General features: G+C 39.8%; 1 protein-coding gene across 8 annotated transcripts; it reads right to left on the reverse strand.

The window, feature by feature from the left end:
• Positions 1–10,664: 10,664 nt before the first annotated feature.
• Positions 10,665–45,213, reverse strand: CR2 (complement C3d receptor 2). Of its 8 annotated transcripts, none has more exons than XM_034666934.1 (27): positions 45,030–45,206; positions 37,976–37,981; positions 36,371–36,470; positions 35,869–35,954; positions 34,894–35,292; positions 33,703–33,879; positions 33,518–33,620; positions 32,796–32,881; positions 31,228–31,617; positions 29,541–29,729; positions 29,146–29,245; positions 28,817–28,899; positions 27,907–28,314; positions 27,195–27,371; positions 27,025–27,115; positions 26,651–26,727; positions 25,241–25,648; positions 24,435–24,611; positions 24,273–24,360; positions 23,831–23,913; positions 22,934–23,326; positions 21,717–21,902; positions 20,223–20,411; positions 19,540–19,563; positions 18,772–18,847; positions 14,208–14,316; positions 10,665–11,399 (listed from the first exon to the last, which is right to left on the reverse strand). In XM_034666934.1, the coding sequence occupies exons 1-26, from the start codon at positions 45,085–45,087 to the stop codon at positions 14,223–14,225; spliced, it is 4,248 nt and encodes a 1,415-aa protein (XP_034522825.1). In that variant the 5' UTR covers positions 45,088–45,206; the 3' UTR covers positions 10,665–11,399; positions 14,208–14,222. The 8 variants fall into 8 exon arrangements, with proteins under 8 accessions (XP_034522825.1, XP_019664927.2, XP_034522827.1 ...); XM_019809368.2 differs by having other exon boundaries at positions 37,802–37,981; XM_034666936.1 differs by lacking the exon at positions 37,976–37,981.
• Between the last annotated feature and the right edge of the window lie 11,859 nt (positions 45,214–57,072).

Raw genomic sequence — 57,072 nt, forward strand, 5'->3', positions numbered from 1 at the left:
CTTTTTTTTTTTTTTTTTTTTTTTTTTTTTTTGGCTGTTTCTTTTGCTGTGCAGAAGCTTTTTATCTTGATGAAGTCCCACAAGTTTATTTTTTCTTTTGCTTCTCTCGCCTTTGGAGATGTGTCATGAAAATGGTTGCTTTGGCCGATGTCAAATAGGTTACAGCCTATGTTCTTCTCTATGATTTTGATGTATTCCTGTCTCACATAGAGATATTTCATTNCTGCTAGTTTGCCTCATTTTGATTATGAATTGTATTTATTAATTTACTCTTATTTCCTTTATTAAAAAAAAGATTTTATTTATTTCAGGAGAGAAAGACTGAGCAGGACGAGGGGCAGAGGGAGCGGGAATCTCAAGCAGACTCCCTGCTGAGTGTGACCTGAGATCATGACCTGACCCAAAATCAAGAGTCAGATGCTCAACTGACTGAGCCACCCAGGAGTCCCTATTGTTATTTCTTCACATTAGATTATTTGTTACACATTCTTTTACAGCTCCTTTAAAGATATCATGTGTCCTTACCATGTTAATGTGCCTTGGACAATTATCATTTCCCTGAAATCCAAGAACTTTAGAAAATGCTAAATCTATTTACCTCCTTCTTCTGTTCTATCATGATTATGTTTTTAAATTCTACATATATTTTACATTCCTGTTAGTCATATTCAATGTACACACCTCCGGCTGTTTGCCGGGCTACAGCCATTTGCTACTAAGCTGGACCCTAATGGTAACAGATTCCCTCAGCAGGCTCAGCTGCTGTCCAATTTTCCCAGCACCATTTATTGACGAGACTGTCTTTTTTCCACTGGATGTTTTTTCCTGCTTTGCCAAAGATTAGTTGCCCATAGAGCCGAGGGTCCATTTCTGGATTCTCTATTCTGTTCCATTGGTCTATGTGTCTGTTTTTGTGCCAGTACCATGTCTTGGTGATCACAGTTTTGTAGTATAGCTTGAAATCAGGCAACGTGATGCCCCGGGCTTTGTTTTTCCTTTTCAGCATTTCCTTGGCGATTCGGGGCCTTTTCTGGTTCTACATAAATTTAAGGGCTGTTTGCTCCAGCTCTTTGAAAAATGTCATTGGTGTTTAGATCGGGATGGCATTGAAAGTGTAGATTGCTCTGGGTCGCATAGACATTTTAACTATGTTTATTCTTCTGATCCATGAGCATGGAATGTTTTTCCATCTTTTTGTGTCTTCTTCAATGTCTTTCAAGAGTGATCTGTAGTTTCTAGAATATAGATCCTTTACCTCTCTGGTTAAGTTAATTCTGAGATATCGTATGATTTTTGGTGCTACTGTAAATGGAATCGATTCCCTAATTTCTCTTTCTTCAGTCTTATTGTTCATGTATAGAAATGCAACTGATTTCTGAGCATTGATTTTGTATCCTGCCACATTACTGAATTGTTCTATAAGTTCTAGTAATTTGGGGATGGACTCTTTTGACGTTTTCCATATAGAGTATCATGTCATCTGCGGAGAGAGACAGTTTGACTTCTTCTTTGCCGATTTCAATACATTTTATCCCTTTTTATTGTCTGATTGCTGTTGCAAGGACTTCTAGTAATATGTTGAATAATAATGGCGAGAGTGGGCATTCTTGTCGTGTTCCTGATCTTAAGGGAAAGGCTTTCAGCTTTTCCCCATTGAGAATGATATTTACTGTAGGCTTTTCATAGATGGTTTTTATGAAATTGAAGAATGTACCCTCTATCACCACACTCTGAAGTGTTTTTATGAGGAAAGGATGCTGTATTTTGTCAAATGCTTTTTCTGCATCAATTGAGAGGATCATATGGTTCTTGAATCTTTTCTTGTTGATGTGATTTATCACACTGATCAATTAGTGAAATAAGAGGCAGCCCACGGAATGGGAGAAGATATTTGCAAATGACACTACAGATAAAAGGCTGGTATCCAAGATCTATAAAGAACTTTTCAAACTCAATACACGAGAAACAAATAATCAAATAAAAAAATGCCAGAAGATATGAACAGACACTTTTCCAATGAAGACATACAAATGGCTAAGAGACACATGAAAAAATGTTGAAAATCATTAGCTGTCAGGGAAATACAAATCAAAACGAAATTGAGATACCACCTTACACCAGTAGAATGGCAAAAATGGACAAGGCAGGAAACAATAAATGTTGGAGAGGATGTAGAGAAAGGCGAACCCTCTTACACTGTTGGTGGGAATGCAAGTTGGTACAGCCACTTTGGAAAACAGTGTGGAGGTCCTTCAAAAAAAGTTAAAAATAGAGCTACCCTATGATCCAGCAATTGAACTACTGGGTATTTACCCCAAAGATACAGATGTAGTGAAGAGAAGGGCCATGTACATCCCAGTGTTCATAGCAGCATTGGCCACAATAGCTAAATCGTGGAAGGAGCCAAGATGCCCTTCAACAGATGACTGGATAAAGAAGATGTGGCCCATATATACAATGGAATATTACTCAGCCATCAGAAAGAACGATTACCCAACATTTGCAGCAACATGGACAGGACTGGAGGAGATTATGCTAAGTGAAATAAGTCAAGCACAGAAAGACAATTATCGTATGGCTTCACTCATTTATGGAACATAAGAAATAGCAGGGAGATCGGTAGGAGAAGGAAGGGAAGAATGAATGGGGGGTAAACAAAAGGGGGAATGAACCACAAGAGACTATGGACTCTGGGAAACAAACTGAGGGCTTCAGAGGGGAGGAGGGAGGGGATTGGGATAGGCTGGTGATGGGTATTAAGGAGGGCACATATTGCATGGAGCACTGGACGCAAACAATGAATCATGGAACACTACATCAAAAACCAAGGATGTACTGTATGGTGACTAACATAACATAATAAAAAACAAAAAAATAAAAAAGAAAGCTTGATTTGGTTTCCTATTCCTCCTTCTTTCCCAATTCTTCAAATTATAAGAAATATATTAATGTGAACTCCATGAACTCAAGACCTACCATACTTTATTTAAAGAAACACTTCTGCATAGCTTTATGATCTATTAGATACAATAGTTCAAAAATTCTTCAAGTATACAATTGGATGAACTTGACGTATGTGTGCACCATGAAACCATTACCACAATCAAGATAGGAAATGTTTCCATCACGTCCCCACCAGTTTTATTTAAACACCTCTATCAGTTGAAAAAAGAGCATGCAGTTTCAAAAATTTTATATAATGATATTTAATGTCTAAAAATCTTTATATAGTTATTATATTAGTATACAATATATTGGTATATGATATAATCTAACTTAATCTATAATATTATGTACTGTAATATATAATTTGATATCATATATAACATTAATTTATTATATTACAGTACATATTATATTTTACAGGTTAATGTATATTATAAATTATAAACCACACAAACTATACCAACTTAATACTATGTATTAAATTATACTCATATTATATAGCTTAATAAAGCTCTTATACAATATATAATATAATTATGTTAATTATATAACCAAAATTTGTAATATGTCATGTTATCTAATAAATATAATGTAATATATACATATAACATTGTTATGTAACAGAAATATAACTATATTATATTACATATAACATATTATGCATAGTAAAATATTAAATACATTTAAATATCTGTATTTAATAATTTTGTATTTATAAACATATAATATCATATATATAAATAGAAATTTTAAAAATATGATACAGATGAAATAAACATATTTAATGTTTTGGTAATCCTGATGATTTTATATAATTATTAATTAACATCTACAAGGACAAAATAGTCCTAATGAGTTTCTCTGTTCACAATGGTGGATGTAAAGCTGTCATTTCAACTAGTCTTGATACTTTCTGAAATTTTTGTTTTTGTCAACTTTTGGTCACTTGTGATTAGACTGACAATGTTTCTTCTTCTTCATGTCTCTGACAAAGAGCCTGGATTCGTGTGTGCCTGTGTGTGTGGAAGGTATTGTCAGCTATGCTGCTTTCTTGTTTGCTTAAGTTGGCCTTATTAGAATTATCTTCATTCTGTTTCTATGCAGAAATTTTTGAAGTTACTTGCCCAATCATAAAGGTTATATTAGATAAAACTAGGTAAATAAACCATAAATCTGTTCATCTGAGCATACGTGAACCGAAATAGGTGGCAAATCACAGAAAGCCACTGGCCTTTCCCTCCTTTCTACCTCGCATCTTCATACAGTAGGCCAACAGAGTGAGATCTCACCCAAGGACCAGGTGAGGGCGCCAGAGGCTGCCCTATAGTCTACACTGTCCTAGTAAGCTTAATAGGCCAATTTGTATGTAAAGTAACTATCCCTGTGAATCTGCCTGCCCAGTCATTTCTGGATTCACTCCTTAAGTGTTGCTAAATTCATGCTCCTTCCTACTCAGCCTTCTCCGATCACTGAAGCTGAGATGTTCCCCTTTCAGTCATGCAGTGGCCCTGAGAATCTCTTGAGGGAACCTCCTACTCATAGTTTCACAGATCCGCATGGGGATTTTCAGGTCTGGAAACACTGTCACATACACTACCTCATTTGCTTTTCACAGTAATCCTCTCAGATTGCTGGATGTCAATTACGTTCTTTTTATATACACGGACCCTGAAACTCAAGGACGTTATTGACTTGCTGGGTCCCAGGCCCATAGCTACCAAATAGCAGAGGCTGAAAAAAAACCAGAACCCTGGCATCCCAATTCAGGAGATTTCACAAAACCCCACCACCCAACTTCTACATGCATGCACCTTGAAGACACAGCTTTCTCATCAAGTCCAAAGTGCTCTGCCCATGGTCAGCATTCTGTCAGCACTTTCTGCGTCTACATTCCATTGGCAAGTCAATTACTAGACGGTTTAGCTGTTTCACATTTTGAAGTTATTATGATAACCTTAGTTTTATATATATATTTATATCAATTAACATCCCAACAAGAAAAGGACCAGATACTCAAAAGGTCCACAAACATTTCTAAGCTTTGACAACAGATTGCGTCATTTACTCTGCATGTCTCTCTTCTGAAAATAAAACTTCAAGTTTTATCACGTTTCTTCACCTGACAGGTTACTTTACGATGTCTAAGGAGAGAAAATATTAATAACAACTTTTTAAAAAGATTTTATTTATTTACTTGTCAGAGAGAGAAAAAGAGAGAGAGAGAGACTGAGCAAGCAGGGGGAGTGGCAGGCAGAGGGAGAAGCAGGCTCCTCCCTGAGCAAGAAACTGGATGCAGGATTTGATCCCACGACTCTGGGATCATGACCTGAGCTGAAGGCAGATGGTTAACTGACAAAGCCACCCAGGCGTCCCTAATAACAACTTTTGTGGAAACTTGGTTTTGCCCTGTTCCTTCCTCTCTTAGAAGAGAAGGCACAATCAAATAGTGAATGCGTAATGTCTAGTAAGAGCAAAGAACAAAATCAGTTGTCAAGCAGAGGCTGGACAAAAACAATTAAGACTAAGCCATTTCAACTAAGATGTTGCCAATGAGACCAAGCAACTAAGAAGACTTCTTAGAAGGCCAAAAATAAGAGAAGGATTCTAAACGAAGTTGTTTACCTATTTAAAAGGAAGGAAGGAAGGGAAGATGCTGCCACAAAATTTCCAAATAGTTCTAACAGGCTTTATTTTGTACTAACCACATGACTAAAACGCCACACTGTGTAAACATCTCTACATTTCCCCTCTATCTGCAACTCTTTGCAGCGAGGGCTCCCGGAGCTTCCCTTGCCCTTCGAAACCCAAGTGCCACCACGCGATTTGTGTTAATGAGGGCTCTCAGTGAGAGTCTGTGGTGGTTTGGGGTGTGAGTGCGGTGAATGCAGTCGGCTGCAGGGCAGTTTAAGGTGCGAATTGCACCCACAGGACTGCCTGTCCAAACACCCTGGTGAACGAAGGGCAGCAGTAACGGCTGGGGGTTAGAACTCGATTAAGTGACAGGCTCTGTGTTAGACCCCGGCGCGCTTTATGCCATTCAAGGAAAACCACCCCGTAGATCCGTGTTTCCACCGCACAGAAGAGGAGACGGACTCGGACAGGTGTAGTAACTTTCCTCACTCTTACGAACTCACTAAAATTAGAACCCATGTGAGTCGCATTTCCCACCACTCTCCTTCGCCGGGATCAGCACTACCCTCCGCTCCGCGGGTCTTTGTTAACGCACGAAAGCCCCTGATTTCCAGCGGCACCTGCCGAGCTCCTGCGCGCTCCCGGCGCTGGCATCGCGCAAGCCCCCGGCAGAAGGCAAGTCCACGCTCACGCAGAGGCCACCAGGGTCCCGGCACAAGCGGGGATCCCGGAGCCCACCTGTCTTGTCGCGCCACCCTGGGGACCCGAGAGCCCAGCCCCGCGTCTCACCCCAGGCGTCCGGCAGCACGAGCAGCACCAGAACCGCCAGGAGGGCTCCTCCCGAGCAGGAGAGAGGCGGCGCCGGCGGCCCGAGAGCTTGCCGGCTCCTCCGAAAAGACGCTCCCATCCTCCCTAGGCACCTCGAGTAAGCAGTTGGGACCTCGAGGGAAAGCGCAGGGAGCGAGGCCAAGAGGTGAGAGACAACGCACTCAGCACCCAGAGTCTGGGGAGCGCAGCGGGGAGGCTGGGACGGAAGCCTTTGACCGCAGCTTCCCTTTAATGGGCGAGGTCTTGTTTACTCCTAATTTGCATTGTTTCCAACGAATCTAGCCCTCACCGACCACCTTAGGGACCCATCTACAGGAGCAAAACTTGGTGCTTCGGCTCCTTGATGTCCGCCTCGAGGATGGGCGGCTCAGGATAAAGGCGGTGGTTATCTTCCAGCTCAGCTTTCAAACGCCCCCTGCCTGACTTTTCCCCTTTGCAAGAATCCGCGTGGGTAGGCCAGCGAACGGAATGCCTGCTCTCTGTGTTAAAGCCACAATTTTGGGCAATATGTGCAGTGTACAGGAAATATGAAGAACCAATTCCTTTATGTTGAATTGAGATATACCAAGCCATTGAAAAAAAATTTAAACAGGCTGACTTAATCAGATTTGCATTTTTAAAATAGAGTTGTCTATACTACCGGGAAACTGGATTGGAATGAGGCAACAGTGAATGGGGCTGACCAGCAAGGAGGTTTTGCCGTCATGCAGATGAGATTTGACAGTGGCCTTCACTGGAGATTAAGTGAACAATTAAGAAATCGGAAGGGGGAATGAACTATGAGAGACTATGGACTCCTGGAAACAAACTGAGGGCTTCAGAGGGGAGGGGAGTGGGGGATTGGGATAGGCTGGTGATGGGTAGTAAGGAGGGCACGTATTGCATGGTGCACTGGGTGTTATACGCAAGTAATGAATCATGGAACATTGCATCAAAAACTAGGGTTGTACTGTATGGTGACTAACATAATAAAAAATATTATAAAAAAAGAAATCGGAGACAGAATGAACAAAACTTATTCATGCAGTGGATTTTGGTTGCTTCCTTTCTTAAAGTTAGTGGTGAGGAAAAGAAAGGAAGCAGTAGGGAGCCTCAGGATTCAAAATGAATGATGGTGTTATTTATTGAAATAAAAAAAAATATGGGGGATAAATTTGGAGCAGGGGGTTAAGCATTCAAGGATGAGAGAAATGGGGGTATGTGGCAGGCTGAATACTGGCCCCCCAAAGATATCCACATCCTAATTCCCAGGCCAGTGACTAGGTTATCTTCCGTGGCAAGAGGGGTTTTGCAGATGTGATTAAATTAAGGATTTTGAGATGGGAGATGATCCTGGATTATCTGGGTGAGCAGTGTAATCACAGGGGGCCTTATGGAGGGAGGCAGCAGATCAGAGTGGGAGAAGGTAGGAATTGAAGGCAAGACTAGGGACTTGCTGCCGTGAGCCAAGGAATGACAGCCACCTCTAGAGGCTGGAAGAGGCAAGGGACAGATTCTCTCCTGGACCTTTCAGAATGAACCAGTCCTGCCAATACCTCGGTTTTAGCCCTGTTAAGACTCATTTTGGACTTGTGACCTCCAGGCTTATAAAAGAATAAATCTGAGTCATTTTTTGGCTACAAGGTAACTTGTTACAATAGGAAACATATGAGAGAAAGGGTAACTTGAGCAAGGGAGAGTGTCAAAAGACTTATTATTTATTTATTTACAACGGAGCAAGACTTGAGTACAAGACAGATGGATTTTTAGTGAGAGCTAAGGAGGCATGGGAATGTTCTAGGAAAAGATTGGGAATATAGTTTGATTATGAAACTGGACTTCCAGAAAAGTCAAACAATAGGCCCTTTGAAAAGGAAATGGGTGGAAGAGAGTCAAAATCTCAAGAACTGATGGTACTGTTAAGTGAGAACATGTAGAATAAATAAGAAGATCAGGATGGAAACATTTGGTTGTGGTTCATGGTTTTAATATTTTTGTGTACGGTGGACCCCTTTACTTCTCTGGTCAAGCCTATGGACCCCTTCTCAGAATTAATTTTTTAATGCTTAAAATAGAGTACCTAGGATTACAAAGGAAACAGATGCTACTGAAATTTAGTTCTAGCCATGAACCTTTGGAGGTCTGTGGCCCCTAAGGACCCCATATTTATTTATTTTTTGACCCCAGATTTAAAAATTAGTTAAAACAAGAGTCAGTTGTGTATAAAGCAAGAGTTGGAATATGTCGTGTGGAGAGTGGAGAATTGCAAATGTCACGTGCTGTAGGGGGGTGGGTGAGAAGGTATCATAGCAGGTATTTCGGTAAATGTGTTAGCCCTTTTCTCCTCCATGCAGAGCTGTGATTCATGGTGGGGAAAAGATGCTCAAGGTGGGAAACTACTCCTCCTCTCCTCAGTGCAGTTTCACTACTGGAGACCACAGTCCAGCAGACAACTACCACTCAGCACGTATAGCCTCAGCTCACACAAACATGCTAGAATACGGTTTTACTCCATTTTCTTCATTACCCTCATACCCAAGTGTCAGCTCCTATCCTCACTAGTGGAGAAAGGGCAGTGCCTCAAAGGCCAGGTGCATTTCTCATTTTCCAGCACGTTTCATGAGGCTCCCTCTCAAGGCTATTGCAAGAAATATTTACTTTGATCATATCTTTTATCACATCTCTTTAATTTGTCCAATACCAATCTCTCAAGGATCTGATATTGTCCTTTTAAGTTATTCTTCACAGAGCAGTGGAAGGAGAAGGCAGAGCATAGTAGGCCGAGGAAAAGGGAATGGAGGATCCAACTCCCCAGCCCCACATCACATGCTATCAGAACACACACTCATTACTACTTCTTTTTGCATTGATCTCCTGACATTTGCTTTCTCCCATCATTCCTTGGAAGTCTTGTTCCTGGCTCACAGTGACATTTGCTGCTATTACCCCTGTCACAGTCCCCGGGCTCACAGAAGCTAAGTGAGCTAAGGGAACTATACAGGCTGGAGCTGGGTATTTGGGTGAGGTGACGGGGGGGAAGGGAGAGGAGGATGAATAAGTTACCCTGTGATGTTTTCATCATCTGCTAAGGGAAGGAAGGAGAATAGAGATGAAAGTAGGATGGAATAGATGGCTTGAGGTGAACAACCAGATTAATTTAGGGGAATAAAAACAGCACTGATTATAAATGAATAAAAGATACTGAACAGCATCCCACTCCTGGGTATGTATCCAATGTCTTGAAGAGCTATTTGCACACCATTATTCATAGCAGCATTAAACACAACAGCCAAGGAAGTACAAACAAGCTACGTGACCATTGGCAGGTGAATGAACTAAATATGGTCTATATATGCAGTGACGTATTATTCATCCTGAAAAAGGAAGGAAATCCTTCCACATGCTACAACATGGAGGAAGCTTGAGGACGTTATGCTAAGTGATATAAACCAGTCACAGGACAAACACTGCATGATTCCACATACATGAGGTATCTAAAGCAGTTCATAGAAAGTAGAATGGTTTGCTGGGTGGGGGCTGGAGGGAGAGGGGAATGTAGAGTTACTGTTTAATGGATATAGCATTTCAACTTTGTAAGATGAAAAAGTTCTGGAAATCTGTTGGACAACAATGTGAATATACCTAACACTTCTTTTTTTTTTTTTTTAAGATTTTATTTATTTATTTGACAGAGATAGAGACAGCCAGCGAGAGAGGGAACAGGGAGAGTGGGAGAGGAAGAAGCAGGCTCACAGCAGAGGAGCCCGATGTGGGGCTCGATCCCACAACGCCGGGATCACGCCCTGAGCCGAAGGCAGACGCTTAACCGCTGTGCCACCCAGGCGCCCCTATACCTAACACTTCTGTATGGACACTTAAAAATGGTTCAGGTGGTAAATTTTATGTTCTATATATATTTAAAAAACTCAAAAATGTCAAACAGAATAGTCTAGGAGAAGATGGTGAGAGAAATTTGTGATAGTCAGTGGGCAAGATTTTATTTTCTCAATAGTATAAATGCTAGAACAAGGAAAATTGGCAGCTGGATTTCAAGGGTGCTGGGAGAGGGCTGGGGAAAGGTGTTGGCTGGACAAATAGAAAAGCTTAAGGATGAGTTTATGGGTTGAGAATTGGCTAAAACAACAAAGTGGTGAGATCCAGAATGCATAAATGTTAAATCAGGAACTCTAACAACCTTAACTAAATGAAATTAAAATAACATAAAAGTAAAAACCCTAAGAGTTCATTGACTCTAGGAGAAAAAAAACATTAGGCGAGTGTTTTTGTTAAAAGATAAAATTTATTTGAGTGACTACTATACACATTTTTAAAGGAACCAAAGCTCTGATAGAACTGCCAAGGAAATATTCAAAGCCTGAATTTGTACACCAAAACCATACAATTAAAACTTGACTCCCATGATGAAAAAACAAATTGTGCAAATTGTAATTACTGATTAGGGAAAGACAAAATATATATTGTGGAAAAAAAAACCCTCAAACCAAGTGGAAATAAAAGTGAAATGTTTAACCATATGAGAGCGAAATGCTACAATTAAAATAAAGTTAGACCTATCAACAAAAGTATGCCTCTCATAACCACATGAAATGCTCTCTACTTCACTTAAATAATTAAAACCACACTATGACCAGAAGTATATGATAACAGTAAGTATGCTGATCGCAAAAGGAGAGTTGAGATAGGAGGACAGCTCTTTCTAGTGCCTTCCTTAAAGTGGTGATACTTTCGGAGTTATGTGTTTATAGCTATATCCTGGTGCTAGGCACATCGAAGGTGAGGCTTCAGAAAGTTCTTGAAAGCATGTGGCGGTGAAACTGGGCTCCCATCTTTATTATCAAGCCAACTTTCCTTGTTCTGCTTGAGAAAAAGTGCATATGGGACGTTATAGCTTATGAAGTCATCTCACTGATGTTGAGACGATACACATAGACTTGCTGAGATTAAAATGGTTTCTTCCCAACCGACGTTCAGCTGGATCCAGACAAGAAGGCACACTGAAATAGAGAATGTCTGTTCAGGAAGTAGCATGAAGAGCAGGGGCGCAACTCAAAATTTAAATAACAAGAATGTTCATGTTCTCTATGTACCAACTCTAAGTCCGTAACCCATAGAGTGTCGAGACTCTTAGAAGCTATTGTTCTATTAAGAGGCCCCTTTCTTCAGATAACATGATCTGAAGGCAATAATAAAGCTTCTATTGATAAATATGAAAAAAAATAAATGAGGGAAAAATCGAAGCAAGCGTTGTATTCTTATTCACGCATCCATTCAACAAATATTTATGTACTAACCTTACTTCAGACCCCAAGTGGTTTGGGTTTAGACATCACTCTGGCCTGGTCTCCCCTGTTCCTTTCGCTTTTCCATGACTCCCCAGCACCAGGTGATCTTTTCTTCCTCAGCTACCACAGCAGTTTTTCTGTATCTTGTTTGTAGTACTTATTCTTACACTATGACAGGTATATGTCTATTTTTTCGGTACTAAAATGAGCTCCAGGAGGGCAGAGGTGGTATCTTTATATTTTATAGACTATGCAGGAGAAAGCAGTGTAAAGGCAGATTTGAGTTTGAATTCAAACCTATTATTGATTCTGTGACTGTGGCCAATAGGTTAGGTTTGGTTTTCTCATCTTGGATGTTATATGTTCACCTCAGATTAATACCTTTCACCGTGGTAGTGAGGCCTAACTGAGGTAAGGCAGGAGAGATGCTCAGCACAATTCCTGGGCATGGCAGACCTCCAGGTGCTCACCCCCACTCCTTCTGGGGACCTCAGAGGGACACTTCATGTTGCCTGTCAAGTTTTCTATACTCATCATTCAATCTTCAACCCCCATGGTGACTCTTTAGTGCCTTCTCCTTTCTCCTTAAATTCCTATCATCTCCTTTCCCAATTTTCCTCTCAGGTGACTGTTTTGCTTTCTAGCCACTGAGTAAATAGAATGGTCAGAAGAGAACTTCCACGCATGCATTTGACATCACGGCTCCCCACCAGCCATTGTCTACACCCGCATCTTCTGTCTTCTCTCCTGTTAAGGAGGCCACATTCCGATCTAAGCTCTGCCCCCCAGCTGGAGCATTTGATCCCCTCCATTCTTGCTTACCCATATGTTGCTCCAGCGATTCTTCTTTTTCGTTCCTGTCATCATTTTCTCCCTCCTGCTAGATCATTCCCATCAGCAATTGGAAATGGCGGCCTGGCTGTTGTTTCCCCATTCTTAATGAATAGTTCTTTTGACCTTATTTCTTAGTCTTGCCATGTGTTCCCTCTATCTGTGCCTCTGTAGAAAACCTCCTTGAAAGAGGTGTCTATAGTTGAGATCTCCAATTTATCTCCTTTCATTCTCTTTTAACCTGACTTCAATCAGGAGTTTGCCTCCTTTCTCTTCACCAAAATGGTTCTTGTCAAGTTCACCAACAAATTCTGTGCCACTGCACACCGTGGTCAGTATTCACTACTGCTCTTGTTCCATCAGCAGCATTTGACAGAGTTGATCACCCCCTCCTCCTTAAACTTCTTCCTTCACATGAGTTCTACCACACCAGGCTCTTGGGCATTTTCCCTGTATCAGAGGCTGCATCTTTACCCCTTGGTTGGTTCCCTCTCATACTCCATGGCTCCTGACATGGAAGGACCCAAGACCTGGCACATGGACATTTTCCCTAGCCCTTCTCATCGCCTTGCTCATCTTAGTTGATCTCAGTATTACATACATCCATATGCTGACAAGGCCCATATCTAGGTCTTAAGCCTGGACCTATTCTCTGAAATAGACTTGTACACCCAGCTGCCTTCTTGATACTTCTCCTTGGATGCTTATTACATATCTCATTTCTAACATCTCCAAAGTGAAACTCCTGGTTTTTCTCCCTAATCCTGCCTTTTCACATTGTCAGTCATTCTAATTAATGATAATTCCATCCTTCTGGTCAGCAGGCTGAAAAACCCTGCCATCATCACTGCTTCCTGCCTTACAAACTGTCAGCAAAACCCTCTTGTCACTATCTTAAAAATACATGCAGCAGCTGGCCTCTTCTCGTCAGCCTGCTGATAGCCACTCACAGCTTCTTACCTAGATGATTGTGATTAAGTCCTCATTGGCTCCCTAGCTCCCACCTCTGGCCTCCTACACTCAATTCTTCACACAGCAGTTAAGGTGATCATTCTCTTCTCTGCCTAAAACCCTCCATTGGTTTCCATCTCAGAATACACACCAAGCTCATTACAATGACCTAGCATACTCTATATGATGAACCTCCCACCCTCCTCCCCTTACCTCTCTGACTTCAACCTGACCTCTCTCTCCCTTGGTCAGACCATACTAGGCCACATTGTTCTCCTTGCTGTGCCTCCAGCACAGCAGGCACACACCACCTTATGGTCTCTTCACCTGCTATTCTTTCTTTCTGGAATGTTCTTCCACCACCAGGAAAGCTAGCTCCTTCCTTCCTTCTAGTCTTTGCTCAAATGCCATTTTCTTAGTGAGGACTTCTCTTCCAGCTACCCTGCTCTAGCTCCTTTTCCTGCTTGATTTCTCTTCAAAATACTTATCACCTTTTTTATTTTATTCTTAATTATTATGATATGTATTTAGTATTTGTCGAATGGACAAATGAATTTAAAAAAAAACCAGGGGCATTAATTGGCAATATGAAGTAGATAAGTTAGCAATTTCGGTGCATGATTACTAAAGACATGTGCAATAGAATCATACATATTTAGCACTGTGAAAATTGATAAATAGAAATTGAGGACATGTTGACATAGAAATGAATAAAAATATTTCAACTTCATTAGATACCAGTTTGTCTTCTGATTAGCTTGCTGGGTTGTATGGATCAACAGAATATACTTCCTGTGTTTCTAAATGAAGATCTCCTTCTTTAGGGATTTGATTTGTATAATAATTGCTAAATGGAAGAAGAAAAAAGTAAACTCTTTACTCATTGGCCATGATTACTACAAACATGTCACAATTGTTGTTTTCCATAATTCCCATCACATGATAAATACTTTTCATGAATGATTCATTTTGTTGTCCTAAGTAGTATATGAGATAACCACTATAACCCCTATTATTTGGAAGGGCCCATAAAAATAATGGACTAGGATGCCAAGTGTCCAAGTCAGAAGTTGATACTAGGTAGCTTTACCTCAGATCCAAGACCTTCAATGACTTATAACCATGACCCTGAGTTTGAAAAATAAATCAAAAAGAAGCTTTTATTTTAGGATATGGCCACAAATGTACCTCTTTGGGGACTTAGTCTTCCAATCTAACTTAAAGGGAAATCTTTATATTTGATGTTAAATTCAGAGTCCTTACATAGCCTTATAGCACTAAAAGCTTGAAATAATTTTTAAGAGGACAATTTTAACTTTACTCTTTGAAAGCCCATATGCTTTACTGTGCTTCTAAAACGACTTAGCCAAAATTGGCAAAAGACAATAAAATGCAATTACACTATCATGTAGAACTCTGAAATAAGGTATTACAAAATTACTGATGAAGAAAGATTTCTGGTAAGGGTACTTAGAGCAGGTCGCTTAATACCATATACAAGAGGTCGGCTTATAGGTACATTATAAGCGGTGTATGTTAAGAGTGGTGTCTCTCAAATATTTGGGTGGCTTCTAAAAATATTTTGTTACTTAGACAAAATTTCTAAGTGATCAATTACTCATCTCATTTACAGAAAGTGTTTAAGGTAGCTCAAATGTCTGTATCAACTATCAGAAAATAAATTGAAGTGAGTTACAAATTGGAGATAAAACAAGTGAGTAAAGCTTAGGAATGTAGCTTAACATACACGTTAGGTTTATATCAATGAAGACGCTTAAATATAGTATTTGATATAATCATATTCATAAACTTAATCTGCCAGGAACATCAAATTATTTGAGCTTATAGGTATTCCTATAGTTTGTCAATTTTCCTACATGTGTAATCCTCTGATAACAAACTTAGTAGCGTGAAGGAAAGAGATAGAGACCACATTTCCTATTTATTTAAATTTCTAATAACTCAGCTAAAATTATCTTCTGACTTCCTGTGAGGAAAGCCATGTAAATGACATCCCTATTTTCTTTTCCTTAAAACCTTTTCTCTTGAATTTTGTGAAACTCCTCCTTCCTAATTCTCCTCCTACCTCCAACTGTTCCTTCCGCTCCTCCCTTTTAAACATTACTGTCCTTCTGAGACCTGTTCTCATCCCTATTCTTACCTTTTTCGTTCTTCTGGGTCCCATGGCTTCCAGTGTGAGTTAAATGTCACCTACCTTAGTCCAGGCCCCTCTCTTGAGTCCTACATTGTGGGTCGCCCAAAGTAATAGGGAAGAAATGAACTCATCTTTCTCCACAAAATTGCCCCTCTCCTCTTTTGGTGAACCACTGGATCCATTCCACGTGAGTCATTCTTTTTGCCCCTTCTCCCCGCATTTGGCAAGTCACTAAGTCCTGGAAATCTTCTCTTCTTAATAGTGAAGATACCTCTCGATCCCCACCACTGCTGTTTTAGTTGAAAACCCAGTCTTGTCCCTCCTGTTGAAAATGCCTATCTGAACATATTATTACCTTGCTTAAGATCCTACAGGATAAACCCCAACTCCTTGTCATGGCATGCAAGGCTTTTGATGATCTAGCCCCTGCCCATTTTTCTAGATTCCCCAGTGGCTGCTAAATGAAACATTAGTTCCATGGGATAGGAAAGTATTAAAGGAGAAAAAGAGTTCTGTGGTACAGCAGTTTGGGGAACTCTGGTTTAAAAATAAAATTAGGGGAGCCTGGGTGGCTCAGTCGTTAAGCGTCTGCCTTCGGCTCAGGGCGTGATCCTGGCATTATGGGATCGAGCCCCACATCAGGCTCCTCCACTGGGAGCCTGCTTCTTCCTCTCCCACTCCCCCTGCTTGTGTTCCCTCTCTCGCTGGCTGTCTCTATCTCTGTCAAATGAATAAATAAAAAAAAATAAAAATAAAAATAAAATTAAACAGTCTTCTTTATTGTAGGACTTTAAATATGTTCTTGGTCACTGTGAGTCTTCATGAGAAAAATATAGCATGTAGTACTTCCCAATCTTATCTGGTCATAGAACACCCTTTTTTCCTGAAGTCATTCGCAAAACAAGGGTTATGTGGTACGTCTCCTGGTCAACACTACAGTCTAAAGTATATCACAATTGTAGACTCTTCTAAGACCCTTGTATTATAAGAACTACACAAGTAATTTGACACAGCCATGATGGTACCTGTGACCCGTGGTGCCCAGGCCTGACGGGCTTAGAACAAACTCTCAGGTTCACAGGTGCCATCATTACATAGTTTCAATGTAACCCCTTCATGTCTAATGTCTACACCAGGAAATTTACAACTGTAAACAATGTACCAGATGGCACTGATGGCACGATCCAGGTGACTTGGCATGTTAAAGTAATTTTGCTGGCGTTTATGGGTGACATGACTTGATCATCTCCCACTGGGAGTTACCAGAGACTTGGTAAAGCATCACCCGATAATCCTAACACTAGCACGTACAGAAATTTAAGAACCTAAGCAAAACCACACTGAGATACCACCTTACGCCAGTTAGAATGGCAAAAATTGACAAGGCAGGAAAAAACAAATGTTGGAGAGGATGTGGAGAAAGGGGATCCCTCCTACATTGTTGGTGGGAATGCAAGTTGGTACAGCCACTCTGGAAAACAGTGTGGAGGTCCCTTAAAAAGTTAAAAATTGAACTACCCTATGACCCAGCCATTGCACTACTGGGTGTTTACCCCAAAGATACAGACGTAGTAAAGAGAAGGGCCATATGCACCCCAATGTTCATAGCTGCATTGTCCACAATAGCCAAATCATGGAAGGAGCCGAGATGCCCTTCAACAGATGACTGGATTAAGAAGCTGTGGTCCATATATACAATGGAATATTACTCAGCTATCAGAAAGAACGAATTCTCAACATTTGCTGCAACATGGACGGCACTGGAGGAGATAATGCTAAGTGAAATAAGTCAAGCAGAGAAAGACAATTATCATATGATTTCTCTCATCTATGGAACATAAGAACTAGGATGATCGGTAGGGGAAGAAAGGGATAAAGAAAAGGGGGGTAATCAGAAGGGGGAATGAAACATGAGAGACTATGGACTCTGAGAAACAAACTGAGGGCTTCAGAGGGGAGGGGGTGGAGGAATGGGATAGGCTGGTGATGGGTTAAGGAGGGCACGTATTGCATGGTGCACTGGGTGTTATACACAACTAATGAATCATCGAACTTTACATCAAAAAAAAGGTATATCTTATTTCTGCATAATAAAACATGATATAACAAAACATAGAAACCTAGTAATATACTTAAGTAGTCATGAAAACAACAACCAAATGAGAGAAAAGTTTACTTCAACACATAGAAAGGCCTTGAATGTTTCTGAACGGGAACACATTACAGAAAAGATGTCAGCTTCTCACAGACTAATCTATAGACTTAAATGCAATCACAACATATATTTTTTGGAAATGCCAAATGATCTAAAAATTACCTGGTAAGAATAAACAGAAGAGAAGAGAAAGGAAAATCCTAAAAAATTATAGTAAAGGAATTCTTGACCTACCATATATTATAACAGTAGAAAGCTATGTTAATTAAACACAAAGTAATTTGTGATGGAAAGACAAACCAATACAGCAGGAAAAGAAGTCCAGAAACACAACATATCAGAATATATTAATTATTTGACATATGGTCAAGTTAGAACAAACTTTCTGGAGTCATTTGGCAATATTGGTTAGGCATCTTAAATGTTCATACTCTTACCCTTAGTAATTCAAGACATTTATGCTACAGAAATAAATAGATGTGGAAAAAGGTTTATTCGAAGGTATTTCTTGTATCTTTATTATCAAAATAAATGTGGAAGCACCTAAAATTTCCACAATACAGAAATACAGAGAACAATATACTATTATATAACTAAAAAGAAAACTAAACATAAAAATAGAAGAGACAAAAGCCAAATTTAAAAAATTAAAGCAGGGGGCTATCCTGTCAAAATTTCAGTTAAAAGGAGATAAAGAGAAAGAATAGATCAGATAGGAATATACCAATATATCTACAGTTGTTACCATTGGGATTTTAAAAGTTTTGATTTTCTAGATTTTTAAATATATATCATCTGAATAAACATCATTCAAATAAAATAAGTGCTTGATATTTTTTAAGTCCTCACAGAGAGGGCTTCCTTCTATATGGCACAAGATCCCTTACTCCACACTACAATATTTATATCATATGACTTGTGCTTCTGAGTTCAGTTTCAGGCAAGAAGCCAAAACCTTTTGTGCCCTTTGGTCAAGCATGCATTGAACTTACCGTTCTCTGTGTTTTAATATTGTGCATAAGGTGACACCAATCAAGAATACAAGAAGTACTGAACCTGCAGAAAGACCTAGAAAACAAAACAGCAAGTATCAAATGCCAGAAAATTGTGACCTATATTGTTTTGAAGTGATTGTGGGGCTACTCCCAGTGGTGGGGAAATTGTTATGGGACTTTATACTTATCCTTTGTTAGCCATATAAATGTTAAATTACTAAATAATCATACTTGGGCTTATGTTCTTTTCTGATTCAATCCAGTCCACATTTAATCTAAAGCACCAAGCATTTGACCACAGGGCTCCAGTCAAGTTTCTGTTGAGCTCTTCCGTCCCTTTCAGCTTTATCAGTAATATTCTCGTTACTGGGGTGATATTAGGAGCTCAGGACACAAGGATCCCACAACTTGGCATGACAACATTTAACTCTCAGTTGGAAAATCTATTTTGCTGTTGCAGAATAAGTCAGCCTGTTTCATAGTACCAAATCATGCAAAAGATCAAAAGTTAATATAAACTCAACTTTCAATTGAAAAACTGGGAATAGCTGGCTTTTTAAATCATTTATTCAACTCTATCCAGAAGTGTCAGTTTGTAACATGAACTGCATATTAAAAGAACTTTAAGACACCAAAAAGGATAATTTCCTAGGAGTTAAAGTGAACAATAAAAATAACAGGCAGGATATAGGGCCTCAAATTTGATATATATATTTCTTATAAAACATCATTAGAAATTTAATTCAAATATTTAAGAAAACTTACCACTAAGAAGAGGAGCAAGTGAGGCTAAGGAGAATACAAAATCACAAAAATATTAGTCTAGTTGCATACTTCAGTGCAGCCCAAAGTCCCATGGTAATATCCCCAAAGACAATACTCAGCTCCTTTCTCTCAAAATCTACTTAAAAAGATGTATGGGGACCCTGGATTGTATGCACTCTTCCTTCATTTTTTATGTAACAATTCACTGGACGTTTAAAAACATAGCACTGTAAGTTAGGGTAGCTCACGAATGAAAAAAGCCAATGTACTCCACTTTATAATCAGAGATTTCTCAGGTTAGAATGCAAGTAGTAACTATTACAACAGGTCGTTCACCATATTTTTTGGAGGTCCCTGTCAAATTGGTAAGTACATATAACTCAAGGTTCAGCAAGGGAAGTCTCAGTAATAACTCTTTTCAAAATACAAGGTTGTTGGTTCTGTATCTTGTAAATTAGTACTCCTCTCCCTTTATTTTCCTCTTTACTTCCCCCATCCTCAGGAAGTTTTGGTTTTTCCAGAATAGGCCACTAACTTCAAATTCGTCTGTTACTGTAGCACTGGTCACAGACCCCATCAGTTTAAAACCTAGAAGTCCCTAACATTGACTGATACGCCTCACTCTTCTCTTCTCTCCAGTGAGACAAGCATGAGCCCCAGGCAAGGAAGCCTTTCATAGTTACCTGGTGATTTGCAGACAGCCAGGGGTGGGTTCCATCCTTGATCATCCTGACACTGGCTCTGGGGACTGCCTTCCAGGGTATACCCCTCTTCACACTCCAAAGTGACGATTGCACCATACTGATACATTTTCCCAGGCTCCAGCCCCCTCTGGATTCCATTCATATACTCTGGGGAGCTACAGTTTACCTCTGAAATGAAAGAAAGCTAATGGAAGCTGGGTCATATTTTAGCCTTTTCTCAAGGAAGTAGGTACTTCCTTAAATGGAAAGGTTTAGGAAACCAACTCAGTTCATTCTCAGTAAGGAAAGCCTCACTGTGATAACACAAAAGGACATCCTAGGCGGGGTCTTTCTGTATCAACCATCCATCTCAATTACCTCTAGGTAATTTAAGCCAGATTCTTTTCCTTCTTTGTGCTTTAGTTTCTAAACTACTAGTGTTGGGTAATTTTAATGGCCTCTTAGAGAATGGGTAATATCAAGAATTCTGAATGACTGTTTCACCGGCTCCACTGTTACTCTATAATTGTCCATATGTGAATGTACTTCCTCATTTCTTCTTTAGTCTCACAGCATAGGGGGCAATAGTGGTAGATTCTGGATTTGAATCATGACTGTAGGACTTCCCCAGCTGCGTGACTTTGGGTAGGTTACAAATCTCTCCATTCTACAGAGACCTCGTCTGTCATATAGGAATAATAAAGACACCAACTTCATCTGGATCTCAGGAAGATGAATGAGATAGTGCATGTAAAATATTGTGTGCAGTTTCTGGCATTTAGTAAAAGGTACTCGACAAATATTAGATACTAACTCACTAACCCTATTTCATATGCATTGTTTATGTTAATGAAAATGAAATTCTGAAGCTTTTATTTTAAAAATACCCATAATTCCACCACCCCTTAGAGGAAATATACTGACAGATCATTGGGCTTTTTGTCAATATTTTGTCAAATGCACACTTGTCATAACTACAACCACAGGTAAATTCAACCTGCACTTCAGTTGTTTAATTTGTATAAGTACTTCAATGTTCTATATTTAAAGGGCTGCATAAGTGGTCACTCCCCAGATAAGCTACACCCTAAGTCATTTTTTCTTATTTTGTGGTATTTAGACTAATTAAGGTATTCATCCAATTGAATCAATCCAATTAAATGCATTTAATTAAATGATCCAATTAATGCATTTATTTAACTATTTTATTTTTTTTTAAAGATTTTATTTATTTATTTCACAGAGAGAGACAGCCAGCAAGAGAGGGAACACAAGCAGGGGGAGTGGGAGAAGAAGAAGCAGGCTCTGAGCAGAGGAGCCTGATGTGGGGGCTCGATCCCATAATGCCAGGATCACGCCCTGAGCCAAAGGCAGATGCTTAACGACTGAGCCACCCAGGCGCCCCTATTTAACTATTTTAAGTTGAAAGTTCCTAACTGAATATCTATTTGGGAGAAATTAGATTTAAAAACAGGAGAATAACAGACACCATACCTTTACAATAAGGGGCAGATTGGCTCCAGATTCCATCATGTGTGCAAAGGAGGAGTGCCTCTCCCACAAGCAGGTAGCCTTGGTCACAGCTGTACAGGATTGACATTCCAGGAGCAAATCGAACTATATCTCCAGCAGTATGATTCCCATTGGGTATCTTAAGTGGAGGTTGACATCCTAAGAAAGCTTAGACACCAATAAAAAAGGATCTTTAATTTAGCACGGATCTGTGCTATCACTATCTGTGGGTGACAGCAATACTGAAAGAAGGTAGAACACAAGCCAACTAATTGGTATCTAGAACTATTCATTCCACCTAAACCAAGTAGCACTGGACAGAAATTTGCATTGCCTGCATATGGGATCTGAAGAATAATGTCAAAAGTAACATTATGAAATGTCAATGATCATGGCCCATGATTGTAATCTATCAGCTAATAGCATTCTTTTCTTTTCCCTTTAAATAGCTAAGAGGCTGTAGTTTAAGGGTCTCACACTCAAATGCCTTCAGGAACCAGGAACTGAAGCCACCAGATAGGACAAATCAGAGAGTATCTGTCACAAAATGGCAGCCATTGCCTGGTTCAAGTTATAGGTGTCTTGCAGGAAACCAAAGGGGGCCCTCACTGAATGTATTAGACATTCAGTGTTTATCTTCAGTGCTGTGCAGATGGGTTTCATTTAGGATGAGACTACTGTGCTAGCCAAAGAAAACCATTCTGGTGAGCTAAATTCAGTTCTTGGGGCACTGATTGGCAGGCTCTGTTGTAGATAGTTCCTGACAGGAATCAAACTGCCAAATGAGAACTAAAATGACAAGAAAGACAATTCAGTGCGTTTGAGGGCCACTGTTCATCTCCACAAACCCAAAGTCCTCTTTCTGGCTGGTTTCACAGTCTTAAATATCAAATTATCAAGCAATGTTATTGCCAAACACTTGCCCTCCCAAAAGTATGTGTGTTTTTTCTTAAATTATAAATCAGTAAAAAGAATAAATTTTAGAGACTCCATAAATTTGTAAGTTAACCATGTACTTTTGCTCAACACACCTAGAAAGGGAAGGGAAAAAAAGAATCAGATGAGAAGACAAGGCGGGTATCTCGTAAAGCAATGTGATTGCCTTCGCTTTTCTGTAGTTCGAATGGTCAGTGTAGATTCAAAGCCCTTTTTCTTTATTCTGGACAACACCCCATACTTTATTCCTTAAAATATCTTACCTTTCTTGATACAAGTTGGTACACTGGGCACCCATTTGTTATTGGTATGACACCTAATCACGTGACTGCCGTTCATGATGAAGCCAGGATTGCAGGCGACGTATATTGTGTCGTTGTGAGAATATGAGGAACGAGTTTTGTTGAGGTTGTACCCATGTTTGACTTCTGGGCTAGGGCAGTGAATCACGGGAGGAGATTTTAAGCACTTTGGGGGAGGTCCCGTCCAAAATCCATGTCCTTCAGAATCACTTATGCATCGTATATTTTCCTCTCCGAGAAGAGAGAAGCCTTGGTCACATTCATAAGAGACTTCCTTTCCATATAGAAAGGGTTCTGCCATCACGCCCCTGGGCCTTCCACGGTCAATGACGGGTGGAGGCTGACAGTGAATTACTGTAGAAGAGATTCAGAAAATTCTGCTTCAGCGAGTGCACCAAGGTGGACAGTCTTCAGTCAGGCACAAAAGAAACTAGGCTACTGCACGTACTGCATGTAACCATAAAATAATCTAGATTTTTAGAACCCAGATGATGCTTCCTTTAAAACAGTGTTATTAAATTCTCTATGCAAGTAATACATACTTATTCCAAATAAATTCAGAAAACAAAGTATTAAGAAAGGAATAAATATGGCTATGTTCCCATACACTAGAAATATAGGCCATATATATAGTTTCTTCTTAAATCTTGAGCAGATGTATGGCAAATACTCAGTTCCTACCTGACCACTTCTTTTCCCCAATGCCAGTGCTGACATTTTGAAAGATAAGATTTGTCTTATCTTATGTACAATGAGATAGAACACATAGACTATTGAGATAGTTATAAGGCTAGTTCTTCAGTGGCCTTCCCTCTCTAACCCCCTACAACCCCACCAACAATATTTTTTCTAACTTACCTTTACAAAGTGGGATCTTTTGGAACCAAACCCTATTCTCAGCATCTTGACACTTCCGATAAGTATGTCCAGTCAACTGGTACCTAGAGAGAGATTGTAATGCATTTCCTCTTCCCAGTATCGCATCTCTGCAACCTAGCTTTCTCAAACCACAGATATAGGGGCACCTCTAAATAAGAGCTTCGGCAGACAGGAGCTGAAACTCTTGGCCCTCCAAATAAGAAAACTACTTTAGACATAGAGTTTTCCACAGCAAAGCTGTTTCCATGTCAAGAAAGGACTGAAAAGTCAGAAAGATGTTAGTTAGACCTCTGGAACCTCACATTCTCTGTGAGTGTGACAATGAGGGACCTTTAGAGGGAGTCAGCAAGACAAGTTGAGGTCAAAATTAATGCACAAGATGAGGTAGACCTCTTTTCAGAATGGACCAGCTCATACTCACCCCTCTTGACAGGATGTATTAAATGGTACCACATGTGAAGGCATGGGAGGCTCTTGAAAACCTTCTCTCACGGGTTGACACAGTGCTTCTAGAAGAGCAAAGTTTGAATTATTTATGCATGCCTGATATCACAGAGAAAAACAACTCTGCAACTAAAAGTACCTTCACACCGAGGGGGAGAAGGACTCCAGTTTCCCGAAGGTGTACAGTGAATGGATTTGTTTCCCACAAGCAAGTAGCCGGGGTCACAGGTGTAGTCTACAGTCATCCCAGAGACAAAGAGGACCCTATTTCCACCTGTATGCTGACCATGCAGGAGCCCAAAAGGTGGCTGGCAGCCTGAAGAGAAAACTCCCCACATAAATACCAACAACAAAAAAAGGAATTTATACTCAAGAACATTAAGTATACAACATTTGACAGCAGACAATCTGAAACTTTTAAGCCAAAGATTATGAAGCTCTAATCACCAAATGTTTTCTGCTCTTTTGCAGGAACCAGGAACCTTTAAAAGGTCCTCTCGAAAACCAAGAAACAGACTCTTAACTATAGAGAACAAACTGATGGTTTCCAGAAGAGAGGTGGTGGGGGATGGGTGAAATATGTGATGGGGATTAAGAAGGGCACTTGCAATGAGCCCTGGGTGTTGTATGGAAATGTTGAATCACTAAATTCTATACTTAAAACTAATATTACACTGTATGTTAACTAACTGGAATTTAAATAAAAACTTGAAAAAAATAAAAAAATAAAGGTCCTCTCATTATCTACGCTGAATACATACCAGATCCAAAGGGGCATTTACATGAAGAACATATAAAAACACATAGGACATTCAATCACAGAATGGGAGAAATGGGATAGTAATCTGTGCACCTTTGCCTTTTTCTATGACCCTAGTTTTGGGTTGGAGCTAATAAACAAGAATAAATAAGCAAATACCTCATTTTCCCCCATTGGGTCTTTACCTTTTTCACAAACTGGTATTTCAGGATCCCAGGTGTTATTGGCTTTGCAACGAATCTGACTGCTGCCCTTCAAAGTAAATCCATGCTTACACTTGAATGTCACACTGTCATTGTAGAAATATGGGGCTTCCTTGCCAGATATCTTATATCCATTTGCAACCTGGACAGGTGAACACTGAACAACAGGGAGGGAAAGTTTACAGACAGGGGCAGGGCCACTCCAGGTACCCCTCTCTTGGTCGTTGCTTGTACAACGGATGGTACTCTCCCCAATAAGGTTGAATTCCACTCCGCTCTCTGGCCCAGGGTTGCATGTGTAGGTGACCGTGGTTCCATACAGAACATGTCCTGAGGAATTCCCTGTGTGTTTCCCATTGTAGATGGCAGGAGGTGGTGGGCAGGTGATTTCTAGAGAGATGAGAATTTACTGTAGAATTCCGCTCCAGTATCAGATACCGAAGAAGAGAAGATGAAGTGACACAAAAGAGAAATGAAGACCCCAAAGAGGAATGAAGCTGGTTATGAATCTGTTATCATTGGATTTCCTGGAGGATATGGATGAGTTTGGATGACAGGAGCTACATCAAAGCTCATTATGTATGTAAAACTCGATTTATCTTTTTTTTAAATAATATTTTTAAATTATATAATGTTAGTCACCATACAGTAAAACTCGATTTAAACAGATATCATAGCAAAGATTTTTGTAATTTGTTAAAAGTGAACATGTTCGTTAGTATCATATTGTGAGGCAGTGAAGTCCAGTCATAAATTGGTAATTAAAATCATTGTTTTTCAAAAGAACCAGCAAGTGAATAAAAGACATGAGGGGGGGTAGAATTAAGGTTTTTTGAGTATCATCTTTGCGCTGAGATGAGATGAGAGGTTAGCCAAGAATCGCTGTCAATTGGGCATCTACTTTTGACAGGTAATTTTCTCGTCTACAAAGTAAATTTAAATTTAATAACAGTGACGTCTGGAGTCTCAATTTAACTTCCAGATAAGAGGCTGGAATTTCCAAGAAGTTACATAAATTGCCCCAGCTCAAATTAAGCAATAGCAACAGAATCTGAGCTCAGAACCCACACAAATCCCCTCTCTCTCCACTAAACTACAGTGTTCCCCAAATCAAGGATGGTGGCTCATATACTCACTGTCCTCATTGTCCCTAAACTCCTAAATCAAAAAACGAGAATCAGAAAGTACATACATTTAAATTGATTGGCATGCTACGAAGTAGAAAGAGGTGGCAGCAGAACGACAGCAAAACTGTGCAACTAGAACTGTTGACAAAGTTAATCGAACAGAATCTAATATTTGTTTTCCCATAACACGGCCTCTAACAGAAATCTCCCAGGAAATGCATACATCTCACACTGTTTCAGGTCCTCCATCATTTTTGCTACTCACCTGTACAAAGACGAGTCTCCATAAACCAAGGAATTGCACCTTGGCACTTCTGATAAACACTGCCATCTAACCGATACCTAGAAACAAAGAGTCATGTCATTTTGCCATCTGGTGACCACGAAGTTAAGCAAGGCTGTTGGCTCAAAGCAGACTCACCACTTTTAGGACAAGAAATAATAGGGACAAATATGTAGCCAGCATCAGCACCATCCATCCATCGCATAGGCAGCATTTCCACGCATGCAACAACAGTGCAATCAACCCTTCTGCGAAGAGGTGACAAGGAAGGCTCTTTGAGTTAAATGCAGAGAGCAGAGCTTGTAGTGTGCATGGATAAGCCAGACCTGGTTCAGGCTGAGGCAGCCCTCACTCACCCTTCGTCGCAAGAAGAGTTAACATCTAGTCTAACAAATTGATCCTGGGGTTTGTTGAAGACTTGCTCTTCAATAGGCTCACACTCCGCCGCTAAGAAAAGAGACCTGCATGAGAAATCAGCTGAAGGCAACCTCAAAACCATAAAACATCTACATGCAAAGCCTGGCACCTTTGCATTCGGGGGCATTGGGTGTCCACACCCCCTCAGAGGTACAACGTATGGATTCTTTCCCCACGAGCACATAGCCAGGGTCACAGCTGTACTTTACAGATGTTCCTGGGTCAAAGCGGACCATGTATCCACCTTCCTTTTGTCCATTGAGGATTTTAGGAGGGGCTTGGCACCCTAAAGGAAAAGAAAATTTTTTCTTATATAAACAACAGAAAGAAACAAAGATATTATTAATATGTAGCTCAGTTTGGGGTAATTTTAGATCAATGGTTCATCTTTTTTTTTTTTTTTCATTTCTGTACTTAGGCTGCCGCAGACTTTGTTCAGTTTCTACTTGGGGCTCTAACTCTTCTCTTTTTTTTTTAGGGACTCATCTCTGATGTGTTTAATGGGATATAACCCTGGGGTGGGGGTTTTGCTGACTTCTCTTAAAAAATTACTATTGAAACAAACAGCACTTTTTTTTTTTCCCTAGAGAAAGAGGCAACTTAGTGATCCCTAATGCTTTTTCTCCTGGGATACTCCCACAAAATGGAACAACAGTGGAGGGGTGATGTTAAGAAAACCGATATAATTTATATTCGCTATATGTAGCAGAATTGAGGGGACTAGAAACTGGAAAAGGCCCTACTTAAATCCATAACCCCATCCTGTAACTCTTTAAAAGAAATGAATCAGTAGCACCTTCTCTGAGTATCGGAACACCCACCCTTTTCGCAGACTGGTGCCGATGGCTCCCATATGCCTTGGGCATTACATCGGATTGCCTTGCTGCCCTTTAGGGTGAAGCCATATGTGCAAGCAAATACCACGGTGTCGTTATAGGAATATCGCTCTTTCTGCCCAGATGATATTTGGCCTCTTTGGATCTGGGGAGGTGGACACTGAATGGAAGAACTAGAAAGTTCACAGCTTGGGGCAGGGTCACTCCAGATTCCAGTCTTCTGACTATTGGTGATACAACGGATAGTCTTCTTCCCCATAAGGATGTAGCTTACTCCTTTCTCTGGGTCCGGGTCACAGGTGTAAGTGACTGTGCTTCCATAAGGAATGTTCTCTGAAGAGCTGCCTGTATGTCTTCCATTGAGAATAGAAGGAGGTGGCAGGCAAAGAATTTCTAGAGAAATTAGAAATGACAAGATTGCAGCTGTACCTCAAATGAAGAATGCCTTGGATGTTGCTTGTACCATGTCCCCTCCTAGGATCAGGGACAGTGATACTTGAATCTGTAACATACCAATCAAGGCAGCTAAAGCAATATGATTTTAAAAGTAGGATTTAGAACTTTATTCCTGAGTATATCTACTGGGGTGATCCTTTGATTTCTTCTACTGAAAATGCAATCCCCTTTCTGTGCCTGGCCTGGCTGGCAAGTCTACAGAGCTTTCAGAGAAGGAAGACCCTAGGAACCCTGTTTCACTTGAGTAAGCAGAGAGTAAGGAGGTGGCTGAAGGATGCTTCAGTGAAGAACTTACCCCTTCGAGATGTCTACGTGAGATCTCTGCTCTATAAGATTCTGTATAGTAATGACTGGACCAAAAGCTTTTTGTTAAGCTGAGAATGAAATGTTCTGTTCAAGGACCAGGGAACTAGCTACAAACCACAGTTTTCTAACCTACCTTTGCATACTGGCATCCTGGTCCAAGACGCCCGCTGTCCAGCAATTACGCATTGACTGGAAGATTGGCCTTGTAACCGATACCTGGGGACAGAGGGGGATTGTTCAGGACGAGAAGGCAGCAGGTGTTGCAGAAACAGCCTCCACTTAAAATTCAAGACAAATTCACTTAATTATGCGTACCAACTCCTTTCATAAGCATTCTCTCTCCCAGCTTCACCGTAGGCTATCCCTGGATTCTCACAGAGGAACCCTTGGCAGGTGTCACAGGTCACACCATGCACACATAAACCCAGTGAATTAAATCTCCAAGGCCCTCCTGATACTCACCCTTCATTACAGTCAAAGTTCACAGTTGCACCAACCCGAAGACTTGGAGGGCCCTTTATCCATCCATTGAGAAAAGGTCCTGGAGGTTCACACTGTGCCTCTAAGGAAAGAAGCCCTAATTAATTAATTAATTAATTAATTAATTAATTAATTAACGTTAGAGAGAGAGAGAGGGAGAGTGCGTGCACCTAAGTTGGGGGGAACAGCCAAGGTGGAGAGAGGGAAAGAGAATCTCAAGCAGACTCTAGGCTCAGCATGAAGCCCAATGTGGGTCTCCATCTTGCAACCCTGAGATCATGACCAGAGCCAAAATCAAGTCTGAGGCTAATGTGACTGAGCCACTCAGGTACCCCAGAATAGCCCCAATTCTTAAAATTTGTTGTAAATGTAGATACCTTTACATGTGGGAATAACAGCACTCCAGTTCCCCGAAGACAAACATCTAATGGTCTTTTCTCCAACAAGCAAGTAACCAGGTTCACAGCTGTAAGTCACAGATAATCCTGGGGCAAAGGGGCCAACCCCCTCCCCTGTGTGAGATCCATTGGGGATGGTGGGAAGCGGTGGACACTCCTGGGGGAAATCTTTACAAACACACATTAGGAAAAAGGCCATCAGATGACATACCCTTCACAATCGAGATTTTGACTTAATACATAGATCCAAACATTCAGCCTTTTAAAGATCAGACAGGTGTGGCTTAAGTGTATGCATTTTATACCACAAATGGTACATTTTTGTTTTTAGCTACAAGAATTACATTTGCCTTGCGAAAAATTTCAATTACCAAAGAAAGTTCATTTTCGCCCATACTCTCCTCCTACCCATAGCCTGTTCTCTGCATCAAAAGTAGCATGTTATTATTTAGGGGCTCATCCTGCCTCACATTAGTAATATACATTTTGGGGATCCTATATATGATACATATATACACATAGTATGTGTATGTATGTTCACTTAATACATATTATTCTATGCCTTTTTTTTTGCTTAATAATCTGTCTATATTTTCGCAAGTCAATACGTATAGATCTATCTAAATCTTTCTAAAGGTTTAATTGTTTTCCACGGTCACTCCATTTTTTTACTATCTTAAGATCTTCCTTACCTCCAAGATTATATACATATTTATAGACAGATCCATATTTTTCTAATGATTTGACAGCCTTTTCAATTCAATTGATTTAGAACTTATCAATGCTGTTCTTTATTAAGAAAACGGCTAATTTTGATGGTATAAATTTTGTCAAGTACTGCCAGTCCCTGTAATTGTGTATTGAAATTCAGCTTTAGGTTTCAGCCACAACATAAACCAAACCAAATGTTAAGAAAATGAAGAACTTATAGTGGCCCCTATCTTTAAAGTCATTCGATCTGAAATGCTATGGCTTCATAGGTGACTTGGACAATAGTGGACCACTTCAGAAAATATCCATAGAGGCCACAGATAACAGAGCATCATTTCTGCCAGAATAGCCCAATGCCTATTCAAAGATGAGTTTTAAATCCATTGGGCGGGGGCACCTGGGTGGCTCAGTCAAGGTTGAGTGTCTACCTTTGGCTAGGGTCATGATCCCGGGGTTCTGGGATCGAGTCCCTCATTGGGTTCCCTGCCCAGCGGGAAGTCTGCTTCTCTGCCTTTCCCCTCACTCATTCCCCCCCCCACTCAAATATATAAAATCTTTCAAATAAATAAATAAATCCATAGGGTATATTTTGCTATTAGATCCCACATTTCTTCTCAATTTAACAGTAACCCAGATACATAGTTTAAAACCATCTAATTTCCACATCCCAAACAACTCTGACCCCCATCCTTGTGAGACTTATTCCATTCAATTATTAGGTATGTTCAGTTACATTTTCCCATTATTTTTTGCTCTATTGATGTTTGTTGAATGAACATTTATATCCCTCCAGGACTAAGGAAAAACAAGAAACCATAATTTTCCCCCTTTTCCCTCCCCTCCACTCCCACCATTCATACATCCACACTGTTCTTCCGTCAGAATGAAAATTTGATCTGCACAGAAATGCAAGGTTTCAGCCTCCCCACTCAGCTTTGTGTTTGTTTTTACTTACCACTCTCACAGGTTGGTAGTGGTGTTGGCCCCCAGGTTCCATTTGCTTGGCACCAAACAGATTTGTTTCCTTTCATGGTGAAGTTGGTATTACAGGTAAATGTCACAGAATCACCATGTCTGTATGGTGGTCTAGATTTTTTATTTCTGTATCCTCCTGCCACTATGGGCTCAGGGCAAAGAGAATTTGTATTATGATATTCACATACAGGAGCAGCTTTATCCCAGATTCCTTTCACTTGGTCTTTACTTGTACAAAAAAGGATTCTTTCTCCAATGAGCTTGAAGGCTTTAAAACAAGAGTACCTTACCACGGTGTTAAGAGGTATGGAACCAGTAGAATAACTATTCCAACCATTTTTGATAGGAGGAGGAGGGTCACAAGAAATCCCTGAAAAGTAAACAAGGAAATATGTGGTCATACTAATCCTGACAATGAAAAGATTTAAATTTAGATGAAAGGTCCAAAAATAGGTCATGTCACTTTTTCAGACAGATAAACATTTGTATAATTTACTTCTTACTCATAGTCCGTGCTTAGCCCCAACCTCCTAACTTCTTACATTTCTCTCCATCTGCAGCAAACAAATCAACGGGTCTATAAACTCCATCCTGACCAAACAGTAACAATGAAACAGAATTTATTGAATACTTTAGAGTCTCATCAATTTTCTAGTGAAACAAAAGGCAAACAGCACAGAAGAAGAATCTTAATAATACGTTAATCACATGTGGGGAGGCACCACGCACTAGTGAAATTTGAGCTCAATAGACTTGGTTTCAAATCGCCACTGTCATTCAATAGCTGTGTGACTAGGCAAGCCTTACCCTCTCTAAGCCTCAATTTCTTTGTCTATAGTATGATCCAAGCTACTTCATAAGGTTACAAGAAGAATCCAGTGAGATAAAAGTACCTGAAAATGACAAGTATGATACCTGGAACATACTAATTATCCAATGCCTGTCTCAAATAGACAACTGGAGCTACAAGTGGTGAGAACACATTTTGTCTTACTACTGAAGATACGGCAGCATCACTGCAGATCCTTTGTTATCCTTTGATGCTGGACCCCTTCGAAAAAGCCCACAGAAAGTCATCAGAGGTTTTGAATAATGACCTCCTAGTTTTTATTTCCTTGTCCTAATACACATGAAGGATATTGTTTATAGCTGTGTTGATATATGCACATCTTTCCTGAATGAGTCTCAGAATAAAGGGAAAACTGCCAACATCCAGAACTTCTGGTTGATTTCCATTGAGCTCCAAGAGTTGCTCATCAGTAGGGGAACTGGCATAGGAAGACCCAGCCAAACCACTTCAGCACATCAGTGCTACTCAGTTTCAGTAGGGAGAACATTGAGAGCATTTATCTTTATATATAGAATACTTGATACAATATGTAGTCAATTCAATAAATTTAGCTTTGTTCTGCATCCTAGATCATACAGAAGACTGGCATACACACACACACACACACACACACACATATGAATAAGATGTTATGCATGGGAATACACCAAAAATCAGGGGACAAGATCTATATTTGATTATTTTTGTTTTCTACTCACGTTCACAGACAGGAAACGTATTATTCCAGAGTACTCTCATTCCTTCTGAGACACACTGACTAGAAGATTGGCCATTTAATTGGTACCTTAAATAATAAGGGGTAGCAAATCATCACCAGAACAAATCAATTTTCAGCTGCATGGAATTAATCACGTCTCCCAAGTATGCGGTATTAATCATTTCTGGCTTAAGGAAAAAGTCCAAGATTGTGAATCAGCTCAGCTATGTGATGACTTCAGACCAGGTAAAAACACAGAGAAAAAAAAAACACAACTTAATGATAGTATTCTCTTTTTGAATTCTCCCTTTCCTCTGTGGCATCCAAATGTCAAAATTCTCTTGACCATTTAGAAAGAAAAAACCTCAGTTCCTACTGAAGAAAACATCAAAGACCTTGTTACCTAAAAGCACCCCCCCAAAGAATCCCTCTTACTAAACCCCCATTGTTCTTCATAATAGGAACCTTAATTTCTGACCCAAAATTTTGCTTTTTCACATGATGAAAGGATAATTCCTAGCTCTCCCTGGCCATGCACAATACATAGAGTAGGAGAAAAATCAATAGGATTTGCTTCATATTAGTATTATTAGTCATACAAAATAAAGAAAACAAGAAAAAATCATAAAGAGAAAAAAAATTAGCTATCTTTAGAGATCACTTTTCGCATTGCTTAGCTATGGATCATAGGTCTCAATCCAGGCCCTCTCCTTTCACACTCACCCCTTATCACAAACAAATGAAACCACTGCCCCAAGCTGGAGAGTAGGAGGAGCCACCACATGGCCATTGAGAAGTTGGTTTGGAATGGCATCGCATGATTTTGCTGGGGAAAAAAAGACAAGGCTGGCACATGAAGAGTCAGGAAACAGTTGAGTTTCCTTAAGATGGAATAAAGCTTTAGGCACCTTCACATTCAGGGGCTGCATGGCTCCAGGTTCCCAAGGATGTACACTGTATAGGGCTAGTTCCAATGAGGGTGTAGCCAGCGTCACAGCTGTAGGACACTTCCTGTCCAATTGGAAAGAATTCCTTATCCAAGATGTTATAACTACCATGGTTGATATGTGGAGGTGGTAGACACCCTGAGAAAAGAACAGGACCAGAGGCCTTTTATTTCTGAAATAAGAACTTTGTCCTCTATAGCTTAAGCCAACTTGGGGTTGACAGGGTTGGGATGAAGGTGGTTATGTCAACACTCCTAAGTGTAAGGCAGAGACTACTTTGGCTGCGGTGGAGGTGCAGTGGGACTTTATTTTTTCAGATAGGATGAACCATGAAACTACCTGCTTTTCCATCTTGATCTATGCTGGGAAACATTACACCCACTCATCATTTTCCATGTCATTTAACTAAAAAGGTCTTGAATATTCTCTCACTAATATTGTAGCCAAGGGAAGCTAGCTATTATAATACATTTTTACTATCACAATGTACCTCTTTCTCCCTGCTGTCCCCAAACCAGGCTGATAACATTTCTGAGGTGTGTGGGAGGGCCTCCCAATGTTGCCAGGTTTTTAGTAAGTCAGACATTTCTTAATAAGAGTAGGGGAGAAAGGGAGAGTGGGGAAGTGACCCAGTCTTAATTTTAGCCTTGTTCCACAAAGGCCACATTTTTCAATATGAGAATGTATAAGGTCTACAGTATTTTTAATCAAATTCTGACATCGGCCAATTTCCTCCATTGGCATGGCCAATAGGATTGAGAGTTTATCTGACCCTTGTTTAAATAAAATTGAATCATCTATATGTTTGGAGGGGAAAAAAATCTCTCATCATTGGCTCGCTCTTTCCGTCTTTCCTTCTTTCCTTCTTTCCTTCCTTCCTTCCTTCCTTCCTTCCTTCCTACCTTCCTTCCTTCCTTCCTTCCTTCTAGGTCTTCTAATTTGCCCTACATTAATGCAGATCTTGTACTGTCCCATAATATAGTCAGTTTCCTACTTCTTCAAAATTTAGATATTACTTTCAAAGTTTACTTTAAAATTCTTTAACCAGCACACCCAACTATCTTTCCCCTCCTCTTCTCATAAATACCATATATCTATTTCTCTAAAAGTTTCATTTTGTTTCTAGATCCCTAAAGTTTCAGCACAACTCACCCTTCAAGCACTTTGGCAGAGGAGGATTCCATTTGCTGTTTGGTTGGCACCATACTATGTTGCTGCCTTTCATGGTAAAGCCAGGCTTACACCTAAACATCACAGTATCATTTAAAGAAAATGAACGTCCAAATCCAGATTCCATAATTCCATTTTCAACTTCTGGAATTGGGCATTTGACTGGAGGAATACACTGAGGGGGAGGGCCACTCCAGATGCCAACTCGATTGTCTTTGCTGGTGCAATATATTGACTTCTCACCCAGGAGGTCAAACAGCTTTTTTCCATTTGGTCCAACGTGGCACTTATAAGTCACCACCATTCCATAGAAAAAGTCCTCTCTACTGCTGCTGTAAAAGTCCCCATTGGAGATGGCTGGGGGTGGCTCACAAGGAATAGCTTTTGAGGGGTAGGTGGGAAAAGAGAGAAGGCATTTAAAGGTTATACCTTCTCAGAATTTTGTCTTCACTCTTGCAAACCAAATTTCAACTCAGCCAACAATTAACCCAGATTGTTGAAGTTCTGTATCCTCCTCTCAAAGATGATTCTTAATAGGAAGTTATCAAGGTAGAAAAAGCTATGGAACTGGCCTGATGAAAAGTCAAGGAACTAGGATCTGGTCACCATTCCTCCCACCCCCCTCACCCCAAAGTATAGATAAACTGTTATGGGAAACACCTAGGATGGCCAGCATTTTGCATAGAATAAAGATGGCAGTGTATAATCTCATAGCACATTTTAGATTTTAGCACTTACTCACTATGAAATAACTTATCATCAAAGAACAGTAATCAAAGGAAAGTGTGGTGGGATTGGGAGATACAGTAGAAGAGAAACTACAGCTTTGTGCCCAGAACTACCCAAACCAAGTGTGACTTTTCTGGGTGCTCATTTTGATGTGCAGATGCCCAATTCCCCTCTAGAAGGGGACAAGAGGAATTACATGGGGTGTAATTAAGGAATCATCTTACTCACTTTCACAAAGAGGCATGTCTTTATCCCAGGTTACAATATTGTCTGAGATAATACATGTAGCAGATGAATCACCAATAAGTCGGTATCTAAAGACAAAGAGATGGGTGATCATCTTCCAGCTAGACGGACATTTTAGGAAAGCTTAGTTCTTTTTCTACTGAAAGAATGGCAAAGGATAGAATATCATGTATGACAAATAATGGGGATCACTAAGGACTCATACAAAAAATTCAACAATCTAAAGCCAAATGAGATTTGGCTCCTGGTCAGGAATGTTGGAGATTTAAAATCAGAAGAAGAATAGCCCCAATTTCTTTCTCTTCTAGTGGATAATTTTGAAGAGTTGTCTCTGGATCAGATCAGAGTGGCAATTCTCTTTTTGCTTATCTATTTTTAAGGGTAGGTGGCAATTACTTGGATTTCTTTTGAAGAACTGATGGTTTCTGGTTGAAACCGCTGTTCTAATACCCATGTATTCTGAAGATGTCTCTTGCCAACTCACCCTTGATCACAAGAATATGTAATTGTTGACCCAAGCACGGCACCCTTGGGTATGAGGACAGAGCCATGGAGGAGTTCTCCAGGGCTCGTACATGATTTACCTATAATGGAGAGCAAAACAAAACAGAATTTGGGACTGGATTTGGGGGATGTTCTGTGTTTCATATTAAATACCAACCCGACTGGACTTGCCAACTAGCCTACTCACACTTACTCAAAGACATTTTTGACATTTACAAAACTTCTATCTTCCAAAGGATCAGTCAACTTCAGAACACTATTTGTTTAAAGCATGCACTCTGTATTTCTGAGAATGGTTGCAAACATTATTAGTGGTTAATCATAATTTGTAATCTCTATTTCCCCTTTTTATGTTCTGTCAGTTGATGGCATCATTTACCAAGTCTGTGGCTTAAAAAAAAAACTCATAGTCATCACTTCCTTTCTGTAACTCATCCTTTACCCACTGCTCTTCATTCAACTGCTAACCAAATTTTAGTGACCAGTTTCCAGAAATCTCTCTCCAAACCAACTATTTAGTCATTGCTGTAGTCTCTGATTGGATCATTGCACAGCAAAATTTACCTTTCTAACTTTGGTCTCAATTGGTCTAGCACACCTTCTATACCACTGTATATATTATCTTTCAGAAACACAAATATGGCATTGCCCCTCCCTGCATTTAAAAACTTACAGTGACTTACTATTGTTTATTGGGGGAAAAATGCATGGCCCATTACAATTAAGCTTCAGTCCGCTTAATTAACTGCTATTCCCCACCATGCTCCGTATACTCCAGCCACACTGGATTATTATTTTTTCCAAAGACTTCCTGTTCTTTTGTACCACTATGCTTTTGAATATGCTGTCTCCTCTACCTGTAATGCCTAGATTTCCCTAATTCTCCAAGACAACATTCGTTATTTACTTCCCTATGGTCCCATAGAACTTTATCTCTATAAATAAAAGAAATTACATCAGAGTACAGCATTTATTTAAAAGCCGGTCTTCACAGCTAGTATAGGAGCTCCTCAAAGGCAGAGACTAGCTAATTTTTCTGTGTACCCCCATCACCATTATCTAGCCTAATGCTTCACACCTAGTGGTTACTGAAAAATATTTCTTGAATTGAATGGGATAAGAATGAAGTGACACCAGTGTTCTTTGTATACTAACTTTTAATCTCACTCAACACAGTATAGAGACCATAGAACAAAGTTGTGGAGCTTACAGGATAAACAGGGCTGGCCAGCTGTGATGACTTAACCCCAATACCCAATGTTCTTAGGAATAAAAGAAACGTGGAGAACCCAGGAACCCCCTTAATGTAAGATGATTTACTAATTTGCTGGTCTTTTATCTTGAAAATAATAGATTAGCTCATAGACATACACTGATAGACCCAAAGATGCCTCTTTTACAGATTACTCACGTTTACAGAATTGCTGAGCATCTGACCACTTGGAGGTCTTTAGACAGGTGATAGAGAATGACCTCTTGATATACCCAGGAAGGCATTCATATTCCCAAGTTTTCCCAACAGCAAACTCAGACTGATCACTCTCAATTTTAGGCTTAGCAAAAGGATACCTTGGCAGGAACTTACACTGACCTAGAGACAAAGACCACAGGAATATCAAAACTAGAAGATGCTAAAACTTCTACTGTGCTTCTGTTTTGTCACCAATTACCCTGACAACTTTGATCTTTAGAAAGTAAACCTAAAATGTGGCAGTATTTTCTGGGACTGGTCTTGCAGTATAAGTGCATATACAGAGATATAAGTTCAGAAGCTCAGAGACTTTTTAGGATAGACTTAGAGGAAGAGCTGGAGAAAATAATTTTTTATAAAATTCCATAAAGACCCTGGAGTTGTTCCATATTCTTAAAGACTCATTACAAAAAACTAAAACCTTATCAATAAAAGCCTTCCTGGGATAACACAGGGAATTAAAGTACGTTAGAGACCCCTAAGTACAGCACATGTATGATCCTCTAAAATTAGTTAAATGAATTCACATTACTCTGTTAATCATTAAATTTTTGGTCCTAGCAAGCTGAAAATATGTTCATTATTCTGCATTATTTTATTCCATTAGAGTCATATGCCCCCTAAGAGAGCAGAGTAAATACTTCTGATGGGTACTAGATAAAAGGAACTAGTCATTTTGAGACAGTTCCCTGTGATTAATAATATTATTATTACTATTAATGAAACAAATCTTATCCTAGGAGATGAGTAAGAAACTGTAACACCCATACACTTGAGGATGTACCTGGAAAAATCATTTTTCTGGGTATGAAAGAGAGCTCAAGTTTCAACTCCAGAATGGCAGGATATTTGAATATCAGATTTATAAATCTCTTTCTTTTTCAAACAAGTTTGAGACACGTACAGGTGAAAGTCAAAGAATAAACATGAGGGGGGCCTGGGTGGCTCAGTTGGTTAAGTGTCTGCCTTCTGCTCAGGTAATGATTTCAGGGTCCTGGGATTGAGCCCCACATTGGGCTTCTTGCTCAGCAGGGAGTCTTTCTCCCTCTCCCTCTGCCTGCTGTTCCCCCTGCTTGTGCACTCTCTTGCTATCTCTCTGTCAAATAAATAAATCTTGAAAAAAAAGAGAATAAACATGAACTAAATGAACAATGGCAAACACATAGCTCCCAAGATTGCGGCCAGACTTAGCCTTCCTGTAGCCTGACACTTCTGTTGCAGAAGTCGTGGACAGGACCTAAGAGCAGCCATCACTGTTAGGACCCAGATATCACTTCAGGTCTTCTATTCCTCTCCTCGACTCCTTTGGTTTTCTTCATTAACCCCCACAAATGTCTCCAAGTGCATACCTGTGCAACACAGCAACACTATAGGGAAAGTAAAGGTCTGACCCCAAAGAAGACCATCTTCACAATCCTGGCATTACTTGTACCAATTCATCCTAATCAAGTGATTTAATAAATAATTACATAACTTGAATATGGACAATACCAAATAATTCTCTACAAGCAGGAGGACCAATTTAAATTTGTAATGATCAGTAGCAATGATGTGGACTAAGAAGGAACCGAGATCTAAAAGCAGTAAGGGCAGAAAGGTACTTTATAATGTGATCTTCTGAGGTGAAAGGAGATAAGAATCATACTTTCTGGATGACAAATAATGGGAAAATCTTATCTCCAATAAGACTTGAGACTCTCTCTTTTGGGGGACAATAGTTCTTATTTGTAATGAATTGCCAAAAATCCAGGTCACAAGAAGAATTTCCATCAATCGTGTTCTCTTCCATATCAGAGAAAAGGAGGTTAGTCCTTGAGCCATTAAGAAATAAAACTTTTCTTAGTGGTAAGACACTGTCATGTGCATTCTTCAAACCCTGTTAAAAATGGATAAGGCAAAGCAATTTCTGGAGAACAGGGATATGTTTAACTCTATTTGGGTCCAGGGGGCTTTACTTGGAATGGCTTAGAAATCCATTTTAAATGAATGAAGAATGTATAAGATAATAAAAATAAAACTGAAAGTTAGGTCAGAAAGCAGATAGGAGGAAAAATTTTTTATTGAGAATGAAAATTATTATAATCAAATGCCTTAACACTGGGTTTCCTGCCTATTTGATCATTTTTGAAAGACAGTCATGCATATTAACCAAGGTACTGTCCCAAACAGAGGAGATACACAAGAACATTAGAAACAAGGTTCCCACCCTCACGGAATTTATATTCCTATAGAGGGAGAGAGATAGACAGACAGATACCAATAATTAAATGGTATGTAAAGGAAATAAACAGAGTGATGTGTCAAAATGTAATGCACCAGGAGGAGGAAGGGACAGGGAGGCAAAAGACTTCAGCTATGATGGTTGAGGAAGGCCTATGAAGAGGAGACATTTGAGTTGTGACTGGGGAAGAGCCAGCCAGGTAAAGCACTGAATAAAAGCATTTTAGGCAGAAGCCTAATAGCAGGGATGGGTTTACTATGCTTTAGGGATAGACAGAAGGCAAGTGTGGCTAGAATGTAGTGATCAAAACAATGTGGTAGGAGATCAAGTTAGAAAGCTAGCAGGAGGAATCATATTAGACTTCTTAGGCCACAGTAAGTAAGTAAGTAAGTCTAAGTAGAAGTCACCAGAGTGTTCAAGCGGGAGAGTCACATGGCCTGATTTACGTTTAAAAAGAATAGTCTGGCCAGTGAGTGAAGAATGGACTGGATTTTTGTTTTTAGAAGCAGGAAGTATAAGTCTGGAGGCTATTATGGTAGTTCAGACAAAAAAAAAAATGAGGCTTGGACCAAAGGAAGACAGTGAGAAGTGGATGGGTTTGGAATACACCGTAGAAGTAGAAATTAGAACAAAAACTGTTAGATGGGGGGAGGGTAAGGAAATGGCAGGATTCAGTAATGTCTTCTAGGCTACTTATAGTGACTTGAGTTACTTGATTGATGGTAATACCATGTCCTAAGATGGGAAAGCACCAGTTTGTGTGTGTGTGTGTGTGTGTGTGCACAATTGGTTCCATGTTAGAGTTGGTATATTTAACACACTTATTGGGCCCACACATGCAGATGCAGGAAGGCAGTTGGATGTACAAAGTTTTCACTCAGGAGAGAGTTTAAGACTACAGATAATAGAGTCATCAACATATAAACAGTATATAAAACCATGAGACTGAATATGATCTCTTAGGAAGACGGTATGGAGAAAACCAGAGGAGACCCAGGGCTGAGCCCCAAGACCTTAAAATATTGAGAGATAGGGCAAAAAAGACCAAGAGTAACCAGAGAAGTACAGAAAAAAACCAGATAAGAGTGCCCTGTTTTGGAAGATGAGAATGAAAATGGTTTCAAGAGAAAAGCAGTAGTCAGCTTTTGCTGAAAGACTGAGAAGATAAGGAGAGAAAAATGACCATTGGATTTGCCAGCATGAAGGTCAGTAGTAACATTGCTGAGAGTAGCTTTAGGAGAATGTGGGGGAGAGAAGTCTGTCTGGAGTGGGTTAAGGCGATAAAGAAATGTGAGCAAGTAGGGAGTGAGAAGTTTTGAGAAGAGGGATGAGAAGGAAGAGAAGAGGGTCATGAGAAATCCCCTGACCACCCCCAATAAAGGATGCTCTGGAGCATATTTAACTGCTGGTAGGGATGATCCAACAGAGAGATACAAATGGGTGATAGAAGACGGGGTATCTGCAGAAGTCAAGTCCTTGCACAGGCAAGACGGGATGGAATGTGACCATAATTCAGAAGGAGAAGTTGACTTTTGTTGGGAGAAAGGATTTTTTTCCATTGATACAGGAGTTCTTACTGAACTCCTCATTATGTGCTAGTGTGAGGGATTCATCAGGCAAGAAGACAAAGACCTTGCTCTCATGAACTTGTATTTCAATGAGAGAACAAGCAACAAAGTAAAAAAATAAACAAGAAGGTCTCATATGATGAAAGGTGCTCTATGGAAAATAGAACACGGTTGTGTGATAGAGCGTGACTGGGGTTCAGACTACTTCCGATGAGTCAGAGAAGGGTGGCCAGGGGAGGTGAGACCTGAATGTCGAGGAGATGGGTGAGAGACGATATGTAAGAAGGGTACTTCAACAGACGGAACCCCAAGTCTAAACAAACGTGACTATGTTCAAGGAACAGAAAGAAGGCCATGTGGCTGGAGCAGAGGGAGTGAGGGAGAACAGAGAATTTCAGAGAGACAGAAACCTAGAGTCAAGGGTAAAGAGCATGGATTTTGTTCTAATGTGATGGGAAGCCGTTGGCAGGTTTTAAATAGGGGAGACAAAGGATCTGATCTCAAATGAAGGTAGATGACTGATAAATAAGGGAATTCCTACTTAATGATTTTGCTTTCTTAGTGTAGAATGAAATGTTGCTGTAAGTCAGGCAAGAGTGAAATTTAAGAGTGCAGGAAATTAGAATCGGTTTATGCAAATAAACAAAAGGAGAAAAGTGGGAAAACACTCTAAGAAGGGAATTTGCTTCCCATAGGACTTCACTCATAGCAGTGTACCCTACAGATACTTGCTTCAGAATCTTCCAGAGTACTTGTTAAACTCAGCTTCCTGGGCCACACCCCAAACCAGAGAATCTCTGAAGAGTGAGATGGAACCCAGGAACCTATATTTTAAAAGGCACCTCAATTCCTCAAAAAATTAAAAATAGAACCGCCACACAATCCAGCAATTCCACCTCTGGGAATTCATTGAAAGGAAATGAAAACACTAACTCAAAAAGAGATCTGTACCCCCATGTTCATTGCAGCGTTATTTACAAGGCATGGAAACCACCTAAGTGTCCATCAATGGATGAATGGATAAAGAAGGTGTGGTATATATACGTACAACAGAATATTATTCAGCCATTAAAAATGACAAAATCTTACCTTTTGTGACAACATGGATGGACCTTGAAGGCACTATGGTACGTGAAATGTTACACAGAGAAAGACAAATACTGTACAATCTCAGTTATACGTGGAATCTAAAAACAAACCACAAGCAAACAAATAAACCCCCCAAACCACACCAAATTCATTAAGAGGTCAGTTTGTCACTACCAGTATTTCAGTGGTGGGAGGGCAAATTGTAGGAAGGTGGTCAAAAGGTACAAAGTTCTAGTTATAAGATAGATAAGTACTAGGATATAAAGTTCACCATGATGACTATAGTGAGTACTGCTGTATGATATGCAGGAAAGTTAAGAGAATAGATCTGAAACATTCTCATCACGAGAATTTTTTCTTTTCTTTTTATTGCATCTAAATGAGATGATGCTTGTTAACTAACCCTATTGTGGTAAACATTTCACAGTATATGTAAATGAAACCATAGTGGGTGTATACCTGAAACTTATACAGCAATATATGTCAATTATTTCTCAATAAAACTGGAAAAATAAATAACTTTTATGAAAAGTTCTTCAAGAGTTTGTTAAGCATCCTCCAGGTCAGGAACTGGCCAAGTGTCAAGGGACGGTCTAGGGAGGGTACATAGTAGAAGCAAAAGTCAGGAGGGGTGTCTGGGCAAAGCATGAGTGAAGGACCATGGGAGATAGTCAGGCAAGAAGATGAATAGTGCATTCATGATTGGAAACAGTGGGGAATCTGGGGGGCATGTTTAGATGGGATCCAACTACAAAAAGGCCGAAGACATTAGATTTTTTTTTTTAATCCCATAGTCAGTAGGAAGCAAAGGAGTGGAGGAATGAAAAAGTATATTTTACAAGTTTGGTTTTCACCATCGGCCACTTAAAGAGTGACCTTTAAGAGAGGAGGTCGTGACAAAGGTAATCATAATGCTTACGATTAGAATGTTGGCGTAAGACCGCTAAGACAAACGACAGAAGCACATTGGCCAGAACCATTGACAGGTAGACCTCATCATTCCTGTGTCTGGAGTTAAGTGACCAGAGGGTGGTTGCATGCTGGTCCTGAAAGGGGATGAAGAACTGGCAGGGCTGGTGGAGAACCTGATTTTCAATTGCCAATATCAGCTCTAAAACTCAGAAATAGTCATGGAATGCTAATGAGAAGTCAGGTCTGAAACTGTGCCATCCAGACAGGTTAGGGAAAGTTGTGAACATGCAATTTTTCACAGGAAGTTAATACGTAGGAGAGAGCCATAAAGACACTGGTCTGGGGAAATGTTTGACTAAGGGTTAGGAGAAATCTGGATGTCAGGAAGCAGACAAAGTAGGCTGGAATAGAACCAATGTAGCTCTAAAATTAACACGCTGGGGTGACTATACTTAAAGGCTGGCTCCACAAAAACAGGTCTATATAGTAGTCTTATGACTGATATTTAGTAGTCACGAGTAACACCCATCTTTCATTTGCCTAATTTCACCTCATATTCAAGGCAGTGCAGTAAGGTGGCAGAGCGGCTGACCACCAGCTTCATTTTACAGATGAAGAAACCGAGGGTTAGGGAGCTACAAGACTTGCCAAAAGTCACCCAGTTATTGAGGTCTGCAGATAGTAAACTTCTTAACTAGTAATTCACTGTATCCAGGAGATAATTAGAAAGTTAGAGCCATGTTGTGGCCAAGAGACTCTAATCGTAAGAAACTACTATACTTCTCTAAAATTAAGACAATGGGAGGGGTGTGTGTGGGGGGGTGTTAAACGTTGAATGAGACCTTCTGGAGCCCTTACCATTAAAGGAGTTAAGCAACACGAAGATGACTGTAGTTTTAATTCACATACCAACTTTTCTCAATAGCTCCAGGCGTTATTCATTTAGAATCTCTTTACCAGCATCCCATCAAAGTTCAAAAAACATGAGAACCACACCTCGGACCCAGACATTATTCTTATTCCGGGAAGGCAGCGGGAGGTCTTTGCACACATCACGAGTAGGTTCTGGTTACTTGGCTAGCGTTAGCGCTTGCAGACCTCGGGCGCAGAAAGATGAGCATCTCCTGAGTCCCGGGAGCCGGGAGCCCAGAGCCCAGACAGCGCAGAGCGAGTGGCCCCAGCCCCAGGAGGAGCGAGTAAAGCACTTTCAGGACCAGAAGATCATGTGTGGGGGGGGGTCCCCCAAAGCGAGCAGGAGGCTGTCAAGCGTCCGGCACCGACCCGACCTTCTCGCTTATTCACTCTGCTTTGCACCGTCGCACAGAGGCGTCCCTGCCCCAGACCTGTCCCTACCTCCGTGCTCCCCCTCCCAGCTCACCGAGAACCCCGGGCGCGATGACAGCCAAGAAAACGCAGAGCAGGCCCGCAGCACCCATGCCCCGGCGGCAGCCCCAGCGGCGGGATGCGTTGCAAGACACTCGAGCCTCCGGCAGCTCCGGGAGAGCAGGGCTGAAGCAGGAGGCAGCTGAAAGCCGCGGCACGGGGGCCCTTAAATAGAGTCTGGCACCACGTGCTGGCTTTGCGCGCACACCTGCAGGCTGCCTGGGGGCCGGACGCCAGCGCCTGTTCGGTCCGCCCAGGCTCGGAGGCGCCTGGTGGAGGGGGCGAGGGGGTCAGAGGCAGGGGGGCGGAGCAGCTGTGACCCGGTCTTTGGCTCTGGCTCTAGCCTTCAGCGCTGTGGCTTTCCAACTTTTTCTACCGCGCAACGTAGTGCATCCACTTTTGTCTCTCTGGAGGAATGAAACAAGTTTCTCAAAATAGTACTCACCCTTACTAATCTATAATGCCTTCTATTCTGTTCTATTCTATTCTATTCTATTCTATTCTATTCTATTCTATTCTATTCTATTCTATTCTATTCTATTCTATTCTGCTCTGTTCCGTTCTGTCCTGTCCTGTCCTGTCCTATCCTGTCCTATCCTGTCCTACCCTGTCCTATCCTATCCTATCCTATCCTAAAATTCTGGTTTGGATCCAATAAATTCATTTAAAAAGTTATTAATGTTTCAAATCATCAGTTTAAAGAAACAGTTTACTTAGAAAGGAAATTATGGATTGCAGCCACGTCTCCTCTTATGCCCTTTTTATTTTGAAGCAATTTCTACAGAAATTTTCAAGAATGGTGCAAAGAATTCCCGTATACCCATCATCCAGATTACCCAATGTTAACATTTCACTATATTTTCTTTATCATTCTCTCTTTCTCTTTATATAGACATAGAGATAGATAGCTATAGGTGTAATTACATGTATATAGAGAGAGCTAGATATATACACATATACATATATATGATTATATAATTATGTAATTGTTACTTTGGAACTGAGATAAGATACAGGCATGATACTCCTCTAAATATTGATATATTTCTTAAAAACAAGGACATTCTCTTGCATAACTACAGTACAATGAACAAAAACAGGAAACAAACATTAAAATATTATCTAAGTGAAGGTTATACTCAAATTTCTCCGATCATCTCAGTAATCTTTATTATTGCAATCTCTCTCTCTCACCCTTTCATTTTTCTGGCCAGGATCATGCAAGGATCACACATTACATTTGATTGTTATGTCTTTTTTCCTCATTTATCTGGAAAAGATCCTTGGTCCTTTTGATGTCTTTCATGACCTTGACATTTTTGAAGAGTACACAGCAAGTATTTTCATAGAGTGAATTTTAAATTAGTTATCTATTGCATAGAACAAATTACCCTAAACTTACTGATTTAAAGCAAGAATAAGTATTTGTTATCTCCCACAGTTTCTTTGTGTCAGGAATTCAAGAGCAGCTTAGTTAGGGGGTTCTGGCTTGGACTCTCTTGAGGTTGCGTTCCCAACATCAGCCTGAAGTGCAGTTATCTGAAGACTAGACTGGGCCTGGAGGATCCCTATCTAAGAGGGCTCACTCATGGCTGGAGGCTGGAGGCCCCATGGCCCCAACATGTAGAATTCATCATAAGACTATTTAAGTTTCCTCGTGACATGGCAGCTGGCCTGTCTCAGAAAAAGAGAGAAAGGCAGAAGCCATGATGTCTTTTATAGTCTATTCTCAGAAGTCACATTATGTTATTTCCACAATACCCTATTGGATACTGTGATGGTTAATTTTATGTGTCAACTTGACTGGGGTATGGGGATGCTCAGATATATAGTCGACACTATAAATCTTTCTGTAAGGGTGTTTTGGGATGAGATTAACATTTCTTAGAGTAGTAACTGATATATTTATTTTTATTCTTCCCATTTTGTTTTTTTCCCCGAGTTTTATTGAGATATAATGAGAGGTAAGGTATATAACATAATGATTTGCTAATGATTACCACAGTAAGCTTGGTTAACTTCCATTCCTACATAGTTACAATTTTTTCTTATGATAAGAACTTTTAAGATCGATTCTTTTAGCCACTTTTTAATACACAATACAGTATTGTTAACTATAGTCACTATGCTGTACAGTATATCCCCAGAATTCATCTTCTAACAGGATGTTTGTGCCTTTTGACCATCTTCACCCATTTTCTGTACTTCCTGCCTTTGCCACCTCTGGCACTCACTGGTCTGTTCTGTTTCTACAGGTCAATTTTTTTTAGATTTCACAAAGAAGTGAGATCATATAGGATTTGTCTTTTTCTGTATGACTTATTTAACATAATGCCCTCAAGGTCCATCTATGTTGTTACAAGTGGTAAGATTGTATTCTTTTTTATGGCTGAGTAAAAGTTATATATAGAGAAATATATATATATAGGAATATTGTATATATTGGAATTATACATATATTGGAATATTCCGATATATTGGAGTAATATTCATATATATTTAGTATTCATTCAAAAGTCTGCTTCTCCCTCTCCTTTTTGAAAAGATTTTATTTATTTATTTGACAGAGAAAGAGCACAAGCAGGGTAAGTGGCAGGCAGAGGGAGAGGGAGAAGCAGGCTCCCCACAGAGCAGGGGAAGCCCGATGTGGGACTCAATCCCAGGATTCCGGGGTTCATGAACTGAGCCAAAGGCAGTTGCTTAACCATTTGAGGCACCCAGGAGCCTTCTCCCTCCCCTTCTGCCTCTCCCCCCACTTGTGCTCTCTAAATAAATAAATGAATGAATGAATAAATAAAATCATATATATATATCACATTTTCTTTATCCATTCAGCCATCATTTTGAGACAGTGATTTCTTTTCCTTTGGAAAAGGAAAAGAATGACATAAGCTCATCAGAGGAATTGCTGGATGTATGGTAGTTCTATTTGTAATTTTTTGAGGAACTACTCTACCGTTTTGCATAGTTGCTGCAATAAATCACATTCCCGCCAATAGTGCGTGAGGGCTCCCTTTTCTCCACATCTTCATCAGTACTTTTCTCTTCTGTTTTTGATGATGGTCATTCTAACAGGTGTGAGGTGATATTTCACCATGGTTTTGATTTACATTTATTGATGTTGAGTATCTTCTCATGTTTGAGGTGCAGAAGCTTTTTAATTTGATGTAGTCACAGTTATTTATTTTTGTTATGTTGCCTTTGCTTTGGGTGTCAAATTCAAAAAATCATTGCTAAGACCAGTGTCAAGAAGCTTATCCTGTGTTCTCTTCTATGAGTTTTATGGTTTCAGGTCTCATGTTCAAGTCCTTAATCCATTCTGAGTTGATGATTGTGTATGGTATAACATAGGAGTCCAGTTTCATTCTTTTGCATGTGGCTGTCTGCTTTTATCAACACTATCTATTGAAGAAACTATGCTATTTCAATTATATATTCTTGGCTCCATTGTCATAAATTAATTAACCTTATATTTGTGGGCATATTTCTCAGTGCTCTAAACTATTCCATTGATCTATATGCCTGATTTTATGCAAATACCATACAGATTTGATTTTTACAGCCTTGTAATATAGCTTGAGATCAGGAAGTATGACATCTTCAGCTTTGTTCTTTTTTCTCAAGATCGCTTTCACTATTCAGGGTCTTAGGGGTTCCAAACAAATTTTAGGAATGTTTTCTCTGTTAATGTGAAAAATGTCATTAAAATTTCCATAGGGCTTGCATTAGAACCAGAAATCCCTTTGGGTAGCATGGACTTTATAGTAATATTAACTCTTCCAATTCACAAGGGTGGAATATCTTTTCATTTATTAGTGTCATCTTCAATTTCTTTCATCGATGTCTTATAGTTTTCAGTGTGGAGATCTTTGGCCTCCTTGGATAAATTTATTCCTAGGTATTTTAATCTTTTCGATGTGGTGTAAATGGGATTTTTCCCCCTTAATTTCCCTTTCTGATAGTTTGTTCTTAGTATATAGAAATGCAACAGATTTTTGTATGTTGATTTTGTACCCTGCAACTTTACTGAATTCATTTAATTAGTTCAAACAATTTTTTTATGGAGTCTTTAGGTTTCTCTCTATATATCATGTCATCTGCAAATAGAGACTATTTTACTTCCTCCTTTCTGATTTGGATGATTTTATCTGTTTTTCTTAACTAATTACTCTGGCTAAGCCTTCCAGTACCATCTTGATTTAAATGGCAAGAGTGGGCATTTTTGTTTTGTTTATGATCTTAAAGGTAAAGCTTTCCTCTTTTCGCCATTGAGCATGACATAAGCTGCGGGCTTGTCACGTTGGCCTTTGTTATGTTGAGGTACCTTTTCTCTATATCCAGTTTGTTGAATTTTATCATGAATTTGTCAAATGTTTCTGGCCAATGTTGGATTTTGTCAAATGTTTTTCTGTATCTATTGAGATGATCATATAATTTTTATTCTTCATTTTGTTAATATGATGTATCACATTGATTTGTGGATGTTGAACCATCCTGGCATCCTTGGAACCAATCCCTCTTAATCACTGTGGTTACTTTATACAGTTAGATTTATTTGTTTTCTTTGTATTTCATTTTAGCTTTTTCCCCATCATTTTTTTAATATTTGGTTAATTTTATTAAGTTTTTACTTAAATTCTAGTTAGTTAACATACAGTGTAATACTAGTTTCAGGTGTACAACACAGTGATTCAACAATTCCATACAACACAAGGTGCTCATAACAACAAGTGCACTCCATATTCCCCATCACCGATTACACCCATCCCCCCATCCCCTCCCCTCTGGGAACCATCAGTTTGTTCTCTATAGTTAAGAGTCTGTTTCTTGGTTTGCCTCTCTCTTTTCTCTTTTCCCCCTTTGCTTGCTTGTTTTGTTTCTTAAATTCCACACTTGAGTGAAATCATGTGGTATTTGTCTTTCTCCAACTGACTTATTTTGCTTAGCATAATACTCTCTAGCCCGTCCTTTTTTATTTTTTAATTTTTTGCAAAGAGTTTTTGCAAAATTTCTAAATTTTGCATTACTATAGCTCCAAATGTCAGAACTATATAAAAAGGTATGATAGAGAAATGTCACTTCTGTCCATCACTTCTACTCCCACCCCCTTTCCTTTCTAATCCATTTCTACCCACCTTTTATAGGTACCCAATTTCAATAGTTTCTGGCTTATGTGTCTTCTTCAACTTTGCCCAAATAAGATACATGTGCGTCTTCTTATTTTTCTTTATTACATAAAAAGAAAGCATGCTCTGGGTACTTCTTTGCATTTTGCTTCTTTTTTACTTAATAGATATGCTGGAATTCCCCCATATAAGCTCAGAAATATTCCTCCTTTATTTACAGCTTATAGTATCTCATTATGTGGGTATACCATAATTTATTTAACCATTTTCCTATATATAGACATTTAAGTTGTACTTAATATTTTGCAATTCTATGCAGTGCTTTAAAGAATAACTTTGTGCAAATTTATTTTTAAATGTTGAAAGTATATCGTTAGTGCAAATTCCTAGAAATGGGATTCTTGATTTAAAAGGTAGACATATATTTAGTTTTGTTATATATTACCAAATTCTCTCAATAAGAGTTCTATCAATTTCCACTCTTACCTGGAATGTATGAGAGCATCTCTTTTTACAGTCTCATTAATCAAATGTGTTATCATTATAGTTTTCAATTTTAGCCAATCTAATAGGTGAGATATTATATCTCAGTCTACTTTTGATGTGCATCTCTCTTATTATGAATGAGCTTGAACACGTAGATAGGTTTAATAGCCATTTTTAAATTCTTTTATGAATTCTCTGTTCATATTTTTATTTATTTTTCTACCATTTTTGCAAATATTTCTCCCAGCTAGTCAGTGACTTTCTTTTCTTTTCATTAATTTATTTTTCCAAATTTTTATTTAAATTCTAGTTAGTTAACATACAGTGTAATATTGGTTTCAGGAGTAGAATTCAGTGATTCATCACTTACATAAAACACCCAGTGCTCATCATAGCAAGAGTCCTCCTTCCTACCCATCTCCCACCTAGCCCATTCCCCACCCACCTCCCTCCATCAACCCTCAGATTGTTCTCTGTTAACAGTCTCTTACAGCTTGTTTCCCTTCTCTCTTTCTCTTTTTGCCCCCTTCCCATATGTTCATCTGTTTTGTTTCTTAAATTCCACATGAGTGAAATCATACGGTATTTGTCTTAGTCTGTCTCTGACTGACTTATTTCACTTAGCATAGTACACTCTAGCTCCATCCACATGGCTGTAAATGGCAAGGATTCATTCTTTTTGATGGCTGCGTAATATTCATATATATATATGAATACACATATATACATATACATATATCATATTATATACATACCATATATACCATATTTATAAATACATATATACCATATCTTCTTTAACCATTCATCAGCTGATGGTCATTTGGGCTCTTTCCACAGTTTGGCTATTGTTGATAATGCTGGTATCAACATTGGCTGCATGTACCCCTTTGAATCTGTATTTTTGTATCCTTTGGGTAAATACCTAATAGTTTAATTGCTGGATTGTAGAGTATTCTATTTTTAACTTTTTGAGGAAACTCCATACTGTTTTCCAGAGTGATTGCACCAGTTTGCATACCCACCAACAGTGTAAGAGAGTTCCCCTTTCTCCACATCCTTGTCAGCACCTGTTGTTTCCTGTGTTGTTAATGTTAGTCATTCTGACAGGTGTGTGGTGATATCTTACTGTAGTCCTGATTTGTATTTCCCTGATGATGAGTGAAGATGAGTGTCTTTTCATGTGTCTGTTGGCCATGTGTATGTCTTCTTTGGAAAAAATGTCTATTCATATCTTCTGCCCAATTTTTAACTGAATCATTCATTTTTGGGGTGTTTATGAGTTCTTTATAGATTTTAGATACTAACCCTTTATCAGATGTGCCATTTGCAAGTATCTTCTCCCATTCTATAGGTTGCCTTTTTTTTGGTTGGTTGTTTCCTTCCTGCTGTGCAGAAGTTTTTTTTATTTTTGTGAAGTTCCAGTAGTTTATTTTTGCTTTTGTTTCCCTTGCCTCAGGAGACATGACCTAGATTGCCTTTAACTCTTTGCTATTACAATGCTATAATGAACATTCTTGTATATATACTACATGGAATTATAAAATAATTTCTTTGAGAAAGGTACCTAGGAGCAGAATTACTGGGTTATATAGAGTATGTGTGTTATTCAATAGAGTAATACCAGATTGGATCCTCCACATTGTTCTGTACTCCTAGCAACAGTGAATTAGGGTCCTTCTGTCTTCATATCCTTGCCAACATTAGAACTTCTCCAGCTTTCTATTTTTTCCCTTCTCATAAGTATCCACATAATGTGTTTGTGGGGTTTTTTTTGCATTATAAACATTAAAATCTTTTTTATATGGTCAAATTGATCAATCTTTTAAAAATTGTATCCAGATTATGAGCCATAGTGAGAAAGCCTTTACGTACATGTAGGTTATAAATTAATTCATCCATATTTTCTTGCACCATTTCTTGTATCATTTTCTTTATTTTACAGGTAAATCCACAAAATATTTGGTGTTTATTCTTGTGCTTGTTCTCAGTTTTTCAAACTATATTCATTTGCTGATAAACACCTTTCACCAATACCAAAACCCAAGTTCTTAGCAGGCAAGAGTGCTGAGTGTCTGGTATCTTGCAGTGATCCTATGGAAGTTGTTGTCAGAAAAAAATCACTTCTTTCTGCCCCAAACTGTCCAGTAATTTCTTATCCCATTCAAAGTGAAAACTAGTCTTAACTTTGACCTACATGGTCCTATGTGATCTGGTTCTCATTAACCTCTCTGAGTTCATCTTCTGCTGTTTTCCCCTACTTTCCCCTGACCCTATGGCAAAGGCTTCTGCTGTTCTAAAATACAGCCATCATGCTCTGACAGAGGTCCTTAGACCTCAGAATATCTTCTTTCCTCTGCCCAGAGGATCTTCTCCTGAATACTTGTTTGTTTTTTTAAGATATTTATTTATTTGTTTATTTGTTTATTTATTTTTGAGAGACAGAGAGAGAGCTCAAGCACAACTGGGGAGGGGAGGGGCAGAGGGAGGAGCCCACTCCCCTCTGAGCATGGAGCCCAATGCGGTACTCAATCCAGGACCCTGGGATCATGACCTGAGTCAAAGACAGACGCTTAACTGACTGAGCCACCCATGTGCCCCTGAATACTTGTAAAGAAGAAACTCAGCTTTTTTCCTTCGTATGTAGGGAAAAACCCACTACTTCCTCCCTGTGTCTTTCTTCCCTGTGTGTTCCCTTCCTTTATTTTTACATACAACAGTTCACTTTTGATCACCAAAAGCTTGTGGGGTTTTCCCCACAAGCAAGAAGCAAGAAGCAAGTGTCAACAGCAGCAATTTAGTTGTCCTACAATTAGTTCTACAATTTAGTTCAATTCTGACACTGTCCATCTGAAGACAGCACTGGAATTCATAGGTTAAGGGCTGAGTCCCATAAGACTACCACTCCCCACACCCACTTCAGACACCAGTTGCAAGCTCACGTTATCACCTGTGCTTCTGACTGAATAGCTATACATCAAAAGTTCCAATGACCCCCTCCTCAGATTGGAGTAATTTGCTAGAGTGGCTTAGAGAACTCAGGGAAACACTTATGTTTACCAGTTTATTACAGGAGAAGATAAAGGATACACCTGAACGATGAGATGAAGAAATAGGATGAGGTGTGGGAGGGTCCTGGGCACAGGAGCTTCTGTCCCTTTGGAGTTGGGGTGCATCATACCCCTCCAATGTGGAGGTGTTCACTCACCTGGAAGCTCTCCAAACCCTGAACTATTGAGATTCTGTGGAGGCTTCCTCATGTAGGCATGATCACAAAGCAGGTTGCATTGAGGACAAACGTCAAGTTTTACTACAATCAGGAAACTACACTTTGTAGGGAATTGCACAAGGTAGGCAATTTGACCTAAAATTTTTTCATTAAGCTGGGTAACCCAGAAGGAGTATTGTGGTCTATGTTGTACACCTGAAACTAATATACTGTTGTATGTCAACTATTCTTCATCAAAACTAAAAATTTTAAAACTCAGCACCCCAATAATCCAGTTAAGATGCTCTCATCTATGGAACATAAGAACTAGGAAGATCGGTAGGGGAAGAAAGGGATAAAGAAAGGGGGGGTAATCAGAAGGGGGAATGAAGCATGAAAGACTATGGACTCTGAGAAACAAACTGAGGGCTTCAGAGGGGAGGGGGGTGGGGGATTGGGATAGACCGGTGATGGGTAGTAAGGAGGGCACGTATTGCATGGTGCACTGGGTGTTATACACAACTAATGAAGCATCGAAATTTACATCAGAAACCAGGGATGTACTGTATGGTGACTAACATAATATAATAAAAACATTAAATTAAAAAAAATTAAAAATAAAAGAATAAATTAATTTAAAAAAAAAAAGAAATGAGCAGAAGACATCAATAGACATTTTTTCCAAAGAAGACATCCAGATGGCTAAAAGACACATGAAAAGATTCTCAACATCACTCCTCATCAGGGAAATGCAAATCAAAACCATGATGACATAGCACCTCACACCTGTCAGAATAGCTAAAATTAGCAATGCAAGAAACAACAGATGTTGGTGAGGATGCAGAGAGAGGGGAACCCTCATGCACTGTTGGTGGGAATGCAAACTGATGGAGCAACTTTGGAAAACAGTATGGAGGTTCTTCAGGTAAAAACAGAATTACTCTATAATCCAGCAATTGCACTATTAGGGATTTACCCAAAAGATACAAAAATACTAATTTGAAGGGATACATGCACCCAATGTTAATAGCAGCATTATCAACAATAATCAAACTGTGGAAAGAGCCCAAATGTCCATCGACTGATGAATGGATAAAGAAGATGTGGTATATATATGTACAAAGGAATATTACTCAGCCATAAACAAGAATGCAATCTTGCATTTGCAATGACATGGTTGGAACTTGAGGGTATTACGCTAAGCAAAATAAGTCAATCAGTGAAAGACAAATACCATATGATCTCACTCATATGTGCATTTTAAGAAATAAGACAGATGAACATATGGGAAGTGGGGAGGGGGGAGAGGGAAGCAAACCGTAAGAGACTCTTAACGATAGAGAACAAACTGGGGAGGGAGGTGGGTGGGGATGGGCTAAGTGGGTGATGGGGATTAAGGAGGGCACTTGTTATGATGAGCATGGTGTTGTATGTAAGTGATGAATCACTGAATTCTACTCCTGAAACCAATATTGCACTGTATGTTAACTAACTAGAATTTAAATAAAAATTTAAAAAGAAAGAAACTTAAAAATAAAATTTTAAAAATTAAAAACAACTTCGAAGATTGAAATCATGAAGTCTATGTTTTTTGATCTAAATATCATTAAGCCTAAACTCAGTAACTAAAACATAAATAATTTTAAAAGTCCACATGTTTGAAAACAAAGATAAACATGTTTAAGTAATACATGCAGCAGAGAAAAAGCATAATAGAAATTAACATATATTTATATGTATTTCAAAGTAAGCCATAAAGGACACATCGCTTAAAATTTGTGGGATTAAGCTAACGCGGGTTCTAAAAGGAAGTTCAAAGTCTTACATGGATATTGAAAAGAAGAAAGTCTGAGGCGGAGTTAAGATGGAGGAGGAGTAGGGGTCCCCTTTTTCAGCGAGTCCCCTGAGTCTAGCTGGATAGGTACCAGACCATTCTGAACACCAACGGAATCAGCCTGAGACACAGGAAGATACATCGGGATCTCTACAAATGAACATCTCCAGCGCTGAGTATTGAGGTACGAAGCGGGGAGCCGTGAATCAGCGCACAGTTATCGGAAGATAAATGGAAGGGGGAGGGAGCCGCCGCCTTCGGGTGCTGGGAAGCCGTAGCCACCTGTATGGGGAGCGGGCGAACTCGGGGACGGCACCACGAGAAAACAGACTGGGACTGTGAGTCTGGGAATGCGCATGCTTCCAAACTGAAAACCGGAGCTCCGGAGTGCTCACTGGAACCGGGTTAAATCCGGGAGCTTGGGAACACGCGCGTGTCCAAACTGAAAACTTGCGCTCCAGAGTGCTCGTGAACCTCACTGAAACAGGGAGCTCGGGAGCGTGCACGGGGGTGGCTGGCAGTGTTAGAAAAACAAAGGACAGAGACGTGCCAGCCCTGAAAGTGAGGGCTGGGACACCGGCTGCGGGTTTTTAGCAGCACCAACAGAAACAGAGTTAAAGAGGCCATAAGAGCTCAGTGGAGAACAGACTGCGATCTCTCTGTTCTGAGACAAAGGCTGGGATTTGGCCACTGCTGCTCTGACTCTCAGAAGAGTCACAGAAAACTGCCAGGGAAAGCCGCCAGAGAACAAAAGCCCGGAAATACCCAGCTCACAGTGTGCCCATCCCCATCCCCCCTCACAAGGGTCAGGGCAACTCTACCCAAAAAGGGTTGCCTGAGTATTGGCGCAGCAGGCCCCTCCCCCAGAAGGCAGGCTGAAAAATCAAGAAGCCCACATCCCTAAGGTCCCTATAAAACAAGGGCGCACGGCCTGGGTCCGGTCAATAATTTGGGCTCTGGACAACCCTGCAACCTCTCCTCATCAGAATGACAAGAAGGAGAAATCCCCCCAGCAAAGAAAAGATAATGAGTCTGTGGCCTCTGCCACAGAACTAATGGATATGGATATAACCAAATTATCAGAAATGGAATTCAGAGTAACAATGGTCAAGATGATGTGTAGACTTGAAAAAAATATTAACGAAAATATTAACGAGAANAACGAGAATATAGGATCTCTAAGGGCAGAAATGAGAGAAAATCTGGAAGAAATTAAAAATACTATGAATCAAATACAGTCAAAACTAGATGCTCTGACGGCCAGGGTGAATGAGGCAGAAGAACGAATTAGTGGAGGATGGGATGGTAGAAGGGAAAGTTAAAACAGAAACTTGGCTCAAAAAAATCCAATCTCAAGAATGTAGGTTACGGGAGATTACTGACT

This window comes from Ailuropoda melanoleuca, chromosome 8 (assembly GCF_002007445.2).
Source record: "Ailuropoda melanoleuca isolate Jingjing chromosome 8, ASM200744v2, whole genome shotgun sequence".
Taxonomy (NCBI): Eukaryota; Metazoa; Chordata; class Mammalia; order Carnivora; family Ursidae; genus Ailuropoda; species Ailuropoda melanoleuca.

Bases quoted from the DNA above. Each gene is read 5' to 3' on its own strand.
- CR2 (XM_019809368.2), bottom strand. From the start codon at position 45,087: ATGGGTGCTGCGGGCCTGCTCTGCGTTTTCTTGGCTGTCATCGCGCCC. The intron at 31,618-32,795 runs GTGAGTAGAAAA...TTTACTTTTCAG, and splicing joins TACGTTTCCTGTCTGTGAAC to GGATTTCTTGTGACCCTCCT. The intron at 23,327-23,830 runs GTAAGTTAGAAA...TCTCTTCTACAG, and splicing joins AAAGATCCCACTTTGTAAAG to TAATTCACTGTCAGCCTCCA.